The 70,707-nt window shown below is 50.4% G+C and overlaps 1 protein-coding gene across 2 annotated transcripts; it reads left to right on the top strand.

Annotated features, from left to right (window-relative positions):
* Window positions 1-18,127: 18,127 nt before the first annotated feature.
* On the top strand, window positions 18,128-62,749 carry ESRRB (estrogen related receptor beta). 2 transcript variants are annotated; one of them, XM_040975590.1, is made up of 6 exons: window positions 18,128-18,491; window positions 35,806-35,922; window positions 49,089-49,199; window positions 49,618-49,779; window positions 57,234-57,503; window positions 62,505-62,749. In XM_040975590.1, exons 1-6 carry the CDS (start codon window positions 18,140-18,142, stop codon window positions 62,747-62,749), a joined length of 1,257 nt encoding a protein of 418 aa, XP_040831524.1. In that variant the 5' UTR covers window positions 18,128-18,139. The 2 variants fall into 2 exon arrangements, with proteins under 2 accessions (XP_040831524.1, XP_040831523.1); XM_040975589.1 differs by lacking the exon at window positions 35,806-35,922 and having other exon boundaries at window positions 18,140-18,491.
* The last annotated feature ends 7,958 nt before the right edge of the window (window positions 62,750-70,707 follow it).

Below are 70,707 nucleotides of genomic sequence, written 5' to 3'. Positions count from 1 at the left end.
GAAGAAGTTCCTGGCTCCCAGCTTCAGACTGATCCACCTCTGGCTGTTGCAAGAAAGAGCTTCCCTCTGCTGCTTGGCTCTGCTGGACCCAAGTACTAGAGCCAGCACCTGCTGCCTCTTAGGGTGCTTATTAGCAAGAAGCTGAGACTGAAACCCAGATACTCCAACTTGGGCTGCAGGCAACCCAAGTGGTGTCTAACCATGCCCCAAGGCTGCCCGGAAGTGAGCCAATTTGAATTCCTATTTAGCACATTTATTGAGTATGTACTGTTTACTTGGCACTGTGTCAGGTGCCAGTGGGACTGAGATAAATAGGCCTTGGGCTCCACCCTGAAAGGGGAGACTGAGCCCAGGCCTCAGGACTGCCCCAGACTTTGCAGGGTGGGGGAAGGGAGCTGGATAGGGAAACAGCCCCAGGTTTTTGCAGGGGTGGGGGAGGGGAGCAGGATGGGGGAACAGCGGTACTGGCTTCCAGGTCTCTGTCCTCTGGTTTCCGTGCTAGGGAGTGGAGCTGCCTCCCAGTCTTCTTTTTTTTTTTTTTTTTTTTTTAATCATTTACTTTATTTTTATTGCAAAGTCAAATATACAGAGAGGAAGAGAGACAGAAAGCAAGATCTTCTGCCCATTGATTCACTCCCCAGGTGGCCACTACAGCCAGAACTGCCCCAATCCAAAGCCAGGAGCTTCCTCCAGGTCTCCCACACAGGTACAGGGTTCCAAGCCTTTGGACAGCCCTCAACTGCTTTCCCAGGCCACAAGCATGGAGCTGGATGGGAAGTGGAGCCGCTGAGATTAGAACCGGGATCCCGGCACATTCAAAGTGAGGACTTTAGCCACTAGGCCACCACGCTGGGCCCTCAGTCTTACTCCTTGCTATTTGTAGTTCCGGGAGAAACCTGGTGGATGTGGTTTCTGTCTTGTGGGGGTCTACAAGGGCTGTGGACCTCTTTTGGCCACCAGGTCCCCCTCATCCTTTGCTGTTTCTTATCCTGTCCCTCTTCCCATGGAAACCTCACAGCTCTGGCTCCTTGGCCGGGCTGTGGACCTAGGTACCTCCTTCACCTTTCTCCTTCCAGGGCCTCCCCCTGCCGTAGGGCCCACAACCTGTCCCTAAGAAGTCCCACCTCTCCCCTCCCCAACACACACACACAAGGTTTTGTAGAATCCAGCAGTGTCCATGCAGTAATTGTAAAATCCGAAATTACACAGCAGTTGGATTATGGAACTGATTATTAGGTTTGCTTAAAGATTTTCCGTTTACGGAAGGATTAGCAGCAGGGCCTTTAAATAGCCAGCTTTGCTCACGCATGTGTATTGAGAGGAGAGAGTGTGGGAGGGGAGGAAGCGGTGAGGCAGAGGGCTGAATTCCATGATCCCAGTTGGGTTTCTTTGTGAAGGGGGGTAAGTGGTATCCCCCACCTGCAGCTGGCCGCAGCAGGTGAGGTAGACCTGCACCTGTTTGGCAGTGGTGTGGGTTGCAGCTGAACTTGCCACATGCAGGCCCCTCATCCTGCAGGCCCGTCACCTCTCCATCCCAGTCTCCTGCCAGGCCTCCACCTGCTGCCCTCTAGGACTCGCCTCCTACCACACACCTCTATCTCAGACTTACGCAGCTGGATGCATACCACTGCTTCTGACCTCTGTGGTTTGCACATGCTGGTCCTGCTCCCTAGGTGCCATCCCTACCCAGTCCCCTGGGCCTTGAGACATCCCCAGACTTCTCCAGGAGGCCTTGCCTGACCTGCGCCCTTGCCTGAAGAGGCTGGACAGCTCCTGCTCTGAGTCCCAGGGCCCAGGAACGTGTCTGCACTTGGGAGCCTATCCTGCCATTTCTGACAATGATCTTATTGCCATAGGTCACTTAATGTATATGTTACGGAGAGCCGCTGAGCTTAGAGGCTCAATTCTTGCTGGATTTGTCTTAGCAAACAAATGAGGTTAAATAGACAAGCGAGTGTGGCAAATGAAGTTAAATGGATAAGCAAATAGTTACCACTTATTCTATGAGGTTAGCACCCTCCAGCCCCAGGCATGAGGCAGACCACCTGCCCTAGAGTCACCTGCCTAGAGTCACACCCCTGCTGTGTATTAGTCTTTACTAGCCATGTGGCCCTTAACCAAACACCAGCCCTTTAGGTTCCCCATCTGCCAAGAAGCATCTTAGCGCCAATGTGTGTATCCAGCTTAGAGCAGTGCCTGCCAGGAGTGAGTTCCGCAGCATGACCCTGAAGCCCAGCCGTGCCCCTACAGAGACCTGCCTAACTCCCCTTCCCCCAAGCTCTCGCACTTGCTGAGCTCGCGTCTCTCACGTGCTTCAGTGAACTTTCTCACTGCCCCAGCCAGCCCACCCTGTCAGCAGAGAAATAATCCAATTTTCCTTGATTATTAGTCATTACCTTCTGCTGCTGTTTTGTGTATTCCTGGTTGGAAGCGTTCTAGATTTAATTGAGTCGATCGATCATCACGGCCACTGATTGGGAGCAGGGACCCTGTAACCCTCTCCTCTCCCAGCCCGGACCTCCAGCCCCGCAGGACCTGGGCCTGGATGCCAGGGCACAGACCTCAGCTCTGGCCAGGACCCCCAGGCTGCAGTGCTGCAGCTTGATGGGTTGGGAGCCATGTGCCTGACCTTCAGTGGCCTGGTAACATGGAGCAGCCAGCTGCCCAGCTCACCCAGACCCTCATCTATAAAAGGGAGTTGAGCTAAATGAGGTTCTGACCCCTTTCTGTCCTCAAAGTCTCTGAGAACCCTAAGTGCCCACCTTGGTGTATGACTCAGTTTTCCATTCCATATCACAGCCCCTGGGCACCTCTGGGGTGCACCAGGCAGGACGCCTCACCTCTAGGAACCAGGCGGGGGCAGAGCAGTTTGCAAAGGCTGGCATGTGTAAGTCACTGGGTTTTTTTTTTTTTAACTTAGCAGGGTCTCAGAACAGAGCCCCTAATTCTGGAAACTTGGAAAGCGGGTGACATTTGAGTGCTCTCCCAAGAACCCCCTCCTAAGCCTCAAGACTCTGAATAGAACACTGGGAGGGGGTGGGACGGGGGGGGGCATCAACATGTGTCTCTCATTCATGGCAACTCTGAGTAAGGGAAGTCACTGTCAAGTTTGTAGATGAACAGCTGAAGCACAGAGAAGATAGATAAGTTACATGAAGTCACACAGCCTGTGAGTAATGGAGGCAGACTTTAAAAACAATTTTATTTATTTTTTTTTTAAAGATTTTTTTGTTGTTGTTGGAAAGTCAGATATACAGAGAGGAAGAAAGAAGAGAGGAAGATTTTCTGTCAGTTGATTCATTCCCCAAGTGGCCACTGAAACCAGAGCTGCCCCAATCTGAAGCCAGGGGCCTCTTTCGGGTCTCCCATGTGGCTTCAGGGTCTCATGGCTTTGGGCTGTCCTCAACTGCTTTCCCAGGCCACAGGCAGGGAGCTAGATGGGAAGCAGAGCCACCAGGATTAGAACCGGTGTCCATATGGGATCCTGGTGCATACAAGGTGAGGACTTTAGCCGCTAGGCTACTGCGCTGGGCCCTTTTTGTCTTTTAAGATGTATTTATTTGGTTAAAAGTCAGAATTCCAGAGGGAGGAGAGATTTTCCATCACTCCAGCTGGGCCAGGTCAAAACCAGAAGCTAGGAGCTTCTTCTAGGTCTTCTGTGGGGGCGGCAGGGGTCCAAACACTTGGGCCATTTTCCACTGCCTTCCCCAGGTGCATTAGCAGGGAACTGGATTAAAAATGGAGCAGGGTCTGGTGTGGTAGCCTAGCGGCCAAAGTCCTAGCATGCCCTGGGATCTTATATGGGCACCGGTTCTAATCCCAGTGGCCCCACTTCCCAACCAGCTCCCTGCCTGTGGCCTGGGAAAGCAGTTGAGGACAGCCCAAAGCCTTGGGACTCTGCACCCACATGGGAGACCCAGAGAAAGCTCCTGGCCCCTGGCTTCAGATTGGCTCAGCTCCAGCCATTGCGGCCACTTGAATCAACAGGCAGAAGATCTTCTCTGTCTCTCTTTGTAGATCTGATTTTGCAATAAAAATAAATAAATCTTCAAAAGAAGAAAGGAGCGGCTAGGACACAGCCAGTACCCACAAAAGATGTTGGCATCACAGGTGGCAAATTAGCCTGCCACGTTACAACACCGGCTCCAGGAGAAAGATTTTGAAGCGAAGTCTGATATCAAAGGGTGTCAGAGGTTTTCCGCTCTGCGGAGATTCACACATCTTGCAAGAGGGATCAATCTGAGAGAGGCTGAATGCCATCAGCTCAAGTGTTGCTTCCGTTTCTATTCTGGCAAATGATCTCTCATACTCGCTTGGCATTCCATCCTTAGGGTGAGGGCTGGTTTCTGCATTCACTTAGAGCATTCTTTCCTCTGCCTTGCATTCAATGACTCAGGCACTGATTGAGTGCCCCTACTGGGTCTTGGCAAAGATAAAACAGTAAATCCAAGTCTCCGCCTTGCTCTGAGTGGGCAGATAGCACGCAGGTCAACAATGGTTGAGGAAGATAAAGCAGGGAGCCAGGAAGAGTCTGCGATGTGGAAAGAATGGTCAGGGCATCCGGGTGAGGGGGTGACATCTGGTGTAGAGACAGACTGAATTGGGGGAGTGAGCTGTATGGGTATCTGGCTCTTCCGGGCTGGGGGACGGCTGGGGCCTGTCACCCCTGTAATGCCATTGGTGGCTGTGGGGAAGAGCTGGGAGGCCGGTGTGGCTGGAACGTAAGGAGGAGGTGGAGGTAAAGTTGGAAGGGCGGCCAGGATCAGGTCCTCAGTGGCTCTGGTTGTTTGTTTTTGTTTGTTTTGTTTTGTAATTTTCATTCAACACTGCAGTTCAACCCTGCAGATACTGCACTGTTCACCAACACCCTGAGGTTGTGCCTGAGTGGGCATGCCCAGGGATATTTGAAAGCAAAAGTGCAGGGAGTCACTTCTGATCAGTGCTTAGGGAAGTGCAGGTGTGGTGCAGTGTGACAGCCTGCTGCGCTCTAGAACAGCAGGGGTGTGATGTGAGTGATGGAGCTGAGGCAGGAGGTGCTGCTGGAACTCCAGCTCTAGTTTTGGAGGAAGGAGCTAGATGCCTCAAAGGCAGATCAGCTCCAAGCCACAAAGGGGCTTCTTACTGCCCCTGCCAGGAGTCAGAGTTGGGTGGGCCTTTTTTAAAATTTTTTTTTAAAGATTTATTTTTATTATTATTTTTTTTATTGGAAAGGCGGATATAGAGAGAGGAGAGACAGAGAGGAAAATCTTCTGTCCGATGATTCACTCCCCAGGTGAGCACAATGGCTGATGCTATGCCGATCCGAAGCCAGGAGCCTCTTCCAGGTCTCCCACGCGGGTGCAGGATCCCAAAGCTTTGGGCCGTCCTCGACTGCTTTCCCGGGCCACAGGCAGGGAGCTGGATGGGAAGCGGGGCTGCTGGGATAGAACCGGCACCCATATGGGATCCCGGGCGTGCAAGGCGAGGACCTTAACCACTGTGCCACAGCGCCGGGCCCTTCTTTGAGTTTTTTGAGTGGCCCTCAGCATTCAACTCTAACCTGAGTTTGTGGTCAAACATACTAGTACTTTTGTTTGTTTATTTTAAGTAGGAAAAATCCATACATTCTTCCTCAAGTCTTTAGGTCAGCATTATTGGAATTCTGTCAGATTTTTTTGTTTTTAATTGGAAGGCGGATATATACAGAGAGGAGGAGAGACACAGAGGAAGATCTTCCATCCAATGGTTCACTCCCCAAGTGGCTGCAGTGGTTGCAGCTGAGCCAATCTGAAGCCAGGAGCCAGGAGCTTCTTCCAGGTCTCCCACACAGGTGCAGGGTCCCAAGGCTTTGGGCCATCCTCGACTGTATTCCCAGGCCACAAGCAGGGAGCTGGATGGGAAGTGGAGCTCCTGGGATTAGAACTGGCACCCATATGGAATCCCGGTGCATTCAAGGAAAACACTTTGACCACTATGCTATTGCGCCGGGCCCAAAATTCTGTCAGAATTGATTGCTAGGTGGATCCCAGAGTTACTTTCACAGGGACCACTGGTCTTGGGTCTCTGAGGTTCTGCAACAGGGTGTTAGCTGTCTCCTTTTCCTGGCCCCCCCATTCCTGTCCTGTGACTGAGTCCTGGACTGTTATGTCCTAAAGCAGTGTAGGCTTAAGGACTCTGTGATACTGGGTTGGCCAGAGGGAACCTCCCATTCCACCCAATCCTTACTTCTCCCCATTCATTTGTTTATTTAACACATGTTAATTGAGCACCTACTGTGTGCTTGGCACTGGGGGCCCCACCCTCCTAAAGTCGGGCATGATTGTGTAGTCAAGGACAAGAGCCAGCACCATGGCACAGTAGGCTAATCCTCTGCCCTGTGGCACCAGCATCCCATACAGGCACTGGTTTATGTTCCAGCTGCTCCATTTATAATTCAGCTCCCTGCTAATGCACCTGAGAAAGCAATGGAGGATGGCTCAAATCCTTGGGACGCTGCGTCCCTGTGAGAATCGTGGAAGAAGCTCCTGATTCCCAGCTTTGGATCAACTCAGCTGTGGCCTTGCAGCTGTTTGGGGAGTAAACCAGTAGATGGAAGATCTTTCTGTCCTTTTTGCTGTAACATATGCCTTTCAAATAAAAAGATCTTTAAAAACGAAGAAAGGAAATGGTCCAGGAGGACAGGCACTCACCTGGGACAACTACATATGTTACAGACTCAGGTTCATGTGCTGCGTATCTGCCCATCCAGCTGGCTGCTCACACACACGCTAGGAGGCAGCAGGTGATAGCTCAACATCTTGGGTCCCTACCACCCATGTAAGAGACATGCGTGGAATTCTTGACTATTGTGGTCATTTGGGAAATGAACCAGTGTGTGTGTATGGGGGGGTGTGTATTTTATGTCTCTTAGATTAGTTAAAAACAAAACAAACAAACAAAACCAACATCAGCGCCAGGAGACACGTGTGGCTGTAGGGAGAATGGGCAGAGAGAGCAAGCCAGAATCTTCTGCTGATTCATTATCTGAATAGTCGCACTATCTGGGCATGAACCAGGCCAAAGCCAAGGACCAAGAAATCTAGCTGGGTTTCCCACATGAATGCAGGGACCCAAGTACTTGGGCCATCCTCTGTTGCTTTCCCAGATGCAATAGTGGGATCAGAAGCAAAGCAGTAAGGGCTCAAACCAGCATTCATCATCAGGGATGTTAACATCACAAGCAGCGACTTCACACGCTGCACCACCATACCAGTGCAAAGGTCACTGTTTTTTTCCAAAAGCAAGCTGAGTGACCTAAAGATGACAATAGGTGCTGCCTCCTGAGCTAGTGACCTCCTTTTCACTAGGGTCTTCACAGAACAGCCACTGGGCTGGGACAGGCGTGGGGATTCTTGGCTGATCTGGGTGCCTCATGAGGCTTTACCCTGTTCCCTCTCTGCCTTCTTCTCCCTCTCCCTGCATCCACCCTGCACGGAGCTTTGCCCACTCTGCCCTCTCCCTGGGCTTCAGTGCTCCCCTCCAGCCTGTCTGATCCCCCAGTGCTCTTTCTTGTAAGGTGGGCAGGTGAGGCAGAGGAGGGAGAGAGAAAGAAAGGGAGTACGTAGGGGAGTATTCTCCTGTCCACATTCTGTTGGCCATAACTCAGTTACAAGGCCATAGCCAACGGCAAAGGTGACTGGGAAATGTGGTGACTGGCCAGAAAACCAAATGGCTTTTGGTGAATTCAGAGCAGTCTCAGCTCCACTTACTTATCATGTTCTGATGACTGTTTCACAACAGTAAGACACATTTTATTATTTTTGTAACTACTAATTAAATCCAACTCCAACATGCCATCGATGTCACATGCACTGTCATTACCACAGATGACACAGTGTGACAACATGGCGCAGCTTTGTGGCCCCAGTGTACAGCCAGGGCTAGGATAGTGTCCAGGGTTCAGTAGATACCCATGGAGCAGCTGAGCAAGTGAGTGAATGCATGTGTGAGCTGCAGCCATGAGGGAATCAGGCCACACTCGCTCCCCCAAAGAGGTTGCTGCTGGGGCTGGGAGCAAGTGCCAACTGCAAAGGAAGCTCCAGGGACTCCGCCTCTGACCCTGCTCTCCTCTGCTGCCAGCTCCGATCTTCTTCCCTCTCACTGCACACTGGTGGGAAGTGTGACCTTGCTGTGTTTTCAGACTCTCCATCTTGCTGCTCCTGTCCCTGGAGAGGGAGCCCTCAGTACCAAGCTTCTCAAGGGAGTGACACCTTGGCCTCCAGTGGGTCAAGTACCCACCTCTAGGTCTATCAGGTGGGCAGGAAGATGGCTGTGTGCAAGAAAGTGGCAATTCCCACGGGAGCCCTGTGTGTGTGTGTTTGGGACGGGGTGCGTGGGGGTGGCTGGGGGCAGAGGCCTGAAGGAAGAGGAGAGGACATTGGGGTTGGAGAGCAGTCAGATCTAGTGGAGCCTGAAGAAGGAAGAGGCCAATTCTCTGGAAAGGGGGCATCATCAGTGGACACAGCAGGTGTGCAAGTGCCTGACTGAGATGATGGGCAGGTAGATGCATGGATGCATGCATGATGGGAGGAAAGAGGAGGAAGACAGCTTTACTGGTTCCTGGACTGCCCATTTGAGAGAGTAAAAATGGAAGCCATCTCCTCATTACCAAACGAAGATGCTCGAAGCACCTGTGGGCCATTGCTGAGTGTTTCTGAAAGCCTGGTACTGATCTGGGCTGTTTTCTGGGCTTACTCACAGGACCACCCTGGGAAATGAGGGACCCCGTTCCTTCTTCTTTGGAGATAAGGAGATAAGCCTAAAGCTGAAATAACCTAATTCATAAGGGGCAGAACTAGGATTGGAACCCAGGCCATGTAGCTCCAGCCACTGGGCCCTACAGCCTACCCAGCGGCTTCAGCGCATCGTTAGTGCCAGCAGCAAACTGCTGAGTCTTGTCCAGGGACAAAGGTAAGATGTGGAGATCATCTCACAGCTTGAGACAGGTGAAAATAAAAAACAGGTTCAAGAAGAATGAAGACAGGGCTCCGGGAGTTAGTGAAAGTATGAACACAGGGAAGTGTCTGGAGCATATTCTGAATATCTTGCTGTCCCTCCCTTAAGCAGACCCATGTGTGGTAGCCAGAACCCTGAGCTGGGCCAGTGGCTAAAGTAAGAGCCACTAAGTACCTGTGGGCCCTGCGTGGGCCACCTGATAGAGAGGATACAGGTGAAGGTTGAAGTTTCAAAGAGTCAGTTGAGTCCATCCACAGTGGCCCGGAGCACTGACCTTGGCCACTGTGCTGAGACCTCCAGGCTATCCCCGGAGTGGTGGCCAGGGGGAAGCCCCTCTGCCTGCTGTCACAGAAGCAGGGGTACAAACATTCTTCCTGCATTCGCCTCTCCTAATGTGACAGAGCCTATCTCTTCACATGGTGATGGATGCGGCCTGGAAAATAATGGATAAAAAGGCCTGAATGAAAGGCACTAATTACCCATCATTATTTTCCATGCCTTAATTTGTGTGGAACGAGATTTCCATCAGTTGTCTGGGATCAGCCTGGTTTTGACTAATCTTCCCAACGACAAGATGTTTAATTACAGATTCTCGCCTGAGCTGCAGCACGGGCGGAGGGAGGTGGGCCCTCACTGAGGCCACTGTGCTGTCAGGTCGCTTTGCGGTCCTGGGTGCCCGAGAGCTTGACCCCAAGGGCAGAAAGGGAAAGGGAGTACTGGGGAAGTATTTCCATGGCATGGGGTCGGGGTAAGGCAGATAAAATCAAACAGGCATGTACCTGTGCCATAGCAGGACCGTGGCCATGGAAGATGGCAAGATCAGCTCAACTCCTGGATGGGCCCCCAACTCCTCGTGTCTCTCTCACCAACCCCAAATGGCTCTCCTCAACCCTTCCTCTACCCTCAGATCTGCTCTTTAGTTAGTACTTTGTGTAAGTCCCTGATTTCTCATACTTCATGCTGAAAGTCACCAAGGAAGGAAAAGAAATCTCTGAGAATTTACGAGTCAGTGAGTTCAGCTATTGCCAGTGTGTGTTCAGAAATACGTTATCTTGTGTTGAAAGATAGGTAGCTACAAGATTGGAATCACACAAGAATGATCAAAATGTTGTCCGTTGAAATAGGCAGGATGGGTGTCTAACCTGGGGTCCCATGTGCCAGTATCTGGCTTCTGGCCCTGGCTCCTCTCTTGACCCCAGCTTCTTGCTAACGTGTACCCTGGGAAGTAGGGTCACTATCTCCTATGTGAGAGACCCAGACTGAGTTTCTGGATTCTGGCTTTGACCTGACCTGATCCAGCTCAGCCCCAATTGTTGCAGCCATTTGGCAGTTTGGATGGGGTTGCTCTGTCTATCCCTTCATGTCAAATAAATCAATCAGTGTTTAAGAATGCATCAATAGTTCAGAATACTTGGGACTGGGAATAGATTTCAATTAATGAGCTATCTGGTTTTAAGCAAAAATAAGTATGTAAATGTAAATAATGAGTGGATTCATGGGAAGCCCCAGTTCACAACTTGGCTTCTCCTCGGTCTGCTCCTGCCTCTCTCCCTCCCAAGTACTGAGGTTCCCGACAGGAAAGCAGGGACCTCAACAAGTCACATCCTGTGGTTGCCCCATTCTCCCTTCAGGTTAAAAGCATTTTGAGTTCTTTAATACTATTTTTTTAAAGGTTTATTTCTTTTTATTGGAAAGGCAAGTTTACAGAGAGGAGAAAGATCTTCCATCTACTGGTTCACTCCCCAAATGTCTCTAATGGCCAAAGCTGAGCTGATCAAAGCCAGGAACCAGGAGCTTCTTCTGGATCTCCCATGCAGGTACAGAGTCCCAAGGTCTTGGGCCATCTTCTACTGCTTTCACAGGCCACAAGCAGGGAGCTTGATGGGAAGTGGAGCAGTCGGGACACAAACTAGTGCCCACATGGGGTGCTGATGTTTGCAAGGCAAGGATTTAGTGCCTGAAACATTGCGCCAGACCTCTTTAATACTGTTTTTAAGAGAGATTTGTTTTTGTGGATTTGAAAGGGAGTGTAACAGAGAGACAGAGAGAGAAAGACTTGATATTCAATCCCCTGGCTCATTCCCTAAATGCCTGCAACAGCTATGGCTGCACCAGGCTAAGACTAAGAGCTCCAACTGGGTCTCCCACATGGCTGCAGGAGCTCAAGGACTGGGCCACCTTCTAGTGCTTTCCCAGGCACATCATCTGAGAGCTGGATGGGAAGTAGAGCAGCCAAGACTCAAATTGGGGCTGTGATATGGAATGCCAGTGGCTTAAGTCTGTGTACCACAATGCCAGCCCCTTTAGTACAGCCCCTTTTGCTGCCTTCCTTTCAGGTGCCTGAGGGGCTGAAACATAGCCGATGATGCGTAGCAGATGGGGTAAGGAGGCCTCAGGGTCTGCTTTCACTACTGTTCTTATGGCCCCTGCTTAGCAAACTGATAGCTGACATAGTTTCAAGGCTTTGAGGTACTCAGAAGCCATTTTTCTCCTATACAGTAGATTTACAGTAAGCCCTGTTCCCTTATGGCACAAGGCAAGTTCTTTGCAGAATTCTCCCCAGTCTTTGACGTGGGCCTTGGTTAGGGTATGGGCTTGCTGGGTTTACCTGCAGGCCTGCCCACTGGCAGGCTTCCTGCATGCATATGGGGTTCTTCGGGGTGGGGGACTGCAGAAGCTATAGACTGCATCTCAAGTGTGGTAGGTCAGTGCTACCCTTTCCAGGGACATGGTCAGCCTAATTCATTCCTCTGTCCTTGCAGAAGATTCTTTTCTACTGCCTGATCACCAGCAGGCCACTCTGAGGGCCATAGATCCTGGGATTCTGGCAGGAAAAATCTGATTTCTCTTTCCCTAGCAGTTCGAGGTAAAATGATTCACCACTGAGGGTTTCATTCAGAACATTACAGAGTTCACTGGTCTCCATGTTAAGGGGATCTTCAGCCCACTTCTTTGTTCATATGAGGCAGGGAGAGCCTCTTGGGTCAGGATGCTCAGGAGCCCAGGGCCCCCAACACTACATGCTGAAAAGACCAGAGCTGGGCAGTGCAAGAGGGCCAAAGCTAGGCAGGCCAAGAGGGAGGCTGTGTGTGATTGGTTGAACAGAGGTGAAATTGAGGGCAGCACTCGCCAAGCTTGGTGTGGGAAGCATCACGAGGGAAAGACTGCCCTGGGGACCTCCACCATGACTGCTGTTCCTCCATCCCACCTCCTAACAGTGTCAATAGTCATTGATCTGCTTGGGAACTGGGTCCCAGCCTGCTGCAGACGGCAGGCTTGCCCTGATTCCATCCTCCCTGTGGCAGGAGTATCAACCACACCCACCTCCATCACGAGGCTGTCCACCCCATGGCCACCCGTGGAACCCTACCTGCCAGGTTTATACACCCTGACCTTTCTCTCATCCTCACTGCTTTCTTGCTTCTTCCTCCCACCATCCCTCAACCTCCACACTCGCCTCTTCTTTCTCCTAGTGCCGCTCCGGCGTCACCACCTTCTACCTCATGACTGATGGCTCCTAGATTCCTTGTCTACTCTTTGCCTCACACATCTAGTTTTCAGGTGGGGAACAGTCTCAAGGGAGGCATGGAGGAATGGGCAGAGAACAATCCAGAGCCAGAGGGCAGACCAAAACCTAGGACTTGCCCTGCCCACATTGGCTTTCCTGGCATTGTTATTCCTGCACAGTGGGTTCGAGGGCTAGGAAACTGCTGGTGCCCTTGATTTCTGCTCTGTCTGCCTCCCACAGCAGCCACTGCTAGCACTATGGTCATCCTCCTGCTCCCTGATCCTTAGCCTTCACTTCCGGCTTCTGAAGTCTCCAGAGAGCCTGAGTGGGGAAGGACCATGGAGATCTCATTCATTGTTCCTCCTATTCTCTACCACAAATTTTCTACCTGCCCTCCTACTGCCTAAGCTAACTTCTCCTCCTATCAGGCAGGTGCCCTTTCTGATTCCCACCAGATCCTCTCAAGGTATCGCTTAGCCCAGAAGATATCCAAACTTGATGCCCATGAGAATTAGAGCTGGGCCCCCCTGGTGAAGGGAAGGTAATAGATTCAGGTCCTGGAAGCTGCCAGATCCTCAGGTCCATCTGCTGACTGCTAGGCGGTTTGGGAAGAATTGATCTGCGTCTGTTGTGCCTCCAGCATCTCCATCTAGATCTGCTCTTTGTCCTGAGTGTGGAACACACACAGCTTGAACGTCTGTAACCTGGAAGCCCAGAATCCAAAATGCCTCCAGATGGAGCCACCAGGAGTGGAAAATTCCACACCTTGAAACTTTGTTTCATGTACTCCATCATTTTAAATGTAAATGTGTAAAGTCACCTTTGGAGGGGCCCAGTTTCTTCTGTTGGGGGGGACGGGAGTGCTGAGACTCCCTCCGCAGTCTGGAGGCCAAGGCTACCCTAACCCCTAACCCCAGACCTAAGCTGCGTCCCTATCTGATAGACATTTTGAAGCGAATCAAGTTTTAATCCTCCCCTCTCCAACAGGATCGCAAAGTACAATGATCCTAAACTAAATGTGTATGAAATAAATTGACTTTATGTTTACATCTGGCTCCTATCCTACAGATCTGCATTATGTGAATATAGATATGCCAAAAATCCCCTAGAAAAAACCCAACAAAACAAAACCCTAAACAGTTCTGGTCCCAAGCATCTCAGATAAGGGATATTCAACCTGCACTCCATCATTATCTGCTTTGCAGAGAGAGAGGAGGAATGAGGGGTGATGATATCAATTAGTAGGTGGGAGCAGGATCCTCCAGTTAGCAAGAGTAGACACTGGAATCCTTAAATACCTTAAATTCCCTATATCAGCAACACCCCACCCGCTTCATCAAAGGCACCCAGGCTTATTGACTACAGCAACAAAGGCATTCCTGGTCCACGCCCACTCCCCTCAGTCAGTGTACCAAGGATACACCCTCACCTACCCACCTACCCACTCCTGCACCCTTCACGGCTAAACTTTGAAGGAACTGTCTGCCTTCACTGCTTCCACTGGCCATGGCAATGTGGCTTCCACCCCCACCATGCCACCGGACGAAGGTCTCCAGCCAATAAGTGCAGTGCACACGACCCTGTTCCTTGGTGGACATGAGCTTGCAGCCTGCCTCTGATCGACTGCCTGCCCCTCTGCTGGCTGGTTCTGCTCAGGACACTTCTCTTTTTGTTCTCCTCCAACTCTTCCAGCTATATCTTCTCCTTGGACAGGCTTCCCTCTGGCCTTCCTTGATGTTTTTACTTGAATGAATGAATGAATGAGCCATGTCCTATGGGGCAAGGGCAGGTGGAGGAAATAGGCAGACTTCCCAGGGGACCTGGCCTCTGGAGCAACTTTCCTGTACCTGGTGCATCCAGAATCAGGTGGCCTGGAAGGACTCTGATTGCTTCCCCCACCCCTCTCTGTTCTGATGCAAGAAACACCAGGGCTTTGGAGGTTCAATCTGCTTGCTTTACAGGCTGTCAGGGCATTTTAACATCCTTGTCTGATGGTGTTGGGGAGCAGGGTGTTGCTAAGCAGGGAACAGGTGTGCAGACAGACATTGGCCAGTTTGGATCCCACCTTCTCCTATCACACAGTTCCTGCCTTTGCTATGACTTGGGGATCATGGTGTCCTATGTATGGACTGTGGGGCTAAAGTAAGATGATACAGAAGAAGACATCTGGCCACATAGTTGGGGCTAAATGAGTGGTAACTGGGAGCAAGGGGCACCCAGCTGGCTCTCGAGAATGAAAACAACGAGCAGAAGATTCTGGAAGGAACTTTGTGTATAGAAAAGAAGCTGTGGCTTTCTAAAGATGAATGAATGAGTGGGTGAATGGGTGAAACAAAAGCAGGAGGACATGACAGGGGTGTCAGCTTGGTGCTCTCATAGCCTTAAGAGCACTCTGTGCACCTGCATTTCTTCTGTCATTTCTATAAGATTTTGAGTTTCTGGGCTGTGCCTGTCATGTCTGCGTCCTCTGGCCATCCCTTGGCATTCAGTAGGTGCCCCAAATGTGTGTAGACTTTATCCTTGCAAAAGACACCCTGGGGAGATTCCAGGGAAATAGAGAAGCTGAGGCACAGACATCAGCAGGCCCCTTTGTTGGGACTCAGACATTCTGTGGCCAGCTTCCTGTGTGAGGTCAGGATCAAGTGTGTTTCCTTCTCAGCCTGTGGGTAGGATCCGGGCACCATAGCAGCTCTGTATCAAGGAGTGAATGGGCCCTGCAAAATGGCTCAGTGGCTAAGTCCTTGTCTTAAAGCTGCTGGAATCTCATATGGACATTAGTTTGTGTCCCAGCTACTCCACTTCCTATCCAGCTCCCTGCCTGTGGTCTGGGAAAGCAGTAGACGGTGGCCTGAAGTCTTGGGACCCTGCATCTGCGTGGGAGACCTGTAAGAAGCTCCAGGCTCTTGGCTTCAGATCAGCTCAGCTTCGGCCATTGCGGCCACTTGGGGAGTGAACCAATGGATGAGGATCTTTGTCTCTCCTGTCTGTAAATTTGATTTGATTTTCTAATAAGAAAAAAAAAAAGAATATCTTTAAAAAATAGCAAAAGGGGCCCAGCGCGGTGGCGCAAGTGGTTAAGGTCCTCGCCTTGCACGCCCGGGATTCCATATGGGTGCTGGTTCTATCCCGGCAGCCCCACTTCCCTTCCAGCTCCCTGCCTGTGGCCCAGGAAGGCAGCAAAGGACAGCCCAAAGCCTTGGGACCCTGCACCCATGTGGGAGACCCGGAAGAGGCTCCTGGCTTCGGATCGGCATAGCATTGGCCATTGTGCTCACTTGGGGAGTGAATCATCGGACAGAAGATCTTCCTCTCTGTCTCTCCTCTCTGTATATCCGCCTTTCCAATAAAAAATAATAATAATAATAATAAATCTTTTAAAAAAATAAAAATAAATAAATAAATAAAATAAAAAATAGCAAAAGAAGGAGCAGAATAGGAGGGAGAAGCAAGGCTTGGGGGCCTCTTCCTGGGCTCTCCTAGGCTGGGTGTCCTTCAAACTGGGCAAACTCTGACCTTTCCTGGGAGTGGCTGGGGGCTGGAGTGGCCCACCTGCAGCCCTCCAGGCAAATGCTTCTTGTGCCTTCACAGAAAGATCTGCAGCAGGTGGCACGGAGCAGGTGCTGACTAAATAGTGGTTGTGCTAATGACTGTTTATGTTAGATGTATCTGCTGACATCTCTGAAAATCTAAGAAGCCTGGAGAAGGCCATGGGTTAGGGTTAGGATCTGGAAGATGTCTTGCCTAGCAGGGTTTTCTACAGTGGACCTGGGGTGTTCCTGTGAAGAACAGAGCTTAGAGCAGCCATCAGGAAAGGAGAGGATGAAACATCCAGGAACAGGTGCCCTGCTCTCCTCTGTGCCTGCTGTTGAAGGGTGACTGTGCAACCCAAAAGTGCACCTGTGCCTCCTCCTTCCTGTTCTGCCCTGGATCATGTCCTGTTAGGCTGAGGGTTATTTCCTGGGGACACAGCAGTGGTGTTTGGAGGGGAGGCAGGTGTCAGTGCCTAAGGAGATGGCAGGCAGTGGCCAGAGATGAAAGCCCTAACCAGACCCTCAACACCGGCAGGTGCAAGGGGGGTTTGGGACTGCCCAATCAGGTGACTCAGGGGCTCAAGAATGCTGTGTTGGCAGCAGAAGAAACCAGGAGCCTCCATTGCCACCATTCTAGAAGTTTTTAAACCTGCTGAATGCGGGAGCCTAGTATGGGTTTTGTATCTGTGCCTGCAGCATCCAGCCTTCAATGGGGTGCATCTGTGGGGTGGGGAACTCCCTGTTTCCATGCGTGTTCAAGTGTCAATAGATGGGAGCCCTTCTGGAAGTGCACTAAGAGAATCATAGTGAGACCAGGAACAGCAGAACCCCTCCCCCAACATGGGTGTGTGGCTAAGGAATCTGATATGGGGTGAACTCTGTGGGTGCAATAAGGTAACTCCCTTCCTAGTCCTTTCCTGCAGGGACTGCCCAGAAAAGAGGGGGATGGGCTACCTCTAATGGTGAAGCCCTCCCTTTGGCCCCCCAAGATATTTTCCTGTTAATAATGTTAAACTTGGGACCTGGCTGCCCTTGGCTCTTCTCTAAGATCCTCCCTGCTTTCCTGCCACAGAAGCATTGGCCCTTCTCTGTGGCCGCGGACAGGGAGACCACATGGCTAGGATGGGGACAGATGGAACCCAACCCAGGCTCCCTGACTCATATCCCATCCTTGGCTGATGGGTGCACTGGATTTCCATTACAGCCACCTGCAGAGAGAGCTCAGCTCCTTTCCTGACCCGCACCTGGGGAGGGGCAGTCTGCTCCCTTCATCAGGGGAGCTGGGATAGGGAAGGGTCACACCCTGACTGCTTCCCATGGGAGGAGAGGCTTTAAATTATGAGAAAGGTGGCTAACATCAAGATGGTGCTCTGGTCCAGATACTTGTTGAGGCCAGGAAGCACTGAGGGGTGGGCACGGAGTGGGTACAGGGTGGGTCGACGCTGTGTTTTCTGATGCAGACCAGCTTCTTGCAGGGGGCGGGAGGGGCCGAGGGAAGGGTGGAGCTGCTTTGCTTTAGGGCCTAGGTTGAAAGAGGGAGGAGACTGGGCGAGTGTGTTCTCCTTTACCACCAGAGGCAGAAACCCTGCAGCCTTGCCGCAGCTCTCGCCATGGCCAGGTGATTTGGTGCCTATGTGTTACAGTGGGGTGAGTGGTAGAGGGGAGCCCCACTCCTGGGGTTACTTCATGCTTGGAGCGGTCCAGGATCCTGGATGGAAGGTGATGTGTAGCGAGTTATCGGGCAATTGTGCTTAGAGTGCTTGAGGCAGGGTGTGGCCCTGTTCCATTGTAGCCCCCACTCCCACCTTGTGTGTGACTGGGCCAGCTCCTTTGGGTGAATGGTGACCATAATGTGTCACACTCAAGTCATCAACTAGCACAGCATCAGCCTTCTGAAACTTAGTCATCCAGTTTTTTGGAAAGTCCAGAAGGTTCTAGAGATCAGTTAACCCCCTCCCCCTCCCCCTCCCCCTTCCCCTTCCCCCTCCCCCACACTGAGCCACCTAGCTATCTCCCAAGGCCTTCGCTCAAGACCTCTCCCAGAGGCCCCGCCCTGCCCCTCTCCCTGCCGGAAGCCACTCCCCGAGCTGACTTTCCACACCCTTATGTCTACAGGCTGCTGAACAGAATGTCCGCGGAGGACCGGCACCTGGGCTCCAGCTGCGGTTCTTTCATCAAGACAGAACCTTCGAGCCCGTCCTCGGGCATGGATGCCCTCAGCCACCACAGCCCCAGCGGCTCTTCCGACGCCAGCGGTAGCTTTGGCCTGGCCATGGGTGCCCACGCCAATGGTCTGGACTCGCCATCCATGTTCGCAGGAGCCCCTGGGATCATGGAGGACTCGGCTATCAAGTGTGAATACATGCTCAACACGATCCCCAAGCGCATGTGCCTTGTGTGCGGGGACATTGCCTCTGGCTTCCACTATGGTGTGGCCTCCTGCGAGGCTTGCAAGGCCTTCTTTAAAAGGACCATCCAAGGTGCGTGGTGAACAGGGTGGGGCCCTGGGGCACAGGGTATGGGTCCCTCAGGAGACCTCCTGGGGTCAGTGAGTGGCCAGGTCCTGTGGCCCTTGGAGTCAGGCTTGGGAGAGCTCTGTGTATGTGTGATGGTGGAGACAGGAACTCATGTTGAGAGGGCTGGGCTGATTAAAATGACACGTACCCTGTGAGCCTAAAGAGAAGCCACACAATGCATGGGGCTCCTTGCAAACCTGGACCCCTCAAAAGGTGTAGGTTTTTGCAGAGAGAGAAAAACAAAAACAACCAGTAACATTGTTTGTTCTGTGATTCTAGACAGGACTCTGTTTTTGATCTTTCTCAGTTGCACCCATAAGATGTGATGGATATTTCCTTGCCAAACACCTGGGCTTGTCCACATCTCCACGGAAAGCCACACTGCTTGGATCCTCCTGGGGTTGGTTTCTTTCTCTCTCTCTCTTCTTGTCAGTGTATTGGCTTATCAGCTGGGGTTGGTTTCTTTCTTCTTGTCAGTATATTGGCTTATCAGCTGAATCAGGTTTTCCTTTGGTTGTGAAGTGAGCGGCAGCCTCTCCCCTATGGGTGCTAAGAAAGGTGTGCAGGAGCTGCCAGGAAAGAGAGGGTTCTACTATGAAGTCGCCTGCAGCAGTATTGGGGTGCCATGATTGCTGTGCCCCTCTTAGGGCTGGTGGCCAGGTTCATGCCCTGGACCAACTGCTCCTCACAGGACAACATTATAACTGCTGTGGGCCGTGGGCCGAGCCCTTGTTTCATTTAGTACGTCAAGTGTCTGATGAGCATCGTTAGGCACCAGGCATGGTTCTAGACTCCCTGTTCAGACAGGTGAAGACCAGCCAGATCCAGAAAACCAGGGACACCTGTCGGGCCCCACATCAGGTTTTTCCTCCTTGCCTCCCCCTCCCCCACTTTCCTCTGCAAGAGGCCAAGTTGAGCTTCCCTGTTTCTTCATTGAAAAGATTTAAGTGGCTTCAAATGGTGATCTGTTGATTAAGCCAATTGAGAGCATTAAGATTGAGCAGGCTGCTAGCTACAAGTGCACTGATAGAATGAGGTGCTTCTCCGAACCAGTCAGCTCCTGACACTGTGTTCTAGCAGAACTGTGGGCATGCTGCTCAGTTTCTTTCTGGGCTTCCATTTCTTGTGAGGTTGAGCTCTTACCCCTACCTCCCACAGAGCTGTGAAGACAGCTAAGTGAGCCAGTGTGAAGAAGATGGGCTGTAGCTTGGCACCTAAGTGCCGCATGGATGCTTCCAATGATTTTTCCTTTATCAATAGCTCTTAAGACATTATTTAGTAGCAGGTGCCTGGCTTGCTTTGTCTTACAGGACAAGCTTGTGTAGTCTGCGGACATGTAAATTATTGAGTTACTGTTTTGATCTGGCAACGTTTGCAGGACTTTTATACAGAATATTTGAAATGAACTCTTTTAAAAACTGGTGGACCTCAAAGCAGTGCAAGGGTAGACCCTAAAACCCCACATTTCCCTTCCTTTGTTTATCCCCGAAGGAGCCTTGTTACCACCTGTATTCAGCCAATGTGTGCTAAGCAGCTTCTCTCTCGGGGTCTGTGCTAGCTAGCCTCTTGTGCGGAACCATGGGTGCTTCCTGTATTTCCCCTGTGTCTAAGCAGGAAAGCCCTACACCTCTCGTTGGAATGCATTAGGGATCCTGTCATCTCTCAGGTTTGGGGACCTCATTCTGACAGTTTTTACATGAATGGCTGGATGTTTCACAAACATACTGTTTAAAACAATCTACATTTCTGAAATAGAAACTTTTTTATCCCCCGCCCGAACCCGGAGGTAGTCCTGGTGAGCATGCCATGACTTGATGTTTGAGATCCACAATTGCTTTTGTAGGAGACAGTCACACTTTTCTTTCTTCTTTTTTGTTGTTGGAAAGGCAGATATACAGAGAGGAGGAGAGACAGAGAGAGAGGAAGATCTTCCATCCGATGATTTACTCCCCAAGTGACCGCAACGGCTGGAGCTGGACCAATCCAAAGCCAGGAGCCAGGAGCTCGGAGCTCTTCCGGGTCTCCCACACACGGGTGCAGGGGTCGCAAGGCTTTGGGCCATCCTGCCTTCCCAGGCCACAAGCAGGAAGCTGGATGGGAAATGGAGCTGCCGGGGTTAGAACCAGCGCCCATATGGGATTCTGGCACATTCAAGGCGAGGACTTTAACCACTGCGCTATCGTGCCGGGTCCCACACTTTTCTTGAGTTCTGGTTGAAGTATCTGGAAATTGGATCCTGGTGTATCTGGATGCTGTCTGTACCTGAGAGCATGCTCAGCTTGCCAGGAGACCTGTGAAAGATCAGTAAACAGTCTTAATTACTTGCTACCACGAATAGGATCCTGATCTCTTCATAGAAGTCGAAAGACAAACAACAGCATCTGGGCAATCGGAATGGAACTGCTGTGGCCTCTTACCTTCCCACAAGAAGAGTTTCCTGCTGATGGCCAGAAAGAGCTTCAAATCCAAGACAGGAACCAACAGTATTGTTCTGGTTCTTTGGTGCACTCTAGGTTTATTGATTGTTAGTCCTAAGTGCACAAATGGCAGACACTTGGGAGAAATTAGGACAAATCTAAAGGGCAGACCACTACCTGTCATTGGACAGCCTGAGAGGAACCAAAAACCGAGCGAGCAGTTACTGTGCCACTACTTTGAAGAAAGGACAGAAACACAGCAGGAGAGAGGGCGCCCCAAGGGGCTAGGACCTGAGGCTGAGTGCCCATGGTTCTGCACGCAGTTAGCTGGAGGCTCCTGAGCAGGGCACAGTCTCACAGGCACCTACCGAAGTGAAGAGAATGTTCAGGCCACATGTACTAGTGCAGTAACTTGGATGGAAGGTCTTGCTCCCCAAATGGCAAGCCCCCGGAAAGCTCTGAAAAATCCACTGGCTCACACCCTACCTGCTCTTTCCATCCCTTTCTCAATGCCATGGGAAAAATATTTGTAGCAACAAAGATGTTACAATTGACTTGGAAAAGCTTTCTTGGCCAGTCAATCCTAACAAATGTTTATTGAGCCATCATTTGTCTGGCTGGGCTAGGTGCTAGTGTAGGGCAGATGGTGGGCTGCTGGAGAGGGAATGGGAGTGACTGGATAAACAACAGCCCCTTCCAAACCTGTTCATTTACATATGTAGAAGTTAAGTTTTTAACAAAGGCCTGACCTAAAACATTTACTATCTGGATCTTTGCAGAGGAAGACTCAAAATTTGTTTTTCCATTAACAACCATATTGAACAAAGCAATCAGCCTGCCCTGAGCTCTCTAGACTTCTGGTTAACCCCTGTTAGTGCATGCTGAGTATTCGTTCTAATTCTAAGCTGGGAATGGGAGCTGCAGTGTAACTCCCGGATGCATTGATGAGCTCATAGATAGACAAGGGAATCTTCCCACAGGCTCCAGGCAACCAGAGACAGACAGGCGGACACACATGCACACAACAGTGGGAGGTAGAGCTCAGGGCTCAGCGTGACGGAATTTATTTAAAGAAAGCCACGCACCTACTGGTGAGGACTGGCCAGTCCTGGAGGTAGACAAGAAGGCTTGACCAAGTCACAGGTCCCAGGGAAAGCAAGGCATAGGCTAGGACAGTGCTGAAACTGATCCGTCTATTTATCTGGTTGCTCTTTGATTCTTTTCTGAGTTTTTTGTAGGTCTTCAATGGTGGGAGTGGGTTTGTGGGTAGAGTGAGCTTGGTGGCTAGGCACCCAGATCCGCTCCTTCTTGCTTTTGGGCTCTCTGTTGGGCACTGGCATCCCTAAATTATCCCTAAGGCTCTAGCGGACATGCCTGACTGTAGTTGGCAGAAGTCAGGCCAGATCTGGGTTGTGCTTCTGACCCACAGGAAGGAAAGGCCCTGGAGGTGGCCTTTTGCACAATCCTGGGACCTTTTCCTAGGCTGAGCCTAAGCTTGTCACCCTGTCACTCTCAGTGGTGATGCTATGTCCCTTTGCACTGCAGGTGGGCATTCCTTCAGCTGTGCCCCCCCCCCCCCTTGGTTGGAGCAGCTGGGAACCTGATCTCAGCTTGTCCCAGTAAATTCCGACTTATCCCTTCCCAAAGACCTCCCCACTAATTACCCCCACCCCCTCTATTGTCTGCATGTTTTCACTTTCTACTCTCTTCCCTTCCTTTATCAGCATTTCAATACCTCTGCTAATTTGGGTCTCCAAAGACATCCCTCTCCCTGCAGCAGCTTCTACCATCCCTTCTCTTCTCCCTCTCAACTCCTAACCACCAGTGAGCCATTGTCTTCCTTCTTGGGCCCCTGGCTTCATTTACCTCTCATCCTAATTCCATAGCTCTCACCTTCAGCCTTGTCCCAGAACACCTACTGAGCGTTTTGGAGTGTGCCCCAAGATGCATCAAGGCCCAGCCGAAATTCTCTCCCATCAAACGTCTCTCTCTTCGGGTTCCCAATTCACTAGATACCTGGGTCTTATCCTGTAACTCCTTGTCCTCCCTTGGCGTCCTTCCCCCACCCCAGACATAGCCTTCTCATCTACTTCCCCACTGAACAGCTCTCCTGCTAGCTTATTTGCCTTGCGAAGTCTGTAGGGAGCTAGCTGTGAACACACACTGGACCTGGTGCCTCCTCTCCCTGGCTTGTGGGTGACAAGGAAGCTCCACAACACTCCCGGCTTCCTGGGCCTGCTCTAGGTCAGCCTGACCACTCTAGCTCTCAGTTCTCACACTCTCACCTTCTAGACCATGTGATCTGGAGCTGCCAAGGCAGCCACGGTCAGGACTCTAAAAATTCAATATCTGTTTAGCTGGCTCATGTTTGTGTTGGTGATTTTGTACAGCCTGTGAATGATGTTAGAAATATCCACATGGCCCTGGGCCTGTGCCCCCTGCTCCATGCTCCCCCTTCTAACCTAAGCCCCTACGTTGGTGGCTGAGGTCTCCAGGTACCTAGGTTTTCTCCAGCAAGCCTTCTCTGCACCCCCTTTCTCCTTTGCCATCAGTAGCCCTCCACCTGGGGGCACCTCTAGATCGCCTGCCAGCTCACCAACCCTGATGGGGCTGTTGGACTGTGCAGTTGCTTGTCTGGTTTCCCAAGCACAGGAGCGGCTCCTTGAGGACATGGGGACGCGGTCGCTGTAGCCATGATTTGTACCAGTTGCACCTGCTTTTACAGCGCAAGGCATGTAGGAGCCTTTCAATGGGTCAGAATACAAGGGGATCCCTCAGTAAAGTGGGCCCCTCTATTTTCCCCATGAGGACAAACCAAAAAAATCTGAACATGAGGTTTAGGGAATTAGATACAGTTATATGACTATAGCAATCTATTATATAATTGGCTATAGCTATAACTATATTGTACGATATACAGTACACAAATATACAGCATATGCAGACTATTATAATTATTAATTTTAGTTTTGCATATTTAAAATCAGATTATGTTAAATCATTTTTCTGTTCACATTTTATTCATTAAAGTTTATCAAATTTTTATATGAATTTTCTTGTTAGATTTTAAAAACAAAATTATTTGAAAGGCAGAGTGAAAAGGGAGTTTACTTATGAAATAGCCACAATAGCCTGGCCAGGCTGAAACCAGGAGCTTGGAACTCCATTCGGGTCACCCTTGTAGCAGCAAGGGCCTACTCACTTGGGTGCTCTCATAGCTGTGTCAGCAGGGAGTTGAGTGGGAAGCAAAACACTCTGGGCATGGACACTGTGATGGGGATGCTGGCTTCGTTGGCGGGTAAGGGAAACTTCACCTGTGGTGCCACAAGGCTGGCATGGTTTAACCCTGACTCTGGAACCCTTTCTCTTTTTGAGTCTCAGAACACAGGATCCCAGAGCCTCCTATCTTCATTGCCATTTCCTTTTATTGAGCTCTTGTGAGTATGTGTTGTTGCTTCTAACAGTGTTTCTAAGACATAAATACTTGCCTTAGGCTATTCAGGCAATACTTGGTATTGGTGTTGGTTTATAACCATGCTATCTGCAATGGATCAGTTAGGTACCATATTGCCTTTGACACCTGATATTTATAATTGTAAAATTAAATCCCCCAGGAATAATAACATTTATGTTGATTTTTAATTTTTACTCTGTTATTAATTTACATGAGTGACTGGCATTGATTGAGGTCTTTTTAGGGCCAAGTGTCTTCTCAAATATCAGTCTATTCTTTAGTGTCTTGATATACGTCGTTATAAAGACCAAAACTACTGGATAACTTCCTCTTTACTGAAGGACTGTGCTGGGCGGGAGTCCCACCTTGGTTTGGAGCTCCTGGCATAGTTGTTGGGCTCTTTAGTGAGTATTTACTGAGTGGCAGCCATTGTGCTCAGAGCTGAGTCTAGCCTTGGCCCTACCCTAGCGGCTGACTCGCTGGGGAGAAAGCACACAATACATATGATCCAGAAAGCAGCACTGGGAGGAGAGGCAGGTGCCAGCAAGAAGCAAGAAACAGGAGTCCAGAGAGGCAGTGAGGGGGAGTTAGGCCTGATTCCAACTAGGAGGAAGGAGGATGAAGAATGGGCATGGGACGAGGACCCTTTCAAGGTTAACTGAGGCCACAGATGAATTCCTGGGTCCCCCATCCAAAGAATCATCAACCATGTTTCAGGACCAGAAGGAAGACTGGTGGGGCCGGCATGAGTATGTGAAGGCAGAGTGGAAGGCAATGATGCAGGAGAAATGGGGATAAAATCTAAGACATCACAAGGGAGGCTACTGGGATTCAATGACGCTGGCTTCAGGGTCCTGAGGGCTATGCACTTCTCTTAGCTCCCAGCTCTGTGACTTCAGACAAGTGAGAGAGAGAGAGAGAGAGAGAGAGAGCATGCGAGAGTGAGTAGGAGCGAGCAGCGGCAGGCCTGGCACAGTTCTTCCTCTGTTCACCTGGGGCCCAGACACAGGTTTGCAAGGAAACTCCCCCAGGAGGGCAAGATTGATGGGTCATTCTGCCTTGGACCACCTCCAGGTCTTTTGTCCTGGAGAATGGGGCTGGCTGAGCGATCCCCAGGGACAAAAGACAGTGGCAGTGGAGACAAAGCTCCTCCCCGCCCCAATCCCCCACCTCACCCCCAGGGGGAAAGAGTTGGGAGCCAGGGACTGGTACCAGCCTGGAGACTCTAGCCAGCTGGCTGACCTTGGACAAGGACCTCTATCCTCCGGCCTCAGTTTCCATCATCTGTACGGGAAGAATGTGCTGAACCAACAAACAGATTAGCTCTCTGCAGGCTAGTGGGGGAACTGCAGGAGGAACAAATCCAGTTGCTGCTTCTGGAGGCAGAGCCAGGATGCCAGTGACAATGTGTTGGGTCTGTGCTTCTGGCCATACGCAGAGTCCAGAGGAAGGCTGTGGGACCTGACTTAGATTCCCAGAAGTCACAGCTTTTGAACTGTGTCCTTGTTAGGTGAATGACTTGTCAGTACAATGGGGCTGATTTATCAGTGGGTCCCCTGAGTATGAATGCCCGAACTCGGTGGGATATACATGCAACATGTATAGCTTCCTGCCTGCCAGACAGTAACCACAGAATGAGCAGTGATGGTTGTTTGACTTGTATCTGGCCATTGGAATCCCCTAAAGGTTTCCCAGTAGGACATTAATAGGCTCTCCCACATGATCAAGTTGATTCTGGCAATGATAGGAACCATGGCTGGAAGCAAGAGAGATAGGGATTGAAAGAACAGTTAGGAGGTGAGTCCAACAGTCCTGCTTTGAGAGCCCTGGTTACGGCCCTGGTGAGGAGTGTCCAACCTACTCAGTGGCAGACAGGTCCGAAGGAGAGATTAGGCTGGAGGATTCTGTCATGATTGTGACGAACAAGAATCAGAAGGTCTTAGATTGCTAACAGGGAGGTGGTGAAGCCGCTAAGGGAAAAGTAATTCAGGAGGAAGAATTTGTGAGTGGGGGCTTAGAGGTAGGGAGAGAAGTCTGATATAGGACACACTTTGGGACATGCTGACTTGAAGACTCTGGGATATTGGGAAAGGAATTCCAGTTGGGATTGAGGGTCTCCTGCAACCTTCAGGGCACTGCTTTTCCAAGTGTGCTCCGCCCCCCACCCAGCCAGTGGCAGAGATCTTAACACAAAGTTCATTAAAGTGCAAATTTTGGACCAGACCTTTGGAATCCAGCAATCTGATCTAACATGCCTTGCCCTTGGGGTGATGGTGAAACCAGCTTTAGTGTGAGAAGAGCTGAGAGCTGAGAGGGTTGTGGGAGGAGAAGAGGCTAGAAGGAGACTCCCCTGAGAAGGACCACATTTCTTCTGTTCTAAGCTGTGCCCCCTCCTCTCCACCCACTACCACACTGATATGTCTAAGTTGGACTCTGTCACAGTTGTGGTTGGCCAGGTGGTGGCTGTTCTGGGATTGTCACTGCCCTCAAGTGCACATCAAAACTTGCACAATTGGCGCCAGTGGCCTAGAAGCCAAACTTGGAGAGCCGGCTCCCCTCCTGGCAGGCAGGCAGATTCTGTGGTTAAACAAGACAATGGTGACTCAAATAAAAAATGATCACAAGAGTGAAGCTCTAATTGAGTTTTTACCATCACCTCAACCAATTTGTTTCTCTTTTCTCCTTCCTGTATGCATAAGGATGCAATGGGATCAAATCCTTTGAATTAAAGTTCAAAGAGCTGTTGTCATAAAAACAAAAATGAAAATGCTGGCAGTCCTGGCTTTATTGGAAGGTGTCTTGTTCCTGTCTTTCTGGGTGGTGCGTCTTCCCTTTGCAAGCATCTTTGAGATTATCTGATGTGGCAAGAGTCTCTGCAGGGAGAAAGGAGATAAAATCTGCTGATTTCTCTTTAGAAGTATTCATTTTTATTTGAAAGGCAGATTTACAGAGAAAGAAAGAGCTTCCATCTGCTGATTTACTCACTAAATGACTATAACAGATAGAGTTGGGCTGGTCTGAAGCCAGGAGCTTCTTCAGGGTCTCCCACGTGGGTGCAGGAGCACAAGGACTTGAGTCCTCCTCTGTTGCTTTTGCAGGTACGTTAGCAGGGAGCTGAATCAGAAGTGGAGCAGCTGGGACTTAAACCGGAACCCAAATAGGATGTCAGTAATACAGGCAGAATATTTGCCACCTGTACTGACCCTCTGATTTGTCTCTTTCAAGGGGGTAGTGCTAGGTGTGTGCTGCTTTAGCAGAGGACCCAGAAGAGAAGGAATGGAAGAAGATAGTTGTATTCAGCAATCGGGAAGTCACTGTTGGTGAATTCCCTGATTCTCTGAATGGGAGTCTGGTTTTGGACTCACTTGCATTAGTGTTGCACTCAGCAGATACTAATCAGGTACTGGGAATTGTACTTACATAACCAAGATGAAAGACGTAGTAATCTCTGTCCTCAGTTAAGTACCTGGCTCAGAATGAACAGCAATACAAGTAATCCCGATTAGGAAGCTCTAAGCTGGTGACTGTGGGAGTGGAGCCAGAAGCCTACCTGGGACCCAGAAGGTCACTTGAGAATGGTTGCTCCAAGCACACAGGATCACAGAAGGGGGTTTCAAATGGAGGGAGTGTGAGAGGGCCTGGGGACCCCAGGAGATCCAAGCCCAACTGAAAGATGGTTCAGGTTTCCTGAGAAGACAAGGCATCTGTCAGAGGTGGGCAGAACTAAAAGGGTGCTGGGCCTGACCTCGGAGCTTAGACTTCATTCTCCAGCCCAGTGGGGAAACACCTGGAGAGTTTGTTCAATCTGAATGTTTAACTCTTATCCAAATCATGTGTACCCATCATTTAAAGAGCATAACAGAAATGGAAATTTTAGGATGGAAGAAAATTGCCTCTAGACTTACCTGATCTCTCCCCATCTCAATCAGAAGTTGGTTTACCGGGCCCAGCACGATAGCACAGTGATTAAAGTCCTCACCTTGAACGCGCTGGGATCCTATATGGGCACTGGTTCTAATCCTGGCAGCTCCACTTCCCATCCAGCTCCCTGCTTGTGACCTGGGAAAGCAGTCGAGGACAGCCCAAAGCCTTGGAACCCTATACCCACGTGGGAGACCGGAAGATCTCCTGGCTCCTGGCTTCAGATTGGCTCAGCTCCAGCCATTGTGGTCACTTGGGGAGTGAATCATCGGATGGAAGATTTTCCTCTCTATTTCTCCTCCTCTCTGTATATCCGCCTTTCCAGTAAAAATAAATAAATCTTTAAAAAAAAGAAGTTGGTTTACCACTTCATAACATCTCTGTCTAGGAGTGATCTTCTGAGTTACTAATATTGTGATGTTATATTTACCAACTTAGCCATTTTGATATCACTTCCTGATCCAGAACATGAGGAGTTAATGCTAATTGTACAACTCATGCTAGCACATGTGCGCACACACACACACACACACACACACACACACACACACACACACACATCCCATCCTTCCATTGCTCGGTATGGTTAAATCACAATTTTTGGTTCTCATAACCAATTGCTTCTTGATGTGCCATTCCCTTCTCCCTGGGTTCACCTCTGGATCTGCCCTGTCTTTTGGTTCACTTTTACTCTGTGTAGAGCGCATGCCCCGTAGGACTGCCACAAGGCAACAGGAGGGGAATTGTGGAGAGCTGGCGTGTGTAAGTCTTCATTCCAGCCTTCAGCCCTCACACTGGGTTCATCTCCTAGTTGCATGCAGAATTCTGGTTGAAAATTTCTTCCCTCCGGAATTGGGGCACCATGGCTGTGTTTTTGCCATTTGGGCCCTGGTGCTGCTGACAAAAAGCTTGATTCCTTCATGTGAAAAATACATATTGAGGTCTCATCCTTTGAATAGAGTTCTAGGTGTTAGGGAAACTGCACTGAGTAACCCAGACAATAAGCAGAAGACGTGAGGGAAGTCAGGGGATCCAGGTTCACTAGACGAATGAGCCTCAGGCACATGGACAGGATGTGGTGTGTGTCCATAGGATCCAATTTCACTTTCCCCACCAGTCTTACTCTTGATCTTTTGTGTTTGACTTGGTCTTTATCTTGGAAGTTTTATTGATCTTTTCCTTTATCTCCTGTGATTGAAATTTTAAAATATATATATATATATGTATATTTATTTTTATTTTTATTGGAAACTCAGATTTACAGAGAAAGATCTTCCATCCACTGATTCATTCCCAAATGGTCACAATGTCCAGAGCTGAGCCAATCTGAAGCCAGGAACCAGAAGTCCCCTCTAGATTCCCCATGTGGGTGCGGGGTCCCAAGGCTTTGTGCTGTCCTTTACCGCCGTGGTCAAGAGAAAACAGTTCCACCTTGCAGGATTCCTGGTGCTGCCCTTTTGCTCAGAACCACAGAGCCTCCCTGTCTCCTTTCCTTCCACCCCTGGCAGCTACTGGCCCACATCTTCCGTACTGTTTCCCAGAGCTTTCTCCACCAATTCTTCTGGGGCTTCTGCAGGCCTCTTAGCAATGGGAACTCTTGGTCTTCAGACCCTAGAAATTTTCACCTGGTTCCTATCTTCCCCTCCACTGGCCTTTTCTTCTTCCCTTGGAAATAGCTGAAGTTAGCACATATTTCTCCACAGCTTTTTCTTTCAAAAACCTCTTAGGGTTGGGTATTGAACTTCTAGAGCCAGGCCTCAAAATTTTTTTTTCAAGGATTTATTTTTATTGGAAAGGCAGATTTCCAGAGAGAAGGAAAGACAGAAAGAAAGATCTTCTATCTGTTGGATCACTCCCCGGGTGGCCTCAACAGCTATAGTTGAGCTAGAAATCAGCAGCCTTTTCCGGGTCTCCCATGTGGGTGAGGGTCCAAAGGCTTTGGGCTGTCCTCCTCTGCTTTCCCAGGCCACAATCAGGAAGCTGGATGGGAACTGGAGCCGTCAGGACATGAACCAACAGCCATATGGGATCCTGGCACATGGCAAGACAAGGATTTAGGCAATGAGCCATTGTACCAGGTCTCCAGGACTTTAATTCTTATTCTAGTCTATTGTCTGATGTTTTTAAAAAAAAAATGTTTATTTGAAAGGCTGAGTGACGAGAAAGAGAGAGAGAGGTTGATTCATTGGTTCATTCCCTAAATAGTTATAACAGCTAGAGCTGGAGTAAGTTGGAGCCAGCAGCCAGGGACTCCATCTGGGTCTCTTAGATGGGTAATGGTAATGTGGCCCTCCTTCACTGCTCTCCCAGGTGCATTAGCAGAGTGCTGGATGGGAAATAGAGCAGTTGGGACTTGAACCATCATTCCAGTAGATGATGGCAGTCTCACAAGTAGGGGCTTAACCTACTCTGCCACAACGCCAGCCTCTTGCTTGATTTTTGTTTCAGCCCACAAAACACTGGCTCCTTTAGCTCTCCTTTAGAATTTTCTGATGGTTTTCATATTCTTAATTGCCATAAGCTCTGTTTTCCTCTTTTTAAAAATTTAAATTTATGTGCTTGCATTTTGTTTGAAAGACAGATAAACATACAGAGACAGAAAGACACAGAGAGACCTTGCATCTACTTGTTCACTCACCAAATATCCACAACAACTGAGGCTGAGCCAGCTACAAGCCAGGAGCTCACATGGGGGGCTGGGACCCAAGTACTTGAGCCATCACCATTGTCTCCCAGGCTTTACGATTAACAGGAAGCTGGATCAGAGCTGAATAGTTGGGGCATGAAGCAGGCACTCTAGTATGGAATATGGAAGTCCCAGTTGGAGACTTAACCACTGTGCTGAACATCTGCCTTGTCCAAGCTCTGCTTTGTGACTTTTGGTGGCATGCTATTCTTGTTTCATGAATGGGAACTGCTTCTTCCTCAGTTCAATTGATGATACAATAGTGTTGCTTTTTGAGGTTTGCTTTTGGCTTCTGCCCTTGTACTTTTTTTTTACTATGTGTTTTGGTTAGTCTTTCCAAAAATGTATTAGTCAGTCAGGTAGGCTTTTTTGCAAACAGAAGTGAATAGCTTTTTGGAAGGGGTGTGTGCGTATGAGTGAGTGAGAGCGGAGGCTGGGAGGGTGGAGGGGGATTTCAGAAGCTCAGACAGGTGTGGAAAGGTTGTCCCAAGACTTCTCTTCACTGGCTGCTCTTTGCTCTGATGCTACACCCCCTCTTGAGAGTCCTGTAGATGCCAAGGTATAGTCATGAGGGTGTAAGGTGATTGCCAGAATTCAGGGATTGGGTTTAGAGACAGGCAGAACTCATGACTTGATTTGCAACATCCACCGACCCTTGTTTCCGGCCCTCAGCTTCCCTTGCGTTTAGTTGGGGCTGGGCTCCTGGAGTCTGGAACACCATTTGCTCCTGATCTGCAGACATTCAGCCAGTGTCCCCCGGTACAGGGTGTGGAGGGATTCTTGGCGGCCACTTGGACTGATAGTGGGGACATGAGTGCCGCCTGCACACACACACACACTTCCCGCCCCTGCTGCCTTTGTCCAGTGCTTTTTGCAGTCATCATCTATGCCTGAGGCTTCTGGGGAGCTACATATGAACAGCTTCCTTTTGTCCATATCCCTGTCTGGCTGTAGGGTTTCTGTGCTCCCCAATGTTCTGAGCACAGCTCACTCCTGCATGTCCTTCAGCAGGTCTTTGTGAAGCCATGCAGACATGCGTGCTCGTTGTGTATGATGAGCCAGGGATCCAGACAGGGATTCGGCACTGGAAGCTCCTTGGCATCTCCAGGCAGTGTACAGGTGGGCCAGAAAGGGGCATGCAGACCTGGGAGGCTGTTCATCCCGGGGACGGGCATCGGTGGAGGGAGTGAGGGGATAACAAGGAAGTAGGATGAAGGATACAGGATGGAGTCTTTCAGAATGCAGGACTCCAAGATGCCACCTTCTTTTCTGACCACCTGCCACTCTAGCAAGAAACAGAACAAGAAATGCAGGCCTGGGTGGAGGTAGGTTCTGTCTGAGGAAGCATGAAGGACATCCTGCAGGTGGTTGGATATAAGGTCAGGAGCATCCCACAGACATATGCATAAAAGGGAAGGAGGCACAGGCTGGGCATCTTTGCAGGTCGTTGCCAAGAGCACGAGAGCCTGAGACAGGAATGAGATCATTGCTGGTGGGTGAGGAAGAGAGGAGGACGGAGTGTGGGGGACAATAGGTCACCCAGAGACGAAAGGGACAGTGTCTGCCTTCTGGGAGTGGAACCCAGGGCTAACCAGCCTTAGCCTTTTCACAGCAGCCACTTAGAACTGTGGCTGTCCTGACTCAGCAGGGCCAACCGAGCCAGTTAGTCCTTCATCACTGGCTCAGGGCAGGGCTGCTGAATGTACAGCAGCTGCTCAGACACAGCTGGTGGGGATGCCCCCAGGGTTTCTTATGCTTAGGACAGTCCAGGGTCAGGGAGAGCTGGGGGTGATGGTTAAACCCTCTGCCTGGAGGTCACACAGGAGGCTGTGGGGTACCACCCTTCTGTATGCTAGCAGGAGACACTGCAAAGTCAGCTTCAGCTCCAGACCTGCCTGCCCGAGGTGGAACCTCAAATTTCCCCGTGGCTGGGTTAGCGTCTAACACCAGGAAGATCTTATCCCTGTGGTTGCGTCCACCCTGACAAATCTGCCTGCAAGTAAAAACAGGCATGGCAACCTTGGCTGCTTGCTGGAGCATGTTCTTCACTAAAACTTTTACAGATACTTTTATATGTGTGTTTATATATGTATGTATATATATGTACATAGGTATATATTATATATACATAAATTATATATACAATTACAAAATAAGTATATATATATATATATCCTTGTATCCATCCACCTGCAGGACATTCCACCTGGAGGGTCCCACACTTTCTTAAGTAGAACCCCTCATTGCCCAGCCTGCACCTCTTACAGCAGTCCATGCATCTTTTTTTTTTTGTAAAAAATGTGTTTCATTTATTTGAAAGGCAGAAAGAGACACACACAGGAAGATGAAATCCTCTCTGCTTTACTTTCCAAGAGGCTGCCGCAGCTGGGGCTGGGCCAGGCTGAAACTAGAAGCAGTCTCCCATGGGAATGTCAGGGCCCCAGGTACTTGAGGCATCACTTGCTGCCTGTCAAGATGTGCATTAGCAGGAAGCGGGATCAGAAGCAGAGTTGGGATTTCCACCCAGGAACTCTGATAAGGGATGCAGATGTCGCAAAGCACCCCTCCCCACCAACCTTTATATGCGTTCTGTCACCAAATCCATACAAATGGAAACTGTTCATGAGAGATGTGCACTGTGCTCATGATCTAGATGAGCCTACCAGGGTTGCCTGAAGTGGAGTCTGCATAGGGTCCACACTGGACACACTCCCAGGTTAGGTTAGAAACCTGGATTTGTGCTAGCAGTTGGCTGTGTCCCTGTCCTCTAGGAGCCCAGCTTCAAGCCTGTTGTGCCCAGATGGGTGTGTGTGTGTGTGCATGCTCATGTGTGCTACCCAGATTCCTGTACTGTTCCCGAGCCCTCCTACACTCCCCTAGAGACCGCAGGAATTCAGGGATTAATCTCATCACTTTATCAAGGAGGCACTTACAGAAATTACAAGGCCGTGCCGCCAGCCTGGTTTTGCTGGCAGTCAGCCTCTGGAGCCATAAAACAAATTGGAAGGACCAAAAATAAATAAATAAAATTAGAATTCTCTCATACTCTCTCCTTCTCTCTCTCTCTCTCTCTCTCACACACACACACGTCCTCAGATAGTCAAGAGCATTGTTTACAATTTGCTGTTAGCACTCTTGTCCTGGCCATGGTTGGGTGGGGGGGAACACACTCACATGAGGTGGGAGACCAGGGCCAGATCCACCTGCACCCTTGACCTCCAGTTCTGAGCAGGTGCAGGGAAGTTGGCAGCATACAACAGCGGCCTCCCCAGGCAGCACAGGATGGGCTGAGGTGGGGGCCAATTTCCATAGTGCCTTCTAGACCAGGAGGAGTTGTTTGTAGTATGTCAGCCTTCTTTCTGTTTCTCTTTTAAATTTAAGCTCTCTTATGTGAATAATGGGAATTAACTTCCCAAGAAGCCACATGCTCTAAGAAATCACTGGAGTGGGCCTGGTGTGGTGGCCTAGCAGCTAAAGTCCTCGCTTTGCATGCACTGGGATCTCATATGGGCACTGGCTCTAATCCTGGCAGCCCTACTTCCCATCCAGCTTGTGTCTTGGGAAAGCAGTGGAGGATGGCCCAAAGCCTTGGGAACCTTGCACCCGCATGAGAGACCTGGAAGAGGCTTCTGGCTCCTGGCTTTGAATTGGCTCGGCTCCAGCCATTGTGGTCACATGGGGAATGAATCATCAGACAGAAGATCTTCCTCTGTCTCTCCTCCTTTCTGTATATCTGACTTTCCAATAAAAATAAATAAATTTAAAAAAAAAAAGAAAAAAAATCCCTTAAAAAAGGAGAAAAGAAATCACTGGAGTTTGAGAAAAAGGAAGGGGGTGGGATCAGCCTTGGGGTACAGTGGATTAAGCTGCAAGCTTGTGACCCTTGTACCTCATTTGAGTTCTAGTTACTGCACTGCTCATCCAGCTGTGTGCTAATGCACCTGGGAGAGCAGTGAAAGATGGCTCAAGTGCATGGGCCTCTGCACCCCAGTGGGAGACCTGGAAGAAGCTCCTGGCACCTCCTGGCTTCAGCGTGGCCCAGTTCTAGCCACTGGGATCATTTCGGGGGTGAACCAGCAGGTGGAAAATCTTGCCGCCTTCTTTGTGTGTAGCTGATTAAGCCTCTGCTGTATGGGTGCTGGTTTGAATTCCCACTGCTCTACTTTTCGACCCAACTCCTTGTTACATGCAACTAGGAGAACAGCAGAACATGGCTCAAGTGCTTGGGCCACCCACGTGGGAAACCCAGATGAAGCTGCCTGGCTCTTAGCTTTGTCGTGGGCCAGCTCTGATAGTTACAACCTTGTGGGACGTTAACTGGCAATTGTGACTTACTAAAAAAAAAGGCTGGAGGTCAGCAAATCTTGATTGGTGGTCTGGTCAAGGGGTTGAGGGGTGTCTGATGTCATAATCCAGGCCCTAGCACCTGTGGTCTCAGAGTTTCCTTGAGCCTGGGGTATGGCCCAAGGCTGGAGGCTGGGTGGTAGAGGTCATCTGCATGGACATTTTGGTCAGCACAGGGCTCAGATGCCAACTTGGTGAACCAGTGGCCCAGCTCTGGAAGACATTTGAAGAGTGTCTTTCCGGGGAGCTACCTGCCTCCCTGGCCCACCAGTCTTGTGCACTTGAACAACTGTCTGAGAGACTCTGAAACACTAAGAGCCCCTGCTTTGAAGAACGCTGCCTGGGAGGGCCAGTAGGGGTAGGAGACAATTGTGGGCCCAGCCAGTGAGTCCCTGTCTGTGTCAGGGCCCTGGATGGCTTGCACCTGCCAACCCCCTCTCTTGTGTCTGCTTGCAGGAAACATCGAATACAGCTGCCCGGCCACCAACGAGTGTGAGATCACGAAACGGAGGCGCAAGTCCTGCCAGGCCTGTCGCTTCATGAAATGCCTCAAAGTGGGCATGCTGAAGGAAGGTGAGAGGCCTGTGGGACCCACTGAGACCAGGCTCCTGGTGCCACTTCGCTCCCTAGGAGAGTTTCAGGCTGCTAGGAAACAAGCTGACCCCTCCTCCTAGGGCGGTACATCTACTTTGTGTGTATGTCTTCTGTTTCTTTGCTAAGACACACTGCAGAGTGTGCACGGCTGCCCTCTTCCAGGCAAGATGGGAGGGTGAGCAGGTGGGGTTGGGAGTTCTCTGTTAAAGGTCCGGGGTAGACTCCTGACTCCCCTGGGCTCTGGATCCTTTGCTTGGCCCTCTTTGGAGCCAGCCTCTTCCGCCCTGGAAGGAGTAGGTTTGAGAGGTTGTTTTACTGTCCCCCATGCCCTCGAGGGCTTGCCCTCAGGGACTTGGGGGTGAAAGTGGCAGAGAAGACCACAGTGGATTAACAGTGCCCACCTCACAAGCAAACTGATCCTCTGCTTGCCGGTAGGTGTGCAAGACACGGCCCTCTTGTTCTAAGAGGGCTGCTCTCGCCCTTCTCCTCCCTGCAGGCTCCCACTCCTCTCTCAGGTATGTCCCAGGCGTAGACACCAGCTCTCAAGGATAAGGAGTGGTGTCAGTGTGATAGTGACCATTTTTAAGGATGGATCACACGTGAAAGTGGGGACATGGCTAGGCACCCCAGGCTACACCTTTCTCTTCGTCAGCGCAGTTCCCAGTCCTGTGAAAGGGCGACCGTTGCTGCTGCTGTAGGGACTCTTCCTCATTAACCTGTGGATCTTCTTGGTTGAATGAATCTCATTCAATGCCATTGGAGAAGGTGGTGTATATCTGTGTGTGCCTGTGCATTTGTGCACATATGTGTATGTGTGTGACTGTAGCTATATATGTATGTGTGTGCATGCCACTGTGTGCATACAAGTACAAGTATGTATGTTTGTGTGTATTTATGTGCACATGTATAAGTGTTTCTGTGTCTCTGCTTGTGTGTGTATATGTATGTGTGTGTGTGTGTGTTTGGTTATGAGAGAGAGAGTGTGTGTGTTTAGCCCCTTCTGTGGATTACCAAGGGAGCTGGAGAAAAGTCTAACAGACCAAGGATTTTATGCTGCTAGGCTTGGGGAACCCTCCAAAAGTGGGAGGGAGGAAGCAGGGATTGCGGTGTGAGGGTTTGAACAGGTCATCTGTGAGAATGAAAAGTAGGCTGAGCTGGGCTTGCAGAAAGACCAGATGTTGGTCCAGTTGGACCTCATGCTTGGTGCAGGCTGAAGCAGGTCCCTGACTCCCAAACCCGGCTTTTTGTGCTTCCCCAGAGCATCATGGTGTTACCAGGGGAGGCAATGGGGCTGCAAGGCCCCTGAAAGCAAGTCTTAGCACTGGCTCTTGTCAGAACGGGGAGGGTAGAGGCCACCACCACTCCATCTTTGGAGTATGTTGCAGTGCTGAACAGGCCCTCAAGGGGCCAGCCAGTGTTGGGGAGAGAGAAGAGGTGCTTTCTGGGGACCACCTTAGGAAGTGAGGAACAGCGGGGATGGACATGGCCAAGTGCACAAGTGATGGGCACCTGCCAGAAGTGAGCCAGGTGCCGTGTGTCCCCAGGGTGGTGGTGTTTTGGGGGTTGTGGGTAGGTGAGAACACGGGCATGGGACCTGGTGGGAGCCCCTTGCCAGTCAATACCTCCGTGAACAGCCCTATTGTTGATGGTCCCTACCCACAGTGACAGCTCATGTCTCCTGCTTCTCCCAGCAGACCTGCTCCTGAGGGAGGAAGAGGAGCCTGCAGTCATCAGGACGTACCTGCCACCCCCTGTCTGGCATCTCTTAAGCCCAAGTCTGGGGAGAGACTAGACAAAACTGAGCTCTTCCCCTTAGTGTCTGTTCCCAGCAGGGCCTTGGTCACTTCCTGGGATCTGTGGCTCCACGGGGACTAACCTCCTGCAGAGGGAGAGATGCCTAGCCAGGAGCCTAGGTGCTTGCCAGGCAGAGGCTCTAGCAGGTGTGGTGACCCCCTACTTTTGTTTGGGTGGTCCTTCTGGCTGACTTGAACTTGGCTTGGAAAGACAAACATCAGGGCCTGGTGTGATAGTATAGCGGCTAGCTAAAGTCCTCACCTTGAATGTGCCGGGATCCCATATGGGCACTGGTTCTAATCCCGACAGCCCTGCTTCCCATCCAGCTCCCTGCTTGTGGCCTGGGAAAGCAGTCAAGGATGGCCCAAAGCCTTGGGACCCTGCATCTGTGGGAAATCCAGAAGAAGCTCCTGGCTCCTGTCTTTGGATCGGCTGAGCTCCGGCCATTGCAGGCTGCTTGGGGAGTGAATTAATGGATGGAAGATCTTCCTCTCTGTTTCTCCTCCCATCTCTAAATATATCTGACTTTGCAATAAAAATAAATAAATTAACAACAACAAAAAAAGCAAACATCACCATCCTCTCAAACTGCTCCTCTTCTCTTGGTACCTAACCCCCCATGACTTGGGCAATAGGCTAGGGCTGAAACCAGATTCAGGGAAGGAGAGAGAATGATGAGTGCTTCTCCTTTCCCTCCATCTCTCTCTCTCTCTCTCTCTCTCTCTCTCTCTCTCTCTCTCTCTCTCTCCTTTCCTTCATCTGTTCAGTTCTTGCTTTGGTGCAAAGAAGGCCAGGTGTGTGGGTTTCTCTGGCTCACTGTACCCGAAGACTGCTGTCCCTCAGGGACCTAAGCTCATATGTTTTCAACTGGTTGAGGACCAGTCCTGGTTTGCATCCCTGTATCTTCCCCCTGTACAGCCCTCGAGTGCCCAGAGCCAGCTGTTTAATGAAGCTGCTGTCCACGGACCTGTCTTGCCTTCTAAAAGCAATTCATTCTAAATGCTTGTTCACTCCCTACATGGCCATGACTGAGGCCTAAGCCAGGAGCTGGGAACTCAGTCTCTCATGGACTGCAGGGCTTGCACGAGCAGGAAGAAGGAAGCTAGGGGCCAGGGCCAGGGATGGAGATGGAACCAAGGAATCTGGGAGGATGGCACTGTCATGGGCCAGTCCTTTTTCTGGGTTCTAGAACACAGATAAGGGATTCCTGTGGCAGAGGGGGTGTACACGCCGGTGAGGGCGTGGACGGACTTGGCCTCTGATCCAGGCAGGCCCTGGGCAGCCCACTACTGCTTTCCCCTAGGCTCTGTGCAGTGCTGCTTCGGCTGCTTGTTGCACACAGCTCACTCCCTGCAAACTTCACCTTCTCCTCACCTGGCTTCACCTCCCGGCTGCTCTGTTTCCTCCCCCAGCTCAGTTCCCGCCTGCCTTTCCCCAAGTGTTTTCTCAAAGAGATTTGATTGCAGTGAAAGCTGGGCCAACGTCCTCGCACTGTGCTCTTACTGTCTTTCTGCTTGTTGGGGAGGTGCACAGCTCCTCCGGGGATTCCGGATAATTGGGTTAGTGGCCAGCTCATGTCAGGAAATTAAAACGAGATCCTGATCAGGTTCCCACTGCATGGGATTTAATGGCTGGGTATTTATAGTGTTCTGCCTCCAGACTAAGCCAGAAATCCCACTTTTCTGGCCCCATGAATGAAGAAAGAGAATGAGAGATGACTCATCTTTAAAAACCATTTTTCTTTTTCCAAGATGCATTGAATATTTTGAATCAAACCGACTCCACAGCACTGCAAAGGAGAGTGTTGCATTAGAGCCTGAGAACTCAAATGTGTGCCTGTGTACTCATCTGTCAGCTCCTGGGATTTCCCCATGTGCCCTGGAAATCTGAGCACAAGGACCACTGGTTCGGGCTGTGTTGATTGGATGAAGTTGTGGGAGATGGTCTTGTCCATGTTGACTCCTTGTGGCTGTTGAGTGTTTCCCAGCATTGGTGACAGTGTTCCTATAGACCTGGTCCCTATGGTTCCCTGGATGTCATTAACATCCCTCCCCTCCTGTCAAGTGGGAATCATAGCAAGTGGCTGTTTCCATCTTGCTCCCAGTGTTCAGGGGAAGTTCATAGCATTGTGCCACAAAGCTGATGTTCAACGTTGATTTGAGATAGAATCCTTCATGATGTTTTACAACCAATTTTCTTTTTAAAATTTTCTTTTAAATGGCAAGTAATAATTGTATATATTTATGATATAGGATGTGATGTTTTGACCTATGCATATATCATAGAAAAATCCATTCAAGCTGATTAGCATATCCATCACTTTGTTAATGCTTCATATTTTGGCAGCGAGAACATGAAAACCCTATTTTCGCTATTTTGAAATACATGGTGATTACTGCTAACTGCAGCCACCATGCCATATGCAGCTAATGAATTGAGTATTACTCCTTCAGTCTAGAGCTCTGTACCAGCTGGTCAACCTCTTCCCTTTCTCCATCTCTCCCTGTACTTGATTTTCTTCACCCATCCAAGAGGCAGTTTTGAGCATCTTATAGCCTCTTTCTGCATTCCCTAGCTGACGATATGGCTTAACATTTTCTCAACAAGATAGGAACAATCAAATGTAGCAATGGCTGGAGCTGGGGTGGTCCAAAGCCAGGAGCTTCATCTGGGTCTTTCACATGGGTGCAGTGGCCCAAGCACTTGGGTCATCCTTGACAGCTTTCCCAGGCACATTAGAAAAGAGCTGAATTGGAAGTAGAGCAGCCAGTATTTAAATAAGAGATTCTGATGGGATGCTGGTGTTGCAGGTGGCAGCTTAACTTGTCCTACCACAGTGCTGGTCTCAAGAATCTCCTTTAAAAAGTAAACATCGGGGCCCAGCACGGTAGCCTAGTGACTAAAGTCCTCGCCTTGCATTAGCTGGGATCCCCTGTGGGTGCTCGTTCTGGTCCTGGCAGCCCCGCTTCCCACCCAGCTCCCTGCTTGTGTCCTGGGAGGGCAGTTGAGGACAGTCCAAAGTGTTGGGACCCTGTGCCCATGTGGGAGACCCAGAAGAAGCTCCTGACTTTGGGTTGGCTCAACTCCAGCCATTGCAGCTGCCTGGGGAGTGAATCAACAGGTGAAGGATCTTCCTCTGTGTCTGTCCTCCTCTCTGTATATCTGACTTTCCAATAAAAAAAATTAAAAACAAACCTTTAAAAAAAAGTAAACATACTATATATTATATTAGGTAGAATAAAGCTAAGCTGTTCTTTATTTTTTAAAGATTTATTTTATTTTCATTTGAAAGTCACAGGTAAGAGATACAGAGATCTCCCATCGACTGGTTCAGTCCCCAAATGAACACGGTGGCCAGATATGAATTGATCTGAAGCCAGGAGCCGGAAGCTTCCCCTTGGGTCCTCAAGACCCTGTATGGTCTTGCCTCTTTCCTACCTCCTCAGTGTTATGTGAGGGAGGCCCTTCTCCGATGCTGCCCCTGCCCCCACTTCTCTGCTCCAGCCCACTGGCTTGCTTCTGATCTGTAAATGTGACAAGCACTTTCCTACCCTAGCATATTCTGGCCATTTCCTCTGACCCTCTTGAGGACTGGCTCCTTATCTTCTAACCTTGACCTCCATGTCAGCTTTCTCAACAGGGACTCCTTTCCCACTCCACGCCTTGTTTTCCTGCCCCTGGTTTGCTTCTTTGTTGAATATCTTCCAGTCCGGAATCATCATCTTTATTTGTCTGCATCTGTATTTCCTCTGGCAAATTGCCAGACTGGCAGATTGCCTTTAGTTAGAACTGTCAGTTCTAGGGCAGGTTGTGACTGAAGTACACGATTGAAAGGCTGCCAAAGCAGTGCCTGAAATCAGCAGACAGTAGTGCTGTGATTGATTCATAATGTCTGCTACAGACTTGGAAAGGAAAGACCATCACAGGTGTCAGGTATTTGACATGTCTGCTCTGGTCCACCTGAGCTTAAATACTTTTCCCTGAGCCACACAGCTAGTGAATGACAGAGCTGGATGGAATCTTATCTCTTTGGTAATGCAGGGATTCCTTCTCAGTAGCGTGTTCCAGCCCCAACATGGAAACTCTGGGCAATAACAAAGCCCATGCCAAGAGAAGACAGCTGGGTTGAAGTGCCTCTTCCTGCAAACAAACGGTTTAGACATTTCTGCCAGTTGGGAATGCAGGGATAGCACAGATTTGTGGAATATGTTTGGGAACATGGTGCCTGGGTGAGAAGGTTCCAAGGACACAGCAGCATGAGAGTGGGTGGTTTTATAGAGTCTTGGGGACTCAGAGCCTGCAGAACAGTTGGCAAGATACCAGAACCTTAGGGGTTGGATGCATGCATTTACCCAGGAAACTCTCTTGGCTCTTGGGGATTCTGATGTAAGGTGTGTCACCAAAGTAGGAGGCAACCCGATTGGCCGTTGTGTCTGAGGCAGCCAGGTGAGCTCACCTCTCACCCAGAACAGGTGGACTGGAGGAAGCCCATTCTGCATAGGGGATGAAGGTGCAAGTGGATGGGGCTGGCAAACCCATTGGTAAAGCCAGCAGCCTGGAACTCTGTCTGGGTCCTTGCGGGTAGCAGAGGCCCAAGCACTCATCTTCCAAATTTTCCCAGCGCATTAGCAGGGAGCTGGGTCAGAAGCAGAACAGCCAGGACTTGAACATGTTCTCTCTGGGATGCTAAATGGCTTAACACGCTGTACCACAATGTGGCCTCACCACCTGCTTTCTGACATGCCCTAGCTGTGTGACTATGAGCAAGTCGTTGGACCTGCTGTGTTAGTCATGGTGCTCCATTGGGTGGCAGTGGGGTACAGAATGGGAGGGGAGGAGAAAGATCTTGACCATGGATACCTGGCAAGGTCAGCAGGGATCCTTGTACCTGAACAATAGCTCATGGAGGAAGGTTGCTGGATCAGAGATCTTATACCCTCGTGTCCTGTAGGGAGAGAAGCATGCCAGGTGTAATGCGGGACAGGGTCAGGGGCAGGTGGAGGGCCTTGTGCTGCAGGGCCTCGTTTCACTATTTTTAGTGCTTGAGGTATAAAAGAAAGAAGCTGAAACTAGACCCCAGCCGCTGCGGCCCTTGCACACAGGGCTATTTTTACTTCCGAAAGTCTGGGAAGGCATCCAGCCAAGGGAGGGAGAATGAGAAGGCAGGGTGGGGAGGGGGAGCAGGAATTATTTTATTTCCATTAAGAAAAAGTCAGAAACCTGACCTTAGCAAGTGAGCAAGTGGGCAGCTGATCTGGGACGTGGGAGCTGTGCGTGGGAGAGGCCAGCAGATGGGGCCTGGGCTTGAGAGGCCTGGGGACTCCTCAGCTTCCCAGAAGTCTTTGTCCCAGGGTGGCCTTAGGCTTGTTTGATATCCCGAGTTAAGAAGCAAGGTTTGACCCCTGGTGCCTACTGGATGCCCAGCAAGCAGGCTTTGTGCAGGGGTGGAAACAAGTACCCTGGCAGCCAAGGGCAGAGCCTGTGTCATTCGGCTGATGCGTGGTGGGCACTCAGTTCTATTGGTTTACTCAGGTGCTGTAGGCACCTGGGTGCAATCCTTACCTCTCTGCATCCCTACCTTTCTGGAGGAATTTTTTTCAAAAAGATATATTTATTTTTATGGCAAAGTCAGATATTCAGAGAGGAGGAGAAACAGAGAGGAAGATCTTCCGTCGGATGATTCACTCCCCAAGTGACCGCAACGGCCGGTGCTGTGCCAATCTGAAGCCAGGAGCCAGAAACTTCCTCCAGGTCTCCCACGCAGGTGCAGGGCCAGAAGGCTTTGGGCCGTCCTCGACTGCCTTCCCAGGACACAAACATGGAGCTGGATGGGAAGTGGAGCTGCTGGGATTAGAACTGGCACCCGTATGGGATCCCGGCACATTCAAGACAAGGACTTTAGTTGCTAGGCCATGAATGCATGTGACCCCTGGTAGTTACGACAGCAGAGAAGTATCTCCTGCCACCAGAAAGCCACCCAAGCCACTTCAGCGGGCAGATGTGGAGCAAGCAGTTACTACCAAGTACCCACTGTGCACCGAACACTCTATGTAGCTTCCTGAGGAACTACCAAACTGTTTTCCACTGCTGTAGTATTTTGCTTTTCCACTTACATTTAAAAGAAAGTTGAATTTTAAAAAAAATTTATATTAAACTTTATATTTGAGGTTATTATAGTTACATGCAGTTGTAAAAAAAATAACGCAGGGTTGGGACTGGGCATGTTGGCTCAACTGGCTAATCATCTACCTCCAAGCACTGGCATCCCATATTGGTGTCGGTTCACACTCCAGCTGCTCCACTTCCCATTCAGCTCCCTGCTCATGGCCTGGTAAAGCAGCACAGGGTGGTCCAAGGACTTGGGACCCTGTACCCATGTGGGAGACCTGGAATAAGCTCCTGGCCCCTGGCTTCAGATCAGCTTAGCTCCGGCTATTGCAGCCATTTGCGGAGTGAACCAGTGAGTGGAAAATCTTTCTGTCTTTCCTTCTCTCTGTAAATCCACCTTTCCAATAAAAATAAATAGATCTTAAAACAAACAAACAAACAAACAGAAAACGGAGATCCTAGGTGCATCCCAACCATTTCCCCATGTAACCTTTTGCCAAACTCTGCTACCTCTGCCCAGATGTTGCCATCCATGCGGTCAGTTAATATTGTGGCACTCAGGATATGGAACCTCTTCACTGAATAAGTGTTTCTAATAGAAACAGGTTATAAGTCCAAAATCCTCGAAATCTGGAACTTCCTGGGTGCTGATAGGATGCTACCAGTGGGAATTGAACAGCTGACCCCGGTTTCAGATGACACTGTGTACAGCAGCCCTCAGGCTGTGTGTAACGTACATTGAGAACAGATGACCTTTGAGTGTATACTTGGGTCCTGTCCTAAACTATCATATAATCTATGTGTAGATATTCTGAAATTGGGGAAAAAATAGGAGAGGCAGAGCACATCTGATCTCAAATATTTCAGAGAAGGGAACTCAACTTGCCTTCATGTTAGTTAACACATATTGAGCCCTTACTGTATGCTATCCACAGTATCTGATGTGCTCACTTGTGTTAACTTACTGAGAATTAAGTGAGTTATTGTATCCACTGTGAGCTGGGCACTGTAATCATTTCCATTTGACACAGGAGAACTGAGACACAGAGACAAGGCACTTGTTCAGGACCACTCAGGTGGCAGAGTCAAGTCAGGGATTCCATCCAGATCTGATCATTAGCCTGGCACTTCCTCTTTCTGCTCATGCTTGCATCTTTCCAATATAATAGGGTAGAATGGGAGGACTCTTCCTTAACAAATCTTGAGCTCAGCCTGGGGACTTCATCTACTTAGGGCCATATATTCCGGGGATGGCAAATCTCTCTGATATTCAGGAAACACTTGGAAGTGCTACAGTTTTGACTTGCACCTGTTAAGGGATTTAAAGTGTGTTGAACATCAGTTGACCACTGTTGTAATACAAAAGATAGTATTTAGTCCAGTGCTTGGAGATTCCCTTAGGAGCATACACATAGGAACATTATGAAAGCCTCTTTGCATTCAGAAAGTATCAATAGGATCATGCAGTCTCACAATCCCAGACAATAATTGCAAGGTAGTTAGTATGCTTAATGTGCTTCCTGCAGTCTGCTTTTAAGATAGTTTGCTAGTAAAAGGGCACAAGCAATGAAGTAATTCTCATCTCAAGTTCAAGTCCCTCTCCCTCCCTCCCCAAGTGGGGTTTTAAAGACAATTTTCCTAATTTAAAAGGTAATTGCCTGCTGTATTAGTCAGTACTGATTGCTTTCTGCTACAAGTTTTGGAGAAGCCTGTGGCTAGTGCCTTAAGCATCAATAGAAGTGCATTTCTGTATCTAACAGGAAGTCCGGAGACAGGCAGTTACTGGTATTGATTGTTGAGGCTTCTCAGCCATAGAGTCAAGGGCTCGAACTTACTGTTCTTCGGTGACCTGAGAAAGCCGCCTCATGGTTGCAAAGTGATTGCTGCGCTCCAAACTTTACCTTCCATATTCAGGCAAGAAAAAGACATCCTTTTTAGGCAGAGCATGGGAGTTCCAAGGTCTGTCCACTGTCCCTTGCTGTGTGGGCCCTAACTGTTCCCAGTTGAGACTGGCCCATCTCAGTGAGGACAGATGGGTAGGAGGCAGGGAGGGGAGTGGCCGGAAGATAGTACACAGCCTATAGTGAAAGCATCTTTAGCCGTGGAAGGAAGGTGTCCAAGAGCACTTAGGTCCAGAAAGGACTGGCTTGCCCCATTGAGTGGGACAGAGTGGAGTGAGTGATCAGGAGACAGACTTTAGCTCAGCCCAAGGAGAATTTCCTTGGGCAGTGGGCAGCCTTGAGAGAATTTCTGGGTACTGACAGGAACAAAGGAAGCTGACAAGGAACAAATGCTGTGAGCCTGTGCTAAAGATGAAGATCTCTGTGGTGGCTGGCACATCACACCTGTTGAAGGCTGGGTGCTGGGCTCTGGATTGAACCATAAGTAGAGTCCTTCCCGGGGAGGCACTCACAGGCATTACATTTCCTTGTGAAGGGGCGGGGAGTAGGTGTGTTTGTATTGCAATTGCTATAGCAATAGAGACCCCATAGAGGGCACATTCTGCCAAGAGGGTCCACAGGAGAGATAGTATTTGAGCCAGACCTTCAAGGGTGACCCTGGGGAATAGTGTGGATGAAAGGGTTGAGGCCCACCATCCGCTACCCCAGACTTGGGGTGTGAAGTACAGATCCATACTGTGGGATCCCTCACCCTAGAGGATCATCTGCAAATCCTGCCTGTGTCTGATGGGGGACCAGGAGGACAGACCTGGGCTCTTCCCTGTGAGAACCCACTGCCTTGAGGAGCTGATGGCTATAAAGATAAATTACACAGGACATGATGTGGGAAGTACCAGGGGTGAGGAGAGTGCCAAAGCAGCGGTAGGAGGGATGGCTCACCTAGCCTACCAAACCTTTCCTGATGCACCCAGCTGTCCCCACCGGTATGTCATTCCAGTGTTACACAAGCCAGATGTGGTGGGCAGTTTATGTCACCTCTTCCTCCTCTCCTGTAACTGGTGTTGAAAGGGAGGCCATGAGAGCCAACCTGTAGGAGGCCGCCTAACTGGTGAGGGTTGTAGCTCATCTGGGATTTGATCATTGGAATCCATCAGCTGGGGAAGCTGTAGGGCTTGTGCATAGGGGAGGACTCAGACAAGCACTTAGGAAGCAAGGAGAGTACACACATTTCCCACCAGGGATCTGTTTGTGCATAATTAAGCCCAATAGACCACTTTTAAAAAAATCAACCCTGATAATTGATATACTTATTGATTGGAGCCATTGACTGGTAGGCTATAAAGATCTGGAGGAGACAGTTTAGAGGAGAGCTTGTACTTGCTGTGCTCTGGAGGTCACATCTTGGAATGGCTCAGAGCTTGCCTGGGCACTGGCTCTTGGAGGGGACAAATGACTGTTTTTTTTTAATTTGTGCAATGGGAATCCAGGCACCTGTTTTATGTTTTGGGAGTTGGAGAAGGTAATACAGATGGGAAGTCCACTTTTATTTTTAAAGAGGATTTTTAAAAGTATTTTTGAAAGGCAAATGATATAAAGAGTGACAAAGGTGAAATGGAAAGAGAAGGTAGAGAGGCCTTCTATCTGCCGAGTTCATTCCCCAAATGGCTACAACAGCTAGGGCGGGGCAAGGCTAATGCCAGAAGCCTAGAGCTCCATCTGAATTGCCAGATGTGTGGCAGAGGCTTAGCTACTTGGTCCATCATCTGTTGCTTTTCTGGGCATATTAGCAGGAATGCTGGTTTGGAACTGGAGCAGTTAGCACTTGAACCTGTGCTCTGATACGAGATGCTAGTATTGCAGCCTTAACTTACTGATCTGTGCTTTTCCTTTGTTTGTTCAACATTTCTTGCTCTGAGTGACAGCTGCCTTGGATGTGGCTGCCTGGGTAGAGAGAGGAGAGCTGGTTTGACCAGGGTCCGAGAGGGAAGGCCACCCGAATGGGGAAGGGGCTCAACTCTGAGTGGGGAATGACGACATTCATCTTGGTGTTAAAGGCAGATTAACACAGATAGCAAAATCTATAGCAGCTCAAGTCACTTCTATAAACCAGCATAATGTAGACATAAAACCCACAGATCCTCTCATATATGTTATACCATTGTCTGCACGCTCCCGGGAGCACCCCTCCCCGCATTTCTGTCCCATCTATGCTACATTCCACCTTAGTTTACACTGGCTAGCTGGTCTTGTGGGCGCCCTGTTGCCAGGTGGCCAGTCTGAGCGTGTGGGCCAGAGCAAGGAACCCACCAAGGTTCCTACTATGGACCTGAAGATGGTGGTAGGGGGCTGTCTTTAAGGCAGGAATGGGTGGGGTAGGCCACCAGAAGGCTGTGTGGACACAGTGACTGTAGGGGTCTTTTGAGGAAACGATCATTCCTGGAGATGAAGGTGAGTGTGGGGGCGGTTGCAGCTGTTGCTGCCAGGATTCCTCCCAGCACTGGGTTTCCCAGGGTGGCTGGGGCTGCCTATATACCCGTCTCATGGGCACTTTCTGGGAAAGAGCAGACTGTCCTGGAATCTCAGTGAGGGATCCAGAAACTGATTTTTTTTAAGATTTTTTTTTAAAAAATTTAAAAGTTGCATTACAGAGAAAAAGGGAGAGATGGAGTGAGATCTTACATCCATTGCTTCACTTCCCAAACAACTGCAATAGCCAGGGCTGGGTCAGGCTAAAACTAGGAGCCAGTTCTGGGTTTCCCATGTTGGTGCAGCAGCCCAAGCACTTGGATCAACTTCCACTGCTTTTCCATGTGCTGAATTGGAAGTGGAGCAGCCAGGACTTGAACCGGTGTTTTTTATGAGTATTACAGGCAATAGCTTAATGTTTTATATCACAGCACCGGGCCCCCAGAAATTGACATTGGTAATGAGCGTCCACAAAATGCATGGGCCTGTTGATGGCAGGGACCCCTTTCCCTTTTCTTGGCAATTTACTCGACCCTTGCTAGACTCAGAGCATATGTAACCTAAATGATGACTTCTCCCCAGCACTTGGCAGAGGGCTTTTGTGTTTTGCTTTCAAGGGCTAAAGGGTGCTGATGATAGGTTTCAAGAGAATACTAAATCCAGAGTGGCAGCATCAAACCTGTGGCAGGTGACACAGGCTGGGAGCATCAGTGGAATCTTTTACGATTAATTGTCCAGGTACCTATTCAATTAGGTAGCTGCGGAAGGCCATTTGGCCATGACCCTGAAGGCCTTAGCCAGTACCCTCCCGCTGCTACCTTCACAACCCCCCATGGTGTTGAATAACTCCTGAGAGTTCTCATTGCTCCCCAACAGGTGTGCGCCTGGACCGGGTTCGCGGAGGCCGCCAGAAGTACAAGCGACGGTTGGACTCTGAGAACAGCTCGTACCTGAGCTTTCAGATCTCCCCAGCTGCTAAAAAGCCATGTGAGTCTCAGCAGTCCCTGCTGCTCTGGCCTCCCTGGAGGAAATGGCCACCTTCCCACCCAACATCTGCATAGCACTGCTGTCGGAACCTTCGGGCTTCATGCAGAAAACCTGAATTCCATATAGAGTAACACAAGATGCAGTTCCGTGCCAGGTCTTAAGAAACCACAGGTCCCAGGATCCAGCAGCACCCCCTCAGTACTTAGCCAGGTTCCTCTCAGTAGAATCCATGAGGCAACTTCCTTGAGGGAGAGGAAAGTTTGTTTCTCTACAGTCCACCCCATTGTAGCCAGAGGCAGTGGTCAAGGAAGAGCGGGCAGGGGATGGCAGCTACATTGGACCTGCCCCATCCTAGCCCCCATCCTGGCTCTTGTTTTCTCTCCCCAGGCATTGACCCTTCCCTCTTTGATTCTTGCAGCGACCAAGATTGTCTCGTGCCTCATGGTGGCTGAGCCAAACAACCTGCAGGCCATGCCTCCTTCTGGCATACCTGAGGCGGACATCAAGGCACTGGCCACGCTCTGTGATTTGGCTGACCGGGAGCTTGTGGTCATCATTGGCTGGGCCAAGAACATCCCAGGTAAGTCTTGTGAGATGGAGGTGAGGGAACCCAGCATTTCTCAGCCAGACTCCACATTCCTGCACCCCAGGTTGTAGTTCTGATGATGCATGGAACTGGCCCCTAGGGGCCAAGAAATCTTGGTGGGCTTGTTTTCCTTCAACCTATCTTCTCCCCTTGAGAGTTTGGAGGGGAGTGGCTATTGAGAAGATGCAAGTGTGTTAATGAACTTCTGGGGCTCTTCAGAACCTGTAATCTGGAAGAGGCTATGTCTAGACTACAGTTGGTACCACTCAAAGCATAAGTTTCTTGAACCCTTAGAGGACAAAGAATGGAGTGCCTTTGTAGATGTTACTGGAATTCTCCTGGGAAAGGAGCAGTGATATTCTGGGTCTGCAAGTGCTAGCCTGGGCAGGTCATTGGCTGACCACTCTGAAATGGGATTAGGAGCGGAGCTCTGAGCTAGTGCTCTGAGGATAAACCAGACCCTTTGCAACAAGCCTTCGGTATGGAGTCTGATGTCCTAACATCAGTTGTGGGCTCGCTGTTACCTCCTGCTTGGTCTCCAAGGGAGGCCTGTCTGTCCCATTGGATTCTAGGATCTTGTAGGGTATTTCTGGACTGGAAGTCTGAATCACCTGTCTCAGGCCATGTGGACTTTTCTTCACTTCATGTGGACCCCAACCCCACTTTTAGCTTCCCTTGGGCTGATGGCGAGAAATGGTGGGAGCTAATTTTGGCTGTTGCTGTCCCTAGCTATGAAACTTATCTCTTCCATCATGTGTACATTGTAGACTATTCTCCATGCAGCTTGCTGCTCAACTCTGTTAGTGTATCCAAAACTCCACTCTCATCATGGGAAAAATATCCCTTTCTCCTTCCTCATCTTTAAAATCATTTAGAAATAATGCAAATATTAAACCCAAAACCAATTGAGAAACAAGTTGCAATTTACCTACATAAGGATAAATGCAGTGCTATAATGACAAGATGCCTAAAAGATACAGCACTATAATGAATAGTTATAACATCACAACTAAAGTAACACTTAACAGATACAAATAGATATGACATTACAATGAATAGATGCAGTATTAACAATTAATGGGGACATAAAAGATACTGCACTATAATTAATAGATGCAGCATTGCAACCAATAGACACAGCATTACAATTAATAGATGTAGATACTGCATTCCAATTAATACTGTTACAATTAATAGAGACATCACAGAAATGGTGCTGTAATTAATAGACACAGCATTGTGGTGAATAGATATGAGTAGTTGCGGCATTGCAATTAGTAGGTAGTGCTACAGTTAATAGAGATACGGTGCTATAATCAATAGATACACCATTACTACCAATAGACATGGTGTTACGAATAAACACATGTGGATACAGTGCTGCAAGTAAAATGGCAATTACCAGGACATACACAAAATTGGAATATGAAAAGTTGAAGAAAAGAACAGAAAATTGTATCTTCACAATGCTTCTGCTCTGTAAAACTTTGATAGGCAACTAGGAGGCAGGGACCGAGATGCAGACACTCTGCATGCTGTGAGGGTGGTCTGGAACAGGACATACGTTCTTAAGAAGCTGGTGCACGAGGTGAGGAGGATGAGGCACCTTCCTTTTGGAGTTGTTCTTGTGCTGGCTTGGACCAGGAGCTTGCCTGTCTTTCCTTCCATTGCTGCCCCATGACCCTGGCAGTGACCCACCAGGGACTGCATATGTAGCTCTGTGACATTAAACAGTTTATAACTTCCTGTCTCTGCATCCTGTCTTGTTGTCTCAGCCTGGAAAGATGAGCACAAGTGCCTGCTAACATGGCAAAAGAACCCTGGACCTTCAGATGCCCAGATCCATGGGTGATGGAAATGAACTCAAAAGTCCAGTGTGTGAGTTCTTAGGTGCAGGGAGCCTGTCAGGGCCCGGGAGCCAGCAAATGTGCTGCTGGCTGCCCCCTCCCTGGCATGAAGCATGGGGGCCCCTAGGGGTTCTAATTTGGGGTGGGCTGGCACATCCTGGCTATAAGGAGCTCAGTGCCGCAAGGATTACTCACTCAGGAGTTTCTCAATCTGCCCAGCGCTGGCTCAGCACACAGGTGGGGTCAAGCCCCTGCTTATGACACCTCAGCCTGGATTGCTCTACTAACCCAGGGCCAAACTGGGGACAGCGGCCCATGGGCCCCTTCTGCCCCACACTACCCTCCTGGCCCAGGATGAGCAGGTCCTGCTGCCCAGTGACAGGCCAGGAGAATCACCTGGTATTCCCTCAGGGTCACTGCTTCCTCCTTGTACCACCCCACCTCGGGAAACACCTCCATGGAGTAGGAGCCCTATCTCCCCTGCACCTTTCCACCTGCCAGTTCTTCTCCTATCTATGCCCAGCCAAGAGGGCAGGATGGGGCAGAGTTTGTCTAAGGAGCAACCTAGCCTCCAGTCCCAGCTCTGCTCTCTCCATACTGCCTCGTGCCAACTGCTTAACTTCCTGGTCTTCAGTGTCCTCCTCCACACAGTGGCAATCATCACAAAGCCACCACCCCCACCCCTTGGCATTGCCACACACTTCAGCGGGCTCTTGAGGAGTGGCAGAATTTTGGTTGTGATGTCATCATCATCACTCACAGTATGAAAGCCTCTGTCATGTCTCCTTATCCAAAACAGAAGTCCTTTGGATGAAAAACATAAGATTAATGCAGGGACTCATTTGATTGTCTCAAATGCTGTTTCCCTGTTTTGTGAAGTCTCCATGCTGAGTTATTTGGGCCTGGACTTCTAGTGGTGGGTAAGGTAGGAGCTAATTAGTGATGTCTCTTGTCACTGCATGTGAGCCTTATACACACACACACACTCATTTATATATACAGATATACATGCACATGTAGGAGGAGTGCTGCAAGGAGCAGCCTGGGCTGTTATCAGACACAAGGGATCCTGGCTCGTGCCTCAGTGTCTTCCAGCATAGTGCACCAAGAGCACTTCATACTTGCCTTTGCAAGCACACAGTGAGTACTGACTGTTTAAGGCCTACTGCTAGGAGATGTGGTTGAGAGAGAATTCGCGTCACCCTTTTCCCTGCCCCTTGTCTAAGACCCCCAGAAGATGCTTGAAATCAGGAATAGTATTGAATCTCTATCTATGTCTTTTTTTCTGCGTGGTTTGCGGTGCTACCACTGCACATGGCAGCAGAGTCCATCTGTCTTTTCTATGTGTTGTGGCCTTAGGTCACCCTTTGTGGTCACTGCTTTTCTACTTTGGGATCATTATAAAGTTGAAGTAGGGCTACTTGAGCACAAACTCCATGGTACCATGGTCTGATCTTGGGAACCAGCACAGACAGCATGGCTAGGCTAGACAAGGTCTAACACCAAGAGGGAACAGTGATGGGGTGAGTGAATGACGAGTGATGGAAAGCATATCAGTGGTTTACTTCTGGACTTTCCACTTAATGTTTCTGAAGTTTGACCACAGGCAAAATGGAAAGCAAAGCCACAGATAAGGGAGGCTATTCCAGCCTGGAATTCCTCCCCACCGCCTTACTCCAGGATCCCATTTGGAAAAAAGAGCAAGTTTTATGGGGAAAATTCAGGGCTTGTGGTCTTTCCTTGCAGCCTGGGCTTGCCAGATGAAGGGTTGATTTCGAGTGGAATTTCCTGGGTGTTAAGTTGGCCAGAGGGCAAGGGCTGGCCTTTAGAATGTGATTCCTTCTCAAGGCAGTGGTGGGCAGCACCTGATGGACAGTGATCTTTGCTGGTCATTAGCCCCTTACCCATCCTTCCCAGGCAGCCAGAGTCTACCCCTGCCCAAGAGGGCTTTCATGGAGGCATCACTATTACTCTTGCTCAGCTCAGGCTGGCATTTCCTGGTATCCCCAAGGGGGTCTCCTCTCCAGGGGTCCCTTGGTGGCCTTACTTCCAGGTATCCAGTGGCTGGCTGGATGAAATATGAGCTGCCGAGTGACAGCAGCTGTGTGTGAAGTGGCCCTAGATCCTATAATTACAACTCCCTTTATTACTTGTGCTAATGGCCTTCCAGGTCGACAGAAACAATCATAAATTAACAGATTATGAACTCCACTTGCCACGAATTATGTTCCCTCTCTCTCTCTTTTTGAAATTCCAGCAGCTTGTGGTGCCAGACTGCTGGGGGTTGGGAACTCTGGGAAGAGCCTGCCTATGATTAGACCAGCAGGTGCAGATAAAGCCATTTGCCTGGGGCAGTAGAGTTCAGGGTGGGCCTGGGAGTCAGCATAGCCAGTCAGGGGGCCAGCCAATCAGGGGGGCAGTCAGTCACGGGGGCAGCCCTACACTCCCCCTGGGACCATCTAGTAAAGACAGCAGTCTCCACAGAGGCATTTCAACAAATTCATAGAAATATAGAATGAAAGAGTGTGCTTGCTTTGCGGGCAAAGCAATTTGAACCCATGCATAATTGTTTCCACAAACTTTTTGAGCTACCTTCCTTTATTCAACTCCATGCTTTGGAGTATTCATTTTGAATTTTTGAAAAGATTTTATGTTATTTAAAAGGTAGACACACACACACACATACATACACACATGAGAGAGAGGTGCTCCATCTACTGGTTCACTCTCCAAAGGGCCACAGTGACTGGGACTAGGGCTGGGTCAGGCAAAATCCAGGCACCTGGAACTTCATCCAGGTCTTCCACATAGGTGGCAGGGTCCTAAGCACCTCGGCCATCCCCCACTTCTTTCCCAGGCACCTTTAGCAGGGAGCAAGATGTTAAGTGGCACAGCTGGGACTCAAACCCAAGATTTAGTATGGAATGCTGGCTTTGCAGACTGTGGCTTAACGTGCTGTGCCATTATGTCAGCCTTGCACTTGGATTTTAAAAGGTATGTGCATGACTTTATGAAGGTGCTCAAAGAAGAGGAGAGAAATAAGGAGCTGAGCACACACTCAAGCCAGCCTGGAAGAGAGGTGTGAGAACAGGTATCCAGGAACAGGCTCTGATGAGGACACAGCCACCATGCAAGTCACCATGCCCCTTCTGGCCACCACCAAAGGGCAAACCTTTCCCTCACTGTCACAGCATAGGCAGTGGCACCCTGGGACAAAGCATCCCTGGACTGTGGTCGGAGTTGCATGCATTTCCTGCTATAGCCCTAACTTCGTGCTGACCAGCGACCCTGGGTGTGTCTTTGCTTCCTCACTGTAAGCTGCTCAAGTCAGGAAACTGGTCTGCTTTAAGTGTGCCATTCTGTCTCCAGTGTCTAGCATGGGCCTGGCACTCAGTGGATGCTCAGGAAGCATTTGTTGAGGGGCAGACAGTTGGCACAGCAGTTAAGGTGTCACTTGGGATGCCCCTGTAGCATGTCAGAATGCCTGGTTCAAGTCCCAGCCCTGCTCCTGATTCCAATTTCCTACTAACGTGCAGCCTGGGAACAGAGGGTAATTGCTCAAACACTAGAGTTCTAGGCTTCCGGCTTCTGCCTTCTCCAGTCCTGGAGTGAACCAGTCCTGGAATGAAAGTTCTGTGTGTGTGTGTATGTGTGCACGCCTGTGTCTGCCTATTTCTGTCTCTCTACCTTGAGAATACAATGACTAAATAAATACATGAATAAATGCTGAATGACTACGGGCAGGTGCATGCTAGTAACATTTTCCCAAGGATCCTGCCAATGCAGTTAGCCTCACGGGGGTCCTTTCTCCAGCATTTCAGCAGCGTAGCACTACCTAACCCTCCCTTTATGCTGCCTTCCAATCTAGGGGTCTATTAATTTTGCCCCTACCCTCCTCCTCCAGCTGCCCTCCCAGACTGTCTGCTTTCAGCAGTCCAATACATGTGGACACATGCATGTACGCACACACAATGCCCTCCTGTGCTGGCTGATTGGTATCTGTTAATTAATGTCGCCCAAGGCCTCTCTCCCACACCAAGTCCTGATAAAAGAAATTGGCTGTCCACTTCTATCTGTCTTTTATGACTGCCTAGCTCTCCTGGCCCCATATATCCTCTCCCAGGCCTGGTATATGGACCACAGTGCACACACAGCTAACCTGACTGCATCCCAGCCTCTCCCTTGAGAAAGCACATCCATCAAAGCTCAGGGCAGGGCAGGATAATTGTTCCTGCTCTGTTGGTGATCACCCGCCAATCCCAGCAGTCAGGGACTCATCCACAGCCCAGTGTACAGATCAGGGCCTGCCTGGCACTGTAATGGCCAAATTTGGAGAAAGGGTTTGGGGTTAGGACCCTCCTACCCGGTCTGCAGGGTCAGGAATACACTTGTGCTGATTGGACTGGGGGATGGGATCGAGGATGCCAGATGAGAGTGCCATCCATGAGAGTCCAATGTCAAGACCAGCCAAGGTCCCCTGGCAAGCCCAAAGAGAAGGGATACTGTCCATCACGTGCCAGTAGAGACACCAACAATGGTAAAAGCCACCGCCACCAGGGAGCTCCATGTGCTGGGAGCAGGGCCCTCAGCCTCATGTACACCCATGCATCCCTCACCCTCCTTGCACATCATATCAAAAAGCTCAACCCCTTTCTGGCCAGCTACTCATGGTGTGTGGTGCCAGTCAGTGGCTTTCTGGTGGCCATTCCTGGATGTTAGTGTCTTGGGTGGCTGTTGTGTTTGAAAATCAGCAAACTGGTTTGTTTCCTCTGGTGATTCAAGATGCTAAACGCATGCATAGTACAGTTGCATCTGATTACTCAGTTCACAGAGGGAAGGCTTTCCCCTCTTGTTTGTTGAGAACAACTTACTCATTGTGTTGTCTCATTTAGACCTTACCTCACTGCCCAGAGGAAGAAGTCGAGGTCTGCAGTGAAGGCATGGCTTGCATGTGGCCCAGCCCAGGCACTCTTTTGAGCACACTGCACCAGGAAGAAGTGGGCTTCACTGTGGGCCTGCAAGGAGGGGAACTCCATGGTCCCAGGCTCCCATTATCAGGCCCGCTGGGTCTGCAGCCTGGTGGCCTGGGCAGAGGGGCCCTGACCTCTACCTTATGAGAACGTCGTTCCCTGGCTTGAGACCCTCAACTTCTCAGCACTCCCAGGCTGTGGCCACAGGGACCTTCTGCCCCTTTCCTAGTGGGGTTCCCCTGGTACAGAGAGAGGGACCCAGAAACGCCCCAGAGTGGAAGTACCCCTCTCCTGTCACCTCCTGATCCAGTTAGGAACCCAGTAACTCCTTCAATAACAAGTGCATTTTGTTCATTAGGAAGTCTCCCCAGCCTTTTGCAATATAGGTGAGCAGGATCAGTAATAACTGCCCATATCGACTGAGCTCTTGTTATTAAGCCTTCTTCACAAATTGCAAGTCTGACTCAATGCACCAGGCGTCTGGCAGTGGACAACAGGCCCACCCCAGCCACAGCAGGATCCAGAGATGGCAGGGGCATGGCCACTCCCGGCCACACCCCTCCAGGAGCCCCTGGCTCAGCCTTCTGACCAGGCGCTTCCTTCCCCTGTCCTCATTGCATCTTGTCTACAGGTTTCTCAGACCTCTCGCTGGGGGACCAGATGAGCCTGCTGCAGAGCGCCTGGATGGAGATCCTCATCCTGGGCGTTGTGTACCGCTCGCTGCCCTATGACGACAAGCTGGTGTACGCAGAGGACTACATCATGGACGAGGCCCACTCTCGCCTCACAGGGCTGCTGGAGCTCTACCACGCCATCCTGCAGCTAGTACGCAAGTACAAGAAGCTCAAGGTGGAAAAGGAGGAGTTTGTGACACTCAAGGCCCTGGCCCTCGCCAACTCAGGTAGGGAGAGGCAGGTGTGTGCCTGCATGGGGGGCAGTTTGGGGCATTTCCAGGTCTCTGAGCAGGACCAGCTGCAGCAAGCAGGAATGACATGAAGGCACTGAAGCTTTTTGTTTACCCTAAGGTTGTTACAGGGAGTAGGCTGGCCTTGGAAGGGGATTGGTGGTGAAGACTGGCAGAGACTGAATGTTCCCCAAGCCTTTGACCTTGGAATTGACACACTGGTGGGTTGAAGGACATAAGGCTGGGGTCAATTAAAGGTCAAGTTCAGGGAAAGCTGCTTCACTCTATGCCTTATCAGAAAAATGGAGACATGAGGGGTGAGCCTTGTGGCACAGTGGGCTAAGTCACCTCTTGGGACCTGGGATTGAGTCCTGGCTGCTCTGCTTCCCATGCAGCTACCTGCTCGTGTGCCTGTGAAGGCAGCACAAGTGCTCGGGCCCCTGCTGTGCACATTGGAGACCAGGATGGAAACCCTGGCTCCTACATTTGACCTGGCCCAACTGTAGCTATCACAAGCAGTTAGGGAGTAAATTAGTGAATGGAAACTCTCTCTGCTCCCATCCCACTCTTTAAAGTGGACAATGAACAGGACAATGAACAACCCCTCCTCTCCAAAACTACTGAAAGGATTTTTATATAGAGATCATATTATGCTGGCATGTGATAAGTGTTCTGGTCCTTACATTAACTATACATTCATTCAATTCTTATAACCCTCAAAGCAAAGTTAAACCCACTTTCCAGATGGGGAAACTGAGGCTTAGGAAAGGTGAAGTAATGTGTCCTGCATTAACCAGTTAAAAAGTGTCAGTTCATATCAGATCATCCGATTTCTAAGATCAACCCAAGCTGACACTCACTGTTTGAATGTTTCAGTCCAGTTCTCCCTCTGTGGGGGCAGACCGTGTACCTGAGCACCAGGGAGTAAAACAGTCCCTACTGATTGGCTCAGAAGGAAGATCCTTTGGCAGCCACAACTTCTAAGCTGTGTTTTCTGGGGAGAGGTTCTGGGCACAGAGAGACTGGGTGGGTGGTAAACTTAAATGTCATCTGCTTCTACATCCAGTCTCCAGGCTGTGCTGGGTTCTGGGTGGATGGAGGAGCTGGAGGGACCCAGGTCACTCACTTAAGACAGCTGCCATCAGGAATGCACACACTGTGTGTTGCCCATGTCATTGCCAGGGGCCGGGTCTGCTGGGCCAGGGTTCAGGTTCTAGCTCTGAGCTTTGCTATCAATGACACTTTGGGCAGCTTTCTGTCTTGATGTGTTCTGTAGAGATTGTCTTTTTTTTTTTTTTTTTTTTTTTTTTAAGATTGACTTATTTATTTGAAAGGGAGCATGACAGAGAGAGAATCTTTCATCTGCTTGTTCATTCCTTTGCAATAGTTGGGACTGAGCCAGCAGAAGCCGGGAGCCAGGAACTCTATTAGGGTCTCCCTCTGTGGGAGCAGACCGTATACCTCTTGTAAGCCCTTGTGTGAGTGCTGAAGGTGCCTGGTCTACAAGAAGTGTTTGATAAGAAGTCATGACTATTTGTAGCATTAACATGAATGGGACACAGTGATGCCAGTGTGTGTCCCCAGGGGAGATACAGGCTCAGGATTTCCTGGCCTACTCCATGCCATCCTGCCCAGGAAAACTTTCAGTCCTTCACAAGCTGGGCATGAGACCTCTGCCCCATGCGACTTTGTGGACTTTGCCCAGGACGCTGCTGAGGCCCCACATAGGCCTTCTTTTATCCCGCCCACAGCTCATGGCTGCCCCCTGCAGAAGCCTTGCTTCTTGTGCTCGGCACCTGCAGCCAATGATGGACTTGCACAGGGTCAAAGTGACCTGGAGGGTCCCTGTCCCTGCCTTGCTTGCTCTGCCCCTGTGTCTGCCTGCCTACTTCCTTTCTTGAGAACACAAAGCCTGTGTAGGTTTCTGAATACAGACCTGCCTCAGACTCTGTCTCTATAGAACCTGTCCTAATAGAGGGAAGTTTAAAAATATTTTTAAATTTGTTTATTTTTAATACAAATTATTTCTGTGAATGATAGATGAATGCGAAATAATTAACAGTACATACACATTCACACCATAAGCCCATTTTTAAAATTTTTGATGGTTATATATTTTTAAAGATTTATTTATTTTATTGCAAAGTCAGATATATATATAGAGAGAGAGAGAGAGAAGAGGAACAGAAAGGAAGATCTTCCATCTGATGATTCACTCCCCAGATGACTGCAATGGCTGGAGCTGTGCCAACCAGAAGCCAAGAGCTTTTCCAGGTCTCCCACGTGGGTACAAGGTCCCAAGGCTTTGGGCCATCCTTGACTGCTTCCCCAGGCCACAAGCAGGGAGCTGGATGGGAAGTGGAGCTGCTAGGAATGACTACAACCAGACTATAACCAGAGATGAGCTGATCTGAAGCCTGGAGCCAGAAACTTCTTCCAGATCTCCCACGCAGGTGCAGGGAGCCATCCTGCATTTGGGCCAGCCTCTAATATTTCCCTAGGTATATTAGCAAGGAGCTAGATCAAAGGTGGAGCAGCAAGGACTCAAACTGGCACCATTATGGGATGCTTGTGCTGCAGGTGGAGGCTTAGCCTTCTATGCTGTGGCTCCGGCTCCTGTATTCCACTTTTCCATGAGCTTCCTGAAGTATCCTCACATGTACTCTGCCTGAAGACCCACAGTGTCTCATGACATGAACCCACCAGGGTCTTGTGCTGCCATCAGGCTTCACCCAAGTACATCCTTTGTCACATGGGCCTAGGTTCCAGGAACCTGGATTTCCTCCCCAGTGGCATGTGGAAGGCTCAGCAACTGAGGCACCTTGGCATGCCCACATACCATATCGGAATGCCTGGGTTCAGGTCCCAGCCCTGCAGCCGAGTCCAGCATTCCTGCAATGCCCACCCTGGGAGGTAGCAAGTGATGACTGAAGTACCTGGGCCCCTGCCACCCACATGGGAGATTTGGATTGAATCCCTGGTTGCTGACTTTGAGCTGGCTCAGCCCTGCCTTTTGTGGGCACTGGGAAATGAACCACTGGACAGGAGAGCCCCCCGTCTATCTCTTTGTGTCTCTTTGCTTGACAGTTTGTTAAAAGGGCTGTCCTCCAGCTGGAGCATAGGTGCAAGAAGCTCTGGAGTGGAGGGTGTGCTTGTGATGTCCAGGACCCTGCAGTATGTTCCACCATGCACTGAAGGCTTGGTGTTCAGGGCCCACGTCTGCTAGCTAGGGGGTCCATTCTGGCTACGTGGTCAGTTCCTCTTTTACATTTTTATTTTATTTTTAAAAAAGATTTCTTTTCACTGGAAAGTCAGATATACAGCTAGGAGCTTCTTCCAGATTTCCTACATGGGTGCAGGACCCCAAGGACTCAGACCAGTTTCTGCTGCTCTCCCAGGAGCATTAGCAGGGAGCTGGCTTGGAGGTGGAACAGCCGAGACTAGAACTGGCACTCCAATATGGGATACCAGCATTGAGGCAGCAGCTTAACTCTGTGTACCACAACACCAGCCCTAGGAAAAGCCAGTTATTTTCAGCTGGGGAGGTAGAGTCAAAGCTGGGGAAACTCATAGGAATGAGAGGAGGAAATATTGAGCCTATTTGGGGTCAGACCATAAGCTCTGGAGTTGTAAAGGAATTGGGTGGTAATGGGGTCAGTTTAGGGGGCAAAAAGGATGCAGGAAGAGTGACCTGTCCCCAGGCTTAGGGTAGGAAAGTGACCAGGCAGTGGGAGTGAGAAGGTATTGGCTGGGGCTGGAGCAGGGTCAAGGCGGGACACCATCGAGGTGGTCCTGGAGGCTCCTGCTGTGGTTGCATGGAGAGGGTGGATCAGCTCAGAGCCTGGGAGGAGGGGGGCAGCACCAGGCAAGAGTGGGGTAGCATGTCAGAAGAATGCTGATCCCCACCCCTGGGCCCCTGGGCCCTTGGGAGCCTGCTGGCCATCGGTCACCCCATGTCCCAGCCATCTCCAAGGTTCCCTGACAGCACAAAGAATTCATAGCCATTGATTTTGTAATTAACAGTTTATCAATGCCATCGATACAGACTTGCTGATGGATTGCAAAGAAATTAATCTTGCAATGTTATTTTATTTCATTTTTGGTCGAAGGCAGCTGCCAATTTGGCCTCCCAGGGGAGGGTAGGATGAGGGACAGGAAGGAGGAGCCATGAGTCTCGTCCTGGGACTAGCTGCATTTTGAGAGGGCGCTCCATTAGTGGCTGAGGGTGCATCATCTCCCAGCTAGCACAGCAGGAGACCTCCTTGTTCTGGTCACAGAAAACCAAAGAGAGTATTCAAGTTTGCCTCCACACTACTTCCTGTCCAAGTCACCACAGCAGTGCCAATTGTACTAGTGTATGTTAGGTGCTTACCAAGGGCCCAGAAGTGTGCATTTTCAGTGTTTGCTTCGTTTTACAGATGAGGAAATAAACAGAGAAGCTGAGAAACTTGGCCCAAGTTACACAGCATCTAAGGCTCTAACATTTACTTCATTCTACTGTTTCCTACCCAAAAGAGAGAGATAGGGCTGGGAACACACAGGCTTCCCTTGCCCCCGGGGGTGGCCAGTTTGTGCAGTGTGGTTTCTGATCAACCCAGCATGCAAAGGAATGGCCCTACTCCTCTGAGGAATTCAGGACCCTGGTGTGTGCTTCCTGGTCACCCTGCCCCAAGCTTGCAGTCCACCCATCCCCACTTTGGTGAGCGTAGGGTTCTCCACTTCAGTGTAGTGGCCCGTGAGGGTTGTGGGGAGAGTTGTCTGCCCCTCCACAGACGTACGTAGGCTCTATTCACCTGGTCCCCACTACCGCCTCTTGGTGATAACTCGCAAAACAAGAGTGTCTCTTCCTGGCTTTGCCACCAGCCTCTGTGACCTCAGCCCAGTAGCTTAACCTCTCTGAACTTCCCAGATCTCAGAATGGCCCCTACCCTCCCCACCGGGGGGGGAGGGGAACATGCTCCCCACTCAGGTCGCTGATGCCCACCCCTGTGCCCACAGATTCCACGTACATTGAGGACGTGGAAGCCGTGCAGAAGCTTCAGGACCTGCTGCATGAGGCGCTGCAGGACTACGAGCTGAGCCACCGCCATGAGGAGCCACGGAGGACGGGCAAGCTGCTGCTGACATTGCCCCTGCTGCGGCAGACAGCCACCAAGGCCGTGCAGCACTTCTACAGCATCAAGATGCAGGGCAAGGTCCCCATGCACAAACTCTTCCTGGAGATGCTGGAGGCCAAGATCTGAGGGCCTGGCTCATGGACCTCCGCCCGCCCTCCGCCAGCCCCGTGAATGACCAGCGCGGAGACTGCCACAGCCACCAGTCTCCACCTTCGGCCCTGTCACACATCTCTGAACTGTTCTCAGAGGAGAGGGTCCCCCCTCCCACCTCCCGGCTGTGTGCACAGACTCCAGGACTGGGGTCGGGTACAGGGGGCGGGGGACGGGAAGGGGAGGGCAGGGGCGCGGGGCTTAACTCTCACAGGCTTTTTCTGGGTATGGTTTTCTTTCTCCATGGGCAACACTGTGGCCTGGACCAGGGCTGCCTCCCTTGGCAGACCTCCGGAGGCAATGCTTCATCTCCCAACTGCCAGCCCCCAGGAGACAGTCTGAGGGTTTCCTCCCTTCCTGCATCTGGGCAGGCCCCCTGGAGACCTTTGTTTGGCAAGGGGGGGTTGCCAGGAGACAGCATCACCTCCACAGATGTCCTGTGGTCTACACCTGCCATGCTGTGAATGGTTGCTTCTGTCTGTCCCCTGCCCACACTCAGCCCTCACCTGCGTGCATCCACTGGGAAAATAGTGGTTGGAACACCTGTGTTTTCTAGGCACCTGTTCTATGTGCACCCCCACCTGTCACCTCTGTACCAGCGCACCTCCCCAGCTCCTCCCTGACCTATGTCAGGACTCGTTCAGACCGTGACTGCAGTTGATCCTGGCTGGCTTAGAGAAGAGCAGCATCTCTCCCTTTTCCTTCTCCGCTCCTCTCGTGTTCTTTCTCTACTTCTTTCTTCCCCTCCCTTCTTCCAGAGCAGGTCTAGGCCAGGAGGCTGTGGGAAGCTCTGAAACCTGATCATAGCCAGGACAAGCAGAGGGAGGCCCTAGTGGCAGGTAAGCAGCAGGTAGGCCTGGCAGACAGGAAACTCAGTGGGAGTCCCACTTATCCTTTCTGAATTCCAGGGGTGTGACCCTTCCCATCCCCCCCCCCAAGGTTTATGCACCTATGCCACTGGGGGGCTTGCCTCCTGCCAACTGCAGAGATGGGTATTACTCCTGGGACACATTGTGCAGACTCAGCTCCCTGGCATGGTCCTCCTGGTGGTTTACAGAAGGATCCCCCATCCTCCTGGCTTGCCCAGGACTGTCCATTCCAACACTGAGAGTTCCTGGGAAATATGCGCAGTCTGGCACACCTGGCTGTGTCCTTGGTTGGTTGAACACTATGGGAGGAGTCTTAGGGAGGAGAGGGGTGTCAGCTACGAAGGAGAAATACCTCTTTTCCATCAGTGCAGCTCCACCTCAAAGTCCACCTGACCCAGGAGGCAAGCCAGCCCATGCCTTTCTAAGCTAGACTCTCTTCCCCAGGTGAGGTGGGTTCTGGGCTGGAGGGAAGATGGGCCAAAGCCCTGAGCGGAATCAAAGCCATTCTCTGATATGGTCCCCAGATAGAAAATATGAAGGATTCCATAAGCTGTTCAGGGCAGTGCCACATGCCCTCTGTCTGCCTTCTCCTTGCGGGGATGTCAGAGTTCACCATTCCCATCCAGGGTCTCCATTCAGCTTCTTGCCCCTGATCTGGACCACTGAGCACCAAGGAGCACAGGCTAACCACCAAGTCTGGAGTGATTTTTAAGAATCTGACCTCCTGGGGAGAGAACCCTGAAGGTGGACAGGGGCATGGCATGGTGGGAGGTGTTGTGCTGTGCGCTGAAGGGATTGGGGCAGAGAGAGGCACCTATGTTCTCTATACTGTCACTGCATGCCGTCTCCAGGGGTCACAGTGCACCACTGGGTTCAGTGTGGGTATGTGATGTGCATGTGGAGAGCGTTGCACACCACTTCTGGTGGTTGTAAGTGCACCAGTTACAGCCCCTTCTAGGAGGCAGCAGGAATTGCAACAATGTGTCTGTTGTAAGGGAAATGACATGCAATGGGAACGCCCCTGGCATGCACCTGCTGGGCCCGTTGGCCATTCAGAAGAGAGGCTCAGTGGCCAGCTGGAGGCTAAGCCCGAGGTCGGCCTTTGTCAGGAGGAGAGGGGACAGACTGTGAGATGGGGAAGGGAGAGGTTAAGAGGACCCTGCACCCTTCTTCCCACCAACAGTGGAACCCAAGTTCATACCCTGATTCTGCCTCTCATGGAAAGTCTGCAAAGAGGAAGCAGCCTTCTCTGTTGTACTCTCATGATACAGGTCACTGGACTCAACCCGAGAAATAAAACATGAAATCCAACTGTGACGCAGGTGGTCCTGGCTGGGTTTTATTTGGTCCCTGTCCTTTCTTAGCGGTCCAGCCTGGTGTTGTCAATGTGTCAGCTTGCTCGCGTCTCCCAGTTTTTGCATCCAGGAGAACTACTTCCCAGGCCACTGTTTAAGAAACAAGGGAGGGCCTCTCACAACCAGAGCCTGCACCCAGTCTGAGTTGGGGGCCCGCTCCTGTCCCATAATATCTCCTCCCCCCTGTGCAGATATGAAATGTGGCAGAGGGGATGACAGGAGAACAGGAGGTCCCAAGCCCACACCCATGGAACAGCACCAAAGAAAAGCACTATGTGGAAAGACTGTTTTATTTTCTAATAGTGATGATGTGGTTGGAATGGCATCTTCAGATGTTTTTCTTTTTTAAAGTAGCCATCCCTCACTGTAGACCCTCCCCAACCTATAGAGATCTCTGCATATATTCCCTCAACCACCCCGTGTCAACCACATGCCCTAGGAGTCTTCCACTGTGGTCCCTTGTATCTGGAATCCTGTTGGAACATCTCTTCACATGCATTTGCCCCGGCTCCCAGCTCCCCAATGAGCACCACTCAGGCTGACCAGCAAGAGGCCACAATGGAGCTGCCCTGATCTGGAATTTGCTTGGAGTCTCCCAGGCATTTTATTTTATATTTTATTTTAAAGATTTATTTGAGAGAGGAACAGAGAGAGAGGCCTTCCATACTCTGGCTCACTCCTCAAGATGGCCACAATGACCAGGGCTGGAGCGTTCAATGCCAGGAACAGGCAGCTTCATCAGGGTCTCTTGCACAGGTGACAGGGGCCCATACCAGTTGGACCGTCGTCTGCTATCCCCAGGCCATTAGCAGGATGTTAGATTGTAAGTGGAGCAGCCAGGAAACAAACCAATGCCCACAGGGGATGTCACTATCGCTGGTGGCAGCTTTTGCTTGCTATACTGCATGTCAGCCCTGCACTCGGGCATTGAATAAACATGGGCAGGAGTAGGTCACTTGTTACAAGTGTCATATGTTGGAGTGCTTGGTGTGAGTCCCAGCTAATCCACTTTCCATCCAGGTTCCTGCTGATGTGCACTCTGGGAGGCAGCAGGTGATGGCTCCAGTATGTGGGTTCCTGTCACTCAGGAGGGAGACTCCAGTGGAGTGCCTGGCTCCTGGCTTCAACCTGGCCCAACCCCAGCTGTTGTCAGTGTTGGGGAAATGAATAAATAAAAATTAAGGCTTCAAAAAAGTATGTTTAACTGCCAAACTCAGGAATGCAATTTGAGAAGCACAGTGCAGGTTTGAAGAGACCCACTGCTGCTGCTTATGAGTCATTATCATTAATGCCAGAGAGATGGGAGAGTGGAGATGCATGAACCAAGAGCAGCTCACTGCTGTGGGAGTTTAAAGAATCCAGGGACACATCCCAGAACAGTGACAGCTCAGCCCAAGTGTGTTCAGGACCAGTGATAGGCAGAAGTGGCACAAGCCAAGGATAAGGTCATGGTATCTTAGACCTGGGTCATGGCGAGGCAGGTGTTAAGAAGTTGTCCTATGCAGTATCTGTTTCAAAGGCACCAGGGTTTGCTGGTAGGTTGGGTGAGATGGAAGAGAGAAGAATCACAAGGGAGTCCCATATTTTTGCTCTCAGCATCTGGCAGCACAGTTACCATGTATTGAGATGGGACAGAGTGAAGGGACCCTTTTGCTTTGTTGGCTTTGAAGTCCCAGAAGAGACTGCTTGGTGCCAGTCTGGCGGTGCCCTGGCTGTGGCTCCTTTGCGATGGGAGTTTTGGTTTGGAGGAAGCAAGACAGCACCTTGTAGCTCTAGGGTTAAAGATGCAGGGCTCACCTGGGTAGATGAAGGTGCCTCTTAGGAACAGGTGCTTCCCTTCCTTCGGGATGCTTACTATATGCTGAGTTATCCCTGCCTTTCTATTTTGTCCATGGGTTTCCTTTATCACTCCTTTCCCTGGCCCGGGATAGGCAGAACAGCTGGGTAGCTACCCAAAGAGCAGTGGCTCAGCAGCTGGGATGCTGCTTGGGACACCCACATCCCATACAGAGGACCTGGGTTCAAATCCTAGTTCCCCTTCAATTCCATCTTGCTAATTAACCACACACCCTGGGAAGCAGGAGATTGTGGCTCAAGTGGATGGGTACTTTTCATCCCTGTGGGGTGACCTGGCTGCTGGGTTCAATCGGACTCAGCTTTGGCCATGTTTGACACTTGGGGAATGAACCGGTGGATAGATGACTGGTGTGGATCTCTCTCCCATTCAAACAATTTACAATAGAAGTGAAGTCCTGCATCTTAGCTGGGTGCAGGGCTGGGAGTCTCAAGCCATCTTTGCACACTTACGTTTCCCAGGAACTTGGCTCCCAGCTGCAGATACCCGGGGGCCAGTCCCAATCCCCAGCCCACCTGGGCAGCCCTCATAGGGGTCTCTGCCACTTGCCCCATGGAGAAGAGGGATAAACAGAAGCTCCCACAGGCAGATGGGACAGGCTTGGAGGGAGGCTCAGAGGCCAGCCCAGGGAGACCTGAGAGCAATGCAGAGTGTGTGGGTGGGACTTCCTCAGCAAGACCCCCCCACTGCGTACATGCCCCCAGAAACAGCCCCATGACACATGCGAGTCTCACAGGGTCATTCAGAGAAGCAACATCCCAGCAAAGTGCAAACCAGCCCAGAGAGACCCAAGTCCTACCTTGGTGCTGTCAGTCCCATCCAAGGGACGCTCAATTAGCAATGCCCAGTAAAACCCTGACCAGACCCTCTGTCTCCACCTCTCCTGATAACCCTGCCCATACATCGCCCTACAGGCTGCTTGTGCTCACCCTGACTCAGCCCCCTCTACTCGCTCACCTCCCTCCCTGGGCTCCAGCCTTCTGTATCAGCAAAGCTTCTTCCCATTACTCTGCATCACTTAAGGGGCCAGCAGGTGTCCCTGGGATCCAGCAGCGGACTCCTCCTGAGCAGAGCAGCTGCCAACTCCGAGTTTGGCTGACAAATACGCTCCAACCCCAACAACCAGCCTATAGATTTTTTCTTTTCTTTTTTTGGCCTCAGTTGCAATTGATCTTACTTTCCCAGAGAGCAGAAAATGCTCAGAATCTGAGAGAGCCGCTCTTGACCTGCTGCAAGGTTTTGCTGTGACCCTGGGGCACTCGCCTGTAGGCTCACAAGCTCCAAGTCTTGACCCAGACAGGCAGATCCTTCCCATGCCAAGGGTGCCCACACCCTGTTGGTGGGTCCTGATTTTACCTGGTTGCCCATTGTCTTTATCCCCTCTGTCCCCTGGTGTGGGGCTGGATTTGGGCTGTGATGGCAGCTCAGGATGAGCAGAGAGCACAGGCACTCAGCTGGTGGTTTATGAGTGTCTTCTGTGGGAGGTTTTCACCAATTTACTGGGGTCTGTGGCAGGGGATCCAATCTGGCCTTTGGTGGTGATGATGGTGGTGGTGGTGGGGTAAGTGACCAAGAACGTCACCCCTGGGGCAGCTGTAGCCAGGCGAGGTAGACTTGAAAGGCTGTGGAAGAGGAAGGAGTGGGGAGGGGTGCAGAAGGGGAAGGGACGACTGATGTGCTCCAGGCTTGCTCAGAAACGTGGAGGAGATTATTGGATTGCCTGGAGTGAGAGCAGAAAAAACTGCAAATGGGAGAGGCCAGACCCACTGAGACTGCAGCTGCAGGGTAGAGAAACTAGAATCCTGCCGAGCTATAAGTGGGCGGGACCAGGCCTGTCTGATCCACCTGGATGCAGCAGGTCCAGCTTTCCATCATGCATGGACCAGCCACCCGGGTAGAGCCCAAGCTTTGATCCTACTGGCTTAGCTTCAGCAGTCGCTGTTCTTCCACTTTCCTCCCCATGTGCACAGCAGACCAGAGCCAGGAGCCAGAAACTCCATCTGGGTCTCTCATGTGGGTGACTGGAACTCAGACAGTTGGGCCACCTTCTGCTGCCTTTCCAGTCACTTTAGCAGGAAGCTGGAACAGAACCCCGGACTGGAACAAACACTCCTATGCCAGATGTCACTGTCGCAAACAGCAACTTCACCCCCTGCACTGCCATGCCAGTCAATTCCATGAACTTTGGGAAAACTTGTAGTTATGGTGACATTTCCTAAAGATCCCTGGGGAGATTCAAACTCATGAAGAGAAAACATCTTGACTATATGATCTCAGAAACTGGAGGGTTCCAGACAAAACGCCGAAGGCTCTTATCAGACACGCCTTGGCTTGCCTAAGGAAGTGGAGGTGTGGAGCAGGTATTTTGTGTCCTCTGACGAGGTCTCCTGGGTGTCTGGTCCCCCATAAGGTCACCCTCCTACTCTGCTCAGTCTGCTGCAGGATAGGGCAGGGGGAGGGAGCACCGGTGTCAGGGACAGAAGAGGACATGGGGAGATCCTCACCTGGCCCTAGCCAGGGACCTGCACCCCGTCTTTGTCCTCTGCGCTTTGTGTCCCCTGAACCACCCCCTGTGGGGAGTGGGAACAGGAGCCCGGCAGGGGAGAAGCGCCCGCAGCAGCAGAAGCAAGAGAAGACATGACCCAGAGAAAATGTTCCTGGAAAGAGACAAAGCTCCTTCGGAGGCCTCTGGAAATTGCTTTGTTTAAAATGCAAAGTGCGGATGTGTTTAGATGACATCTCCGCATCCATCACCCTATGCAAATGCAGACCCTGGGGAAGAGGCGCCCCTGTAAGTCACTCAGTCCCCTAGTCGGGCGTGTGTGGAGGTGATGGCAGGCCAAGAGAACGGCTCAGGGGTGGATGACAGCTTGCCACCCACTGGGGCAGTGTGGGAGGCAGCCTGGGCATGGGTGGGCAGATCTACCCCTGTGCCCAGCGGCAGGGAGAGCTGACTACCTGCACACGTTATCCCATGCACTTCTGCTCCTACCCCACAGGCTGGCAACTCTTGGATGCAAGATGACGCTGGCAGGCGCTGTAGGTGATGGAGGGGCAGACTCTGTTCAAATCACTGCTGTGCTCTGGTACATCCCAGAGGGTGGCCCCTGCGTGATGGGAAATGGTGAGCTTAACTGCTGGCTGGAGGAGGGGCAGGCTGCTAGCACCCAAGGGTGCTTTGAAATAACCCAGTCTTCACACTACAGCCTTCAGTGATGAAAACTCATTGTCTGGTGGGGGGATGCTTGGATAAAGTACAAGACACCTGGTTAAACTTGAACTTCGTTCAAGAATAATGATGGTCTAGTATGTCCTAATATTGTACGAAATTGTCTTTTTTTTTTTTTTTTGAGATTCCTGTGCAACTGGGTGTCCTGTACTTTAATTTGCTAAATTTAACAGTGCTATCCCTTGGATAATCCATACTGTTTTCTCTACACACGTCTGGTCAACTCTGTCCCTTTCTTCTTCATTGTAATTCTTTCAAATAAATAAATAAAAATAAGTACAAAGGGCAGCATGAGTTTCACAAGGGGGCGGGCGCACAGTGGGCGGAAGCATGTCTTCCTAAATGCACGTCCACCCAGAACCTCAGAATGTGATGTGATTCGGAGACAGGGTCTTTGAAAAGAGGACCAGCAGAGTATATCACGATGAACTCCTCCTGGACCGACATCCTGATAAGAAGAGGAGACTCGGAGAAGGGCGTGCAAGTGGGGGCAGAGACCCAAGGTGCTCCTGCTGCCCACCCCCTGGCTGGGAGAGAGGCATAGAACAGATTCCTCCCCCGTCCCCTGATCCCCCACTGCAAGAACTTGCAGAGCCCTGTTCCCCCTACTGCTGGCCTCTGAGCTG

Source organism: Ochotona curzoniae, unplaced genomic scaffold, assembly GCF_017591425.1.
Source record: "Ochotona curzoniae isolate NIBS_2020 unplaced genomic scaffold, NIBS_Ocur_1.0 contig_2688, whole genome shotgun sequence".
Lineage (NCBI taxonomy): Eukaryota > Metazoa > Chordata > Mammalia > Lagomorpha > Ochotonidae > Ochotona > Ochotona curzoniae.
Note: the sequence above shows the minus strand (reverse complement) of the source record. Positions and strands in the feature narration are given on the sequence as shown.

What these genes read in the sequence shown, in the direction of transcription:
- ESRRB (XM_040975590.1), top strand. Translation starts at nt 18,140, where the DNA reads ATGTCCGCGGAGGACCGGCACCTGGGCTCCAGCTGCGGTTCTTTCATC. An exon ending in AGTGGGCATGCTGAAGGAAG is followed by an intron (nt 35,923 to 49,088) that starts GTGAGAGGCCTG and finishes GCTCCCCAACAG; the next exon opens with GTGTGCGCCTGGACCGGGTT. An exon ending in CCTGGCCCTCGCCAACTCAG is followed by an intron (nt 57,504 to 62,504) that starts GTAGGGAGAGGC and finishes CTGTGCCCACAG; the next exon opens with ATTCCACGTACATTGAGGAC.